Source organism: Lissotriton helveticus, chromosome 4_1, assembly GCF_964261635.1.
Source record: "Lissotriton helveticus chromosome 4_1, aLisHel1.1, whole genome shotgun sequence".
Classification (NCBI taxonomy): Eukaryota; Metazoa; Chordata; class Amphibia; order Caudata; family Salamandridae; genus Lissotriton; species Lissotriton helveticus.
This window is the reverse complement of record NC_136063.1, coordinates 806,279,454-806,351,542: the sequence shown is the minus strand read 5'-3', so window position 1 is coordinate 806,351,542 and position 72,089 is coordinate 806,279,454.

Here is a 72,089-nt window from a genome sequence, read left to right as displayed (position 1 = left end):
AATAAAGACGAGGCCCGGCCGGAGCCCGGTGCCCCGGGCATGCTGCTGCACACCATTTAATTCATCAAGAGACCGGGCGTGCGCAATGAAGAGGCTTGCCGGCTCCGCTGAGTGAGGGGGCCCCTGGAGCGCACGTCCCCCCCACAACACGGGGGCTGCAGCGGCCTGTGTTACACCCCTGTTCATGCCGAAATAAATCCCACCTGCAATGGAGGCATCCTTGCACCCTTGTGCAAGGGAACCTACATTGGCTCTGGTCAGCATATTGTGCTCCAGTGCAGGGGAAAGGACGGAAATGCATTGCATTCCTGTCCTTTTAAATTGGTGTAGGGCAGCACAGCAAGAAGATTTTCGATGCTGCCCTACAATAATTCTTCATAAACTAGGCCCTATCCCATCTAAATGACATTCAGGTTTCAGACCTAGGGAATCAAAACTAATACACTTGATACACAGTCATCAATTGTGTATATTTGGGATAAATGTTGTGCTGCGTTGTTGATGCCATTGATCTTCTTCTTGAATATTGCTACTGGTCCTGTCCTTAGATAAAGCTACTGGTCTTATCTTGAATATTCTTGACCACCTCCTCCCCACCTCCACTCACATATCTCAGTATTCATTTTCATCTTCTGCACCAACTGCTGTAGCAACAAGGTGTGTCATATCACATGCATGCAGTCCACCCAAAGGTTATTTTGACACTTTTATCTTTCCCTGAGCAAAACATAGCTACTGAATGTACTTCCTTATACACACAAACCGAGATGAGTAACACTGAATAAGGCTCAATGACAATCGAACTAAAATGTTAGTACTTGATTTTTCAAACTTTTCCAGGATGTTAGAGAAAAATAATCTCACTCTATTCAATTAAAGGTACAGCTACTATTATCACTCTTTACTCGACAGTGAAAATTCATGGCGTATTTTTTCATACAATTATTGTTATTTCAAGCTACAGCATAGGATTTCTCTTCTTTTAGCCCTGAAAGTGCAGACCCACTGTTACTAGGGCTATTATTGGCACGCAATTAGATTACTGCAGCGTGCTGTTACTTGGCAAGGCACGAAATTGCTTACAACCACCAGGTTATGCAGAACTAGGCACAAAAAAGATTACAAATGTAATGAACAGATAACACAACTCCCCTACCTTCCCATGGGAAAGGGAAATAAAGGCTTACCCCTTTTCAGAACGAGTCTTCCCACGGCTGCCATACCCAAATTTGTGGTGAGAAGTGACCCATCACACAGGGTTAGATTGGTATTGAAAATCGGTCCAGGCACGCTAAAAAAAATGTGGCCCACATTTGCATATTGCCTTTCTGCAAAACACTGGTTCGGCGAAGTTTTATAAAAAAGAAGGGGTGGGGATTTCTCACAGAGGCATGTTTTTTTCACTTTACTTAGATAAATAAATGCACAAATTATTTCACACTGGTGAAACACACCTAAAAACAAGTGAGGCCACTTCTGCTCAGGCCCCCTGCCCCCTCTCAATATGCAAACATTAATGGTCCGGCCCAGCGAAAGAAAGGGAGTGACACCTCTGCCTGTTGATAAAATGGAGGTAATGGAAGCACATCTGCCTCCAGAAAGGCCACATCAGAACAACACAGACACCACCCATATCGCCGCCTAGGCTGTGCAAAAAAGCAGCCCACAGCTGGAACATTGCCTGAGTGCCCGCCTTACCAATCCGACCCTGTCATCACATTTATGTTATGCAGGAGAAATATGAAGGTCTTATGGCAACCTGTATGTCTTAATGAGACTAGGTGCTTTTAAAGAGTTTTATTTTCGAGAGTTACAGGCCATCAGGTGGGCCATACTGAAAAAGAAACAGCATCATCTACCCCAAAGGAATGGCTAGTTGACAATCAATGTCCCTGTTAGACCTGGCATCATTGGCGTGAGTCTCCCTTCCATTTTGACTGATTGCCTCCTCTGTTTTGATATGTTTTTGCTGGTTTTATACCTTGGGCACTGTGCCACTGCTAATCAGTGCCACCGTGCGAGTGCTCCCTATGTAAAATTGATGTACTCATTGGTTATTCCATGATTGGGTTATTTGACTTATCTGTCAGCCTCTAGTACAGTGCACCATGTGTGCCCAGGGCTTGTAAATCAAATGCTGCTGGTGGACTTGCAGCACTGGTTGTGCCACCGACAGAAGCAGCCTGTAAAGTGTGTCTCAAACCTGCCATCGCAAGGCCTGTGTGCAGTCTAGCACTGCCATGTCATCTTAGCCAAGTGCACCCACTTGCCAGTCCCTAAACCTTCCCTTTACTTCATGTTAGACACCCCTTCTCTAGGCCCAACGGCAGGGTGCATTGTAAGTATAAGGTAGGACATGCTCTGATGTGTGTAGCATGTTCTAATAGTGAATTACAGCCATTTTTATTTTTCACTATTGAAGGCTACCTTTTCCCCATGGGTCAGAATGGGTGGTTAGATTATTACATTTTTATAATCCTAACCGACTCAGGGAACATGGTAGAAAGCTGAATTTAGTATGCCTGAACTGGGAATAATAAAATACATCTTTTAGTAAACTTGGTTTTAATATTCTGTTTTTGAAAATACCACTTTTAGAAAGTAGGTATTTTCTTGCCTAACTATCCAGGCCTACCTCTGCTGGGTTGTGTATTCCTTGTCTGGGTTTGTGAGTGACAGGGCTGGGGGATTCCAGGAGACAGGCTGGGGCAGCCCAGTGGTGAATAGAGAGATCTGCATCAAGATGGGAGGGAGGAGTTGCACCTGGGACCTGATTAGGGCTGGGCCTTCCCTCTACAATGCTGGCTCCACCTCCTGTGGCTTCTCTGATGTCTCTGCCCTGCACTGTGAAAGGAGAGGAGGAATCATGTCAACAGAGTGTCCAGAGCTGTATCTTCCCTCCCCTGTGCTGGCTCCACCTCCTGTGGGGCAGCTGATGTCTCTGCCCTGCGCAGTGAAAGGAAGAAGACAGTCATGTAAACAAAGTGCTCAGGAACTGGTTTGGACTAGGCTGAGGCCTCTCTGCCTTCAGAGAACAAAGGATTTTGGGGGATAAATATTGGGACCCTGATCCCAAGAAATTAGATCACTTCTGGACAATAAACCTTTCTGCCAAGGAGAAGAACCAAGGAAGCTGCAGGAGTTTTACTGCCCCTCTGCCTGCGTGCTGTTTGATGGGTTGGCCTGCAGTGGTTGCTTCATTGCCAAGGGAAAGGAGAAGGAACTTTGTAAGGACTTTATTCTACAGAATATTCTCCAAGGGCTTGAACTGTGCTTGCCTCCTGCTGAAGTCTCAGGAACAAAAGACTTCACCTCAAGCTCCCCACTGAATTTCCTTGCTGGGTATTCTGACTCCAGACACTTGCGTGCCCCTGGGAGCTGGAAGCGCGACACACCGAGAAGAAGCGTGTTGCAGCCGCAGCTGAAATCATTGCATCGCCGGAGAAGCGAGCCTTCGACCCATCTCCCTGGAAGCGTGTGTTCATTGAAGCTGCCTGCTGTCATATCACCGGAGAAGCATGACGCCATCGTGAGAGTCGCCATCGCATCACCGGAGAAGCATGTCGCAGGGCCTGTCACGGCGGGTCTAAAGTACAGAGTCGCCGCAAGGCTGCCAGGGCGTCATTGCATTGTCACCGCATCACCGTATCAAGGGCGCCATCTTCTCCCATCACAACCGGATCATCGCATCAAGGTGCCATCTTGTGCAGCGCAACCAGCTCGCAGGCCGAGAATCTACGCATCACCTCCGCACCGGTAAGGATAACGACGCATCCCCCACTCTGCGCAAGCATTGAGGCACAGCGCATCCTCTCCCCGGATCACGAAACCGACATATCTCCCCTTTTGCAAGCCTTTTGTTTACTTTGCGTTACGCATCCAAGTACTTTGTTGAGAACTTTGTCGCATTTGCCAACAACTTGAACTAAGCAACTTTAATCATCTTTTAAGTAATCTTAAGCGCAGTATTGTGGATTTTTTTCATTTTTGGTCTTGTGTTTAAGTCTATCTAAAGAATACTTATTTTTATAAATCCTGTGTTGTGTCCATCTGTAGTGTGTTCACTGTATTACTGTGTATATTCACAAATGCTTAACACACTGCCTCTGAGATAAGCCTGTCTGCTCATGCCAAGCTACCAAGGGGGTGAGGAGGGGGGTTATTAAGGAGTGTAATCCCCTTATCCTGACTTAGAAGTAAGGGTCCCTATTTGTACAAAGATGAATACCATTGCCAACTAGAGACCCTCAGATCTAACAGTGGTGGTCACCAGTGAGGATTTTGACTTTGCATTTGTGTTTCATATACAGTGATTGGTGTACACTACTAGTGAGTGTAGACCAAACGCGACCACATACTTTTTTTTTAGAATCTTTTTCCTTGGACTGTTAGTTTTTTCTGAAAACTCCCAATTCTTACTACCATGAGTAAACCAGCATCTGTTGCATCTACGGATCTTTATTTTGAGGAAGAGAGGTTGGAAACCTACACTGTGAAACAGCTCAAGTATCTCTGCAGGAAACTGAAAGTTGCTACACCAGGCATTTCTAAAAAGGAAGACTACCAAAAGGCGCTGAGGGCCTGGGTAGAAGCAAGAAATGTCCCTGACCTTGTGGTGGAGGCAGTTGGGAATGCAGATGGGCAAATTGATAGGCCAGTGTTTCCAGCCAGGGGAGGGGTGCCGTCCCCACCTGGCAGCAGTATATCTTCTAAAGACCTGTCCCCCAGAGAGCTGGAAGACAGGGAGAGAAATAGGGCACTCAAGCTGGAGTTGGCTAAGATTAAGATGGAGAGTCAGAGGGAAACAGAGAATAACAGGTTGTCTTTGGAAAGAGAGAGAATGAGAATGGAGCATGAGAGGATGTTGAGGGAGTTAGAGATCAAGGCCAAGGGCTTAGAAATCAATCCCCTTGGTGGCAGTGCACCATCTGCGCCTTCAGAAGGCAGGGTACATATTCCCACGGATGTCATCAAGGATTTCCACAAAGGTGAAGATTTTGGGCAGTTGTTTGCAACCTATGAGATAGCAATGTTGGCCCTCCGGGTCCCTGAGAAGGATTGGGGAGCGGGGTTGTGGGGTCGCTTTTTAACTGAAGGTAGGGATACATTGTTAGACTTGCCCAGTGCTCATCGGATGCCTAATGCCCACATGAAAGAAGCACTGATGACAAGGTATGGGTTAACTCCAGAGCTCTATAGACAGAAGTTCAGGAATTGTAAGAAACTGGAGGGAACCACTTGGGTAGAATATGTGTCTTTCTTTTGCAGAGCTATGAATGGTTGGGTGAGGGGTAGCAATGTTGATCTTTTTCAAGCGCTCTATGATTTGATTGCTAGGGAGCACTTGTCTGCTAATTGTTTTCCAGAGCTACGCCAGCACCTTATTGATAGCAAGTTGACTAACCCTAGAAAGCTTGCTGAATAGGCAGACCACTGGGTCAGTACCAGGGTCCACAAGGGTCTTGTGGGAGATTCCGCCAAAGGTGGGCAGGGTCCCCAGCAGAAGAGTGGGGGGACAAGGGTAAATAGAGGGAGTTCCAAAAAGGTCCCCAAAGTAATTCCCAAGGGAACCAATGTAAGGGTTCCCAGCCTCTCCCTGAGAAGAAGTCAGGCCCCCGACAGGTAAACCTGTTCAGAGGGGGCCTGTTACCTCCTTTCAGTGTAAGCAGGTGGGACACCGTTGGTATGATCCCCAGTGTCCCCAAAAGGGTCAGTATGTGCCACCGCGTGCACCACCCAGTCAGATGGCCAGTGTAGCCCTGGGTGGGGAAGAGATGGGTACCCAAGGTGGGTGGGGTCCCACAGAAATGTCCCTTGTCTCATTAGGAGACTTTGAGATGGTCCCTAGAACTCAGCTACCTGATAACACTAAGGAATACAGGCAGTGAGTGACCATCAATAGCCACAGAGTAGAGGTTCTGAGAGACACAGGAGCAAGTGTGACAGCTATCAAGTGTCACTTGGTGCCTGAAGAGCAGGTAGTCTCAAATGCATTCTTTCCAGTTGTTGCTGCTGACAACACAGAGAGCCATTGCAAGGTGGCTCAAGTTCCCTTTGAGTGGGGAGGTCTCTGGTACTCTTCAAGTAGCTGTGAGGCCATCCATGCCTGTTGATTGTCTGTTAGGTAATGATTTAGAAAGCTCCCCTTGGGCTAAGGTGGAGAGGAAGGTACATTTAGAGATTTTGGGTCTGCCTGAGTGGGCATGTGTGACCACTCGGTCTATGGCAGCTAAGGGTGTTCAAGAGACCATGGAGCCTGAAAGTATGGCCCAGGGACCTGCCTTAAAGAGAAGAGGGAGGTGGCGCGGAAAACCAGCCCCCTTCTTCCCATGGTCCAGGAGAAGGGCAGACCTAGAGAGGGATGCCTTGGAACCTGCAGGGGAGCGAGTTTCTGAACTAGGGAACCTACCTGAGCTGACCCATTGGCAGCAAGAGGGAGTCCCTCCAGGGAGTAATTTTGTGTAGAGCAGTAGAAGTGCCCTTCTCTTGTGGGTTTGAGGCAACAGGCCACAAACCAGGCAGCAGGTGATCAGTCTGGATCACATTGGATTTACTGGGAGAACGGTCACCTGTATAGCGAGCCTAAGGTTGCTGAGCCTGGGTCGGCCAGTGTGCTGGTGGTACCCCAGCACTTCACAGCCTTCCTACTGGGTTTGGCTCATGATGTTCCTTTAGCTGGTCATCTGGGGCAGAAGAAGACCTTTGAAAGGCTTGTCTCCCACTTTTATTGGCCCCAGATGCGGAGGAGTTCAGATACTCATTGTAGGACCTGTCAAACTTGGCAGGCAAGTGGGAAGAGTGGGAGGAGGCACAAGGCCCCTCTTGAACCTTTCCCTGTAGTCAGTACCCCCTTTAAACGGGTGGGCATTGACATTGTGGGGCCACTGCACCCCAAGAAAGCCATGGGCAACAGGTTTATTCTGGTCTTGGTGGACCATGCTACCCGGTACCCGGAAGCCATTCCGCTCAGGACAGTGATGGCCCCCGTGGTGGAACGTGCACTGATGGGGATCTTTTTCCGGTGGGGTTCCCCAGAGAGGTGGTGTCTGACCATGATACAAACTTTATTTCTAATTATAGGAAGTCTCTGTGGAAGGAGTGTGGTGTTATCTACAAGTTCACCACTCCTTACCACCCACAAGGTAATGGGCTGGTTGAAAGATTCAAGCGGACCCTCAAAGGCATGATCATGGGTCTTGAGGAACCAATGAGGTGTACATGGGACATCTTCTTGCCATGCCTTCTGTTTGCCTACCGAGAGGTGCGACAAAATTCCCTAGGTTTTAGCCCCTTTGAGCTTTTGTATGGTCACCCTGTAAGAGGACCTTTGTGTTTGGTCACGGAAGGCTGGGACCAATCTCCCAAGAAATCTCCCCAGGATGTATATAGCTACATGCTGGCCTTCAGGAATCAGACTCAGCGTTTCAGAGATCTCGCTCAGCCGAATCTGGAAGCCAGCCAGGAGGAAATGAAGCGGTGGTACGATCAGAATTCCACTCTGATTGAGCTTCAGCCTGGACAGAAAGTTTGGGTCATGGCCCCTGTGGAGCCCTGTGCTCTCCAGGACAGGTGGACCGGTCCATATGAGGTGGTGGAGCGCAAAAGTGATGTCACTTATCTGGTGAACTTGCGGCCTCCCAGGAACCCCTTGCGGGTCCTGCATGTTAACCGCCTAAAGTCCCACTTAGAATGGTCTGAAGTGGGCATGCTCCTAGCGACAGATGATGGAATAGGAGGAGACCAAGGCTCTTCCTGACCTCCTGTCTGCAACAGAGCAAGATGGGTCAGTGGATGGTGTCAGCCTCTCTGCCACACTGACCCCTGAGCAGCAGCAAGATTGTCGCCAGCTGTTGGGGCAATTCTCTGATCTATTTTCCTTGATTCCCGGTATCACAGAGTGGTGCGTCCATGATGTGGACACTGGAGGCAGTCCTCCTGTGAAGCACAAGGCTTACAGAGTGACTGACAAGGTTAGGGCTTACATTAAGGAGGAAATCTCCAAGATGTTTGCTTTAGGGGTCATTGAGTCCTCAAACAGTCCTTGGGCCAGCCCAGTGGTCTTGGTCTCAAAGGCTGCCTCGATGGGTGCCACACCCGAACTCCGGTTCTGTGTGGACTACAGAGGGCTCAATTCAGTCACCAGGACTGATGCACACCCCATCCCCAGAGCTGAAGAGCTCATTGATTGGTTAGGGGCTGCACAGTACCTCAGCACGTTTGATTTGACGTCTGGGTACTGGCAGATCGCCTTGACTGATGGGGCTAAGGAGAGGTCAGCATTCTCCACACCAGATGGGCACTACCAATTCCGGGTTATGCCCTTTGGGATGAAGAATGCACCTGCCACCTTTCAGAGGTTGGTCAACCAGGTGTTGTCTAGACTGGAGGATTTCAGTGCCGCCTACCTGGATGACATTGCAGTGTTCAGCGCCAGTTGGGAAGAACATCTGCAGCACCTCTGGGAAGTGTTGATGGCACCGCGCAAGGCAGGCCTCACGATCAATGCAACTAAGGTCCAGATTGGGCAGGGTTCCGTGGTGTACTTGGGTCACCAGGTAGGAAGCGGCCAGGTGGAGCCCCTACAACCCAAGATTGATACTATCCTGGCATGGGAACCCCCAAAGACTCAGACTCAGGTGAGAGCCTTTTTAGGACTCACAGGGTACTACAGGAGGTTTGTCAAGGGGTATGGTAACATTGTTGCACCCTTGACTGAGCTGACTTCCAGGAAGCAGCCCAAGAAAGTGAACTGGACTGACACCTGTCAGAAGGCTTTTGATGCCCTGAAGACTTCCATGTGCACGGCACCCGTGCTTCAGGCACCCAACTTCTCAAAAGAATTAATTGTTCAGACAGACGATTTAGAGGATGGTGTGGGGGCTGTTCTATCACAGATTAATGAAGAGGCCTAGACCAACCTGTAGCCTTCCTCAGTAGGAGATTACTTCCATGGAAACAGAGGTGGAGTGCAATTGAGCCTGAGGCATTTGCTGTGGTCTGTGCACTGAAGAAGTTGAGACAATACTTGTTTGGGACCCACTTCTGAGTTCAGACCAACCACAGGCCCCTCAGATGGCTGATGCAGATGAGGTGTGAGAACCCAAAGTTGTTGAGGTGGTCCATTTCCCCTACAGGGTATGGACTTTACAGTGGAACACCGCCCTTGTGCAGATCATGCCATCGCTGATGGTGTGTCCAGATTTTTACGCCTTAGTGAAGAGAACTCCCAAGGGGAAGGGTATTTCTCCCCACATTTCAGCTGGAGAGGACACGTGCTAGACCTGGCAACATTGGCGTGAGTCTCCCTTCCATTTTGACGGATTGCCTCCTCTTTTTTTATATGTTTTTGCTGGTTTATGCTTTGGGCACTGTGCCACTTCTACATATATATGTCACTCTGAATTAGGATTAGATTATATCTCTGATTGTTGTAGACTGTAACCACTTTTACTTTCCTTGCCTTTTTGAACGAAGTCGGAAACCATTTTTATTTTTAGGTTGTATGAAATTAGACAATTTGATGAAGATCCCTTTGTTATATAAACAATGATAGCCAAAGTCTGGATATTCCATAACTGTTTAACAACACTGAGGATCTCACTTCTTTCTATAAGCGTTCATTTCTTAGGTTGAGCATTCGAGACCTCTTGTATATACTTTAGTATATACTTATATATCAGTAAGGGTAGTTTGTACCTGGCTTTCAAAGACTTGAAAACAGCATTCGATGTCATCCCACGTGCTAAACTCTGGGAAGTCCTTCTGGATATGGGTTTCCCTAGTTATCTGTTGCAGTTTATCATCAAACTCCACGAAGACAATTATGCAAGGATTCGGTGGGGGAACCAGGGTCAATTGACAGGGAGGGTACCAGTCAATAGAGGGGTGCGGCAGGGATGTGTGATGGCTCCGACACTGTTCTCCCTCTTTATAAATGGGGTGGTGGACCATTTGAGGGAGGACCCTGCAGATGCCCCTGTCCTTGCCTGGGAGAAAACCCCCACACTCCTCTTTGCGGATGATACCCTCCTGATGTCTAAGACCCCTAAGGGTCTGCAAAAACTGCTCGATCGCTTCAGTGTTTTCTGTAAAGACCGTGGGTTAACGGTTAACACTGCAAAAACGAAGCTGATGGTATTGTCTGCCAAAAGAAACCTTAGGAAGGCTTATCTCTCTTTGAATGGGTCCCCTCTAGAGGTAGTGGACGAATTCGACTATCTCGGGGTCAGGCTCTGTAATAACATGAGCTGGGACTCCCATTTGTCCAAAATGGTTTTAAATCTCAAAAGGGTCTCTGGAGCAATACTAAAGAATCAGCGCCTTTCTATCAGCAGACCAATAGCCCCTGCCCTGGCAGTTTATGAGGGGAAAGCTTTAGCCTCGGCAGTTTATGGCTCTGAATTGAGGGGCGCTGAGAATACTAAGGCATTGGTAGTTGCAGAGAATAAGTTCATGAGAGATATAGTTTCGCTTCCTCCCTTGACCCCTTTGAAACCACTATTCCTCGACATGGGTAAAAGATCGATTTCTGAAATAGTTCAACTCCGCCTGTGCTATTCTGGGTGCGTCTCAGAAGGACCCCTGAACTAGCAAAATATGCTCTAGTGTTGGATGAGCTAATTAGTTTGAATGTATCCAACAAAATAAAGTGGCTTAATAATTTAAAGAAGCTGGTGGTATCTATACGTCTGGCCGAATCCTGGGCCTCACAATTCCCCCCACCTAAACAAACTGTTAAAAAACTATACTGGGATTGGGTAGAGGCCAAGGACCTGCATAGTTCAAGCTGGGGACCTTTGACGAACAACTTCCTTGAACATAAGCCTTTCAGAAAGTTAGAGCAATTCCTGGACTTCATTCAGACTCCCCGAGACAGAACTTTGTTCCTGAAATTAAGATATGGTACCCTTCCCCTCAAAAAATGTATGGAAGGGTGGAAGGTCAGGAGGGAGCATGATTTAAAATGCCCAGGTTGTCCATGTCTGGAAGAATCTCTTGGCCACTTTCTGTTTGCATGTAACGCTTACAAGCAGGTAAGCAGGTTAGAGCAAAATAGTTGAAACCAGTGTGTAGGGAGTTAGGAGTTAGGGACCATAGATCAGCTCTGCGCATTATTTTAACCAACACTACCTCTATGTACATTGTTTGTGGGGTCGCTAAGTATTTGGCTAGCGCTTGGTTTATTCGGTCAAAGCTGCTATCCAATGCCTGTTCAGATCCACCCTAAGAATGAATTTTAATTTTGTGTAGATTCCCCCTCTATCTCTTAAATTGTTTGTAGCGATGATATCCTTTTAAATGAAATTGTAATACTTGATAAATTGCCTTATGTATTTTTGTATGTTTGTACTTTTATTATATATTTATCGAATAAAGTATTACAATAAGTATATACTTATATGTAGTTTGTGAGCTCTGGAGATCAGCCCTAGGACTTGTCTGCTTTCGCTTAGGGACTCTTTTTTTGTTCAACTTTCTTTATTTAACTGTCTTAATAAAAAAGGACCAGTGGAGGTCAGTAAAATACCAGAATTGCTTTCTGCTGAGGGACTTTTAACCACAATCACTTTAGCATTCTCTAGATTCCAGGCCATAGAAATTGTCTTCCACAAGCACCTGTAGACAATAATATTTTTTTCAAAACTTGTATTTTCAGTGATATGACCTCCAAAGGCCCTGATCTTATATTAGAAACAGAGCTTTGGCCTATACCATTTCCCGCCGAAAGGCAATATTTCTCTCCATGTGCTCCCATACTTGACGTTTCATGCAGTTTGGTGATTACTTTCAACCATGTTAAAGAACAGCAGATGTTTCAGCCCCCAGGCTAATGTGCTGCATAGCTAAATAGCTAAATACATATAAGGTCCCAAAGGCGAGGCTGTTGCATTGCAAATGCTTGTTTACTGAAAGTTCCAAGTCTGCAATATTGTAATATATGTTTACAAAATGTAAACCTGGTATGGAATCATATCTTCTTTGAGTTTCAAAAAGTCATCATAGATATGTACTTACCAGGTATAGACTTAATAGTGTGCATTTTATGGTTGCTTTCCCAGAAAAGGTTGTGTATTCTGCTAGTCTGATTGTGAACCCGTGTGACCGCTGTGCCCCTCAGACTACATTACATTTCATGTTCTTTTTTAAATTGTATTCTTTGACAAGAAAAAGTGTTTTAATACCAATTTTGAAAGAGGCAAACGTTAGACAAGCTTTGTTTTATGTGCAATCGTTATTCATATTTGCTTGGCAGTGATTAACTTTATTCAGCGTTCAATCATACTGAGAAAGAGAATGGGAATGGCTGTTGCTTGCTAACTAATGGCACTTACTGCACTTTATCTTAATTGGCGTGTTTACCTGATTTCGTGTGGTTTATCTGTAGATATGGATTTTTTCTTTAGATGCAAATTCGTGATTACAAACGGAATCTCTACGGTATCTTTTAATGTGGTATTGTATGTATTTTTTATGCGTTTATGCTTGTTGATTCTATGGCCCATGGTGCCCAATAAAAAATGTGACCTACCTTGACCTGCCTAATGAATATTAATTAGCCATGTTGCTATTTGCAACCCCCTGGGTTTGGCAACAGTCAAAGGTAAGGTGGGCTGCAAGAAAAAGTAAATCACCTTTCCTGAATTTCCATTCCCAAACAGGGACATTTGTATAATGCAGACCTTGTTCAGGAAAGAACCCGGTTCTGCCTTAAAAAATGTTTTTCCTTTTGGAAAAACAATGGGGTGGGGGGAGTAGGCAGTGGTCCCTTGGACCCTTGGATCCTGCAGGATTCGAAGTGTACCACGCACCATCTCCTTTGAAGTGTCAGTAACTGATCAATGCTTTTGGGTTGCAAAGCATTGATACATACGATATTGAATCACAATAAGGAGGGAAGCTCGGTGTAGTGCTCCTTCCTCGTTCATTCTCGAGATGGCTTTGAAAACCCATGTTGCAGGTCGGAAATGTTTTACAAACCACAACATAGATTTAATATATACCAAAAAAGCTGTTTCGTGGTCACAAATCCTGTGATTTTGTAAATCACAAGGTGTGAGATCATATAATGATATTGTACATCACAGGCGATCCACTCAAGACAATGTTTTAACTGAGCATAATAGGTAAAACTGCAGACAGCCTTTTCTTAATACATAAGCAGGGTTGCTGTCGCAGAAGAAAAAGACAATAATATATTTTTTTAAATGTGTTGGTCTCCCTCTCCAGTGGCTTCTCATTGGAACTATCTTACAGTTCACCTCTCTATAGGAAGTGTCTAAGGTAATTAGCATTATATATCGAAGTTGCTGAGATATCACACATTTCTAGCTGCCTAATATGGAGGAAAGGGCATTCTTTACTCTAATTGTTTCTTTGCCCACTTCACTGATGCCCAAAACGGGATTCCCAGGATATCAAAGATACTAACACGAGAGAGAACAACATTATTCAAGTAGAATTTGTGCTCATATTCTGTTTTGCCTCAACAACCAAACCAAATTGGGATCAGTAATGTGTATTCGAGGCAAAATTTCACAAACCAGGCCAATACACAAGCAAGTCTGTTCTCTGTGCAAGTAGGATGCAGCGTTAGTGGCATGAAGTAAAAGAAAGACAGTTTTATGTGCCACTATTGGCACGTCATACTCAGACATTTTACCATCAAGTTTATTGAAAAAGATGTTACATAGGAAAGAACCCAAAGTACAACTCTGTGGAAGCCTGAAGGTGTTTCCTGAATATTATAGGTCTATGAATTTCAAAAATGATAAATTAAATTATAACCAGTTAGTGTCTCTCATAATCTATATTCTCTGTGTGTTGTCCACATTCTGCCTGTCTTTCTTTCTTTCTTTCTTTCTTTCTTCTGACCGGGTAGCGCTCTGTTTTTCATTTTTTTTAAAGTCTCTGACCTTTTGTCCCACCTTTCCTTCTCTGCTGTTAAGTGATAAGTGATTTGGCAACCCCAAAACATAGCCTCTACGCTCTCCCACCCTTCCGCTATCACCCGCTTAGTTCCTGTGGACCCAAGACCACCCTTGTACATGCTTGGGCTGTCCCAACAACCCTACTGTGGGCCATGGTGGGTCCTAGACATGAACAAGTTATGCCTCAGCCTCTGCCTACTCTTTGACATCTCAGATGCTAATGGCGTGGTAGTGCCGGAAGGGGTGGGAGCACACTTCTGACCTCCCAGCACAGTTCGCCCCTTAGCATTATGGTAAATGCAGTTTGCAGTGCGTGCTTACTTGGTATTTTGCTGGAGTGTTCCACCAAAGTTGGTGCAGATTAGTGCTGTCTGGGCCGAGTAGTGCTGACTCCTCCCATCTCTAGCCATGGCATTGTCTGGCACTTGTCCTTTCCGTGTGGCGTTGTTCTCTGCTTGACTGGTTCTGGGTCCCTCTTCTGAGTCCTTAATGACATTTACAGGTTTTTGTTTTTTTCTGGGCAGTACATTTTGACTTCTTCTTTGTTCGCATCTCCTGGTTCCTCCTGGTCACACCACAAAAAACCCTTGGTCGACCTTTCATAGTTTTTCCTTCCTGTCGACTCCCACTCTGCTTGTCCCTTTTCACTTTCTTTCCCTTCTCTTCCTGCTATGTTTGTTTCATTTTTCCAACTTTGTTTGGTTTCTACCTTCTACAGGCAGTGAGTGTGCAGAGCATCTTGCGACCATATTGTAGATGTCAGTTAAGATTATGTTACAAACTCTTTGCTCAATACTTTATAAATATTTAAGTTCTCTGTCAATCTGCCAGCATGACTTAAGTGTATTCAGGACAATGTATCTAAATGGAAGGGTGGACTATCTCAATCAACCCAGCATTGACTCCCATATTTTTCTTGACCTAGAACTGCCAATTACATGAACAGCACTTCTAAGATCTTGGAAAGCTCAGTAGCTATTTTCCTCCTTAAGTTCGATTTTTTTGCCATTATTGCAGGGAGCCATAACACTTGTTCCATCCTACTCAAGCCTGTGGAAAAACGTGTCTATGAATTAACCACTCCTGGAGGCGATAGAGTGCAAGGTTCTAAAATATTTACAGAAGAATGTCCATGAGAGAGCTTAGGCACTAATTCCCTGGCAGCATACTGTCCCCTTCCTTTAAGATTGATATATTTTCAGCTCTCTTCTAGGATCTGCCCACTTTTGAGAACAGTGTTTGCTAACTGTAGGATAAAGGCTAACCATTTCACCGATTCATAAGTGGAAAAATCATGTGGCGCCCTATCTGGCTCATGGCCCTTCATCTTCTTTAAAGCCACTCAATGCCTTTACTTCCCAGACCCACGTTCATTCACATTCTTGGGTACACTTCACCTAAATGGTATGAAACAAAGTTTCACAGTTCTTTTGTTTAAAGTGCTTTTGCCTTACTATTATTTGAAAGACTATTTTGTCTTACTAATAATTTGATTTACCAGTTGTAATATCAGCATGTTTTGCCGTTTTTATCTGGGATATCAATATATATTTCTGTTTCACGCTTAAATGTAATGGCAGTAATTCCTCCAGAATGCAAGTTAACAGTTAGTGATCTCAAGAAGTTGGTTTTCTTCAAACATAACTTTTCCTCATTAAAGTTATATTGGAACTTTTCCCATAAAGCAATAGAAAACTCAGGGCTCTAATTACGGATTCTAGTGAGTGGCACTAAAATTGTTAAAAGTAATTGTATTTCAAGATATAAGGAAAACAAGTTAACTACTTCATAGTTTGATATAACCTGCGTATCAATGCCCCCGAAATGTTCAACACTTACCAAATTGTTACCAATTACATTTCGTCTAGAAGCAGTCAAGAAAGTAGGTCTCGCTGGCTAATCTTAGACAGAATGACTGTGTTGAAATACAGTTTATATCTTTCATTGGGGTTTTTACCTGCTTAATAGAGGAGCAGACATACCTGATAACCCAAAGCCTTCTTTACTAATATATATTTGCATATGGGACCCACCCCTTATGCCCTTAAGTGGAACGGCAGCACAAAATGTAAATAAACAACAATTGTTCTTGTGGTTCATTTGTCACAATACATCCTTGATGTACTTATTGGGCTAGGACACTCGGGCACCCTGCACGTTGGCAAGCTACAGCACAGTGTTGGAAATAGCAGAATATAATAACATGGGAGTTAAGTATAGTATATCATCAAAAGGATACACAAAAAACTTTATTAAAATTAAGTTATGGTTTCTTTTTCATAAGGCAAATTATGTGAAAAACCCTAAATATTTTCACTGAAAAAGCACAGTTATTATGACACTATAGTTGTAAAACAACACCTCAACATTTGAAGTTGGCCAGTTATGTTTATATAATCATTTACTAATATCATGCACATCATAATTCATGTATTCACCACACACTGTCCCCACATGTCATCACTGATGACATCTCAAATGAGATCATTGGTGACATCACTGATCACATCACACTCATCATTGATAACATACTTGTTGTGAACACATACGTTCATGGCTTGGTTCGACAACTTCATCAATGCAAACATGAAAAAATATGTTTTCAGAATAAAGTTTAGGAGATTGTATTGCTTCATACCGCCTACTAATACTACCACATGTGCAAACTATGTTGTTGATATGCATGCAATAGGACCTAAATTAATTGTATATATTGTTTTGACTCGAGCAAATACCTATCCTTCAAAATGAATGATTAGAATAGATAATACCCTTCTCAAGTATCTCCCACAGATATAAAGATTCTGAACAACATGTCGGTATAACCTTCAGCCACATTTGGTAGTCTGACTCTCTCTGCAGCACCCACCCCACATATACACGAAAGCAGACCAGGGCCTTCTCGTACCTAGCCCTTAAAGCCTGGAATGACTTCCCACGACACAGCCGACCCTCCTCCTCGCGTCTTGATTTTTGCAAGAAAGACAAGACCTGGGGCCTCATTTATGAGGCCGTAAGTCACTTTTACGCCGCCGGTGCGTCACTTTTTGTGACGCACCAGCAGCGTAAATATTGTGCCTTGTTGCACCATATTTACAAAGTGACGCATCTAGGTAGATGCGTCACTTTGTAAACCCCTGCGCCACATTATACCTGCGCAGGTATAATGTATCCAAGGGGGGAGTATTGACGCAAGGAAGGGTCGTAGAAGTGACGCAGTGAAATCTATTAGATTTCACTGCGTCACTTTTAGGACGCCGTTGCGTCAAAATCTTGCGCCTGCCTCACAGCAGCGATGCGTCACTTTTCATAAATGAGGCCCCTGGCCTTTTGAGTACTCCCCCAGGGCTGGCCTCACACACCTGCTACAGAGTGCATGGATACCCTCACAGTTGATTAGTAAGCTATATAAATACCCATAACATAACATAGTTTGCCTCCAGGTCACACTACGTACACACTTTCCTAACTCTCAGTCAATATTATAATAAATGTGGTGTTGTTTTTATGAACAATTATTATTAGTTCACTTGTGTCATTAAACACTACGCAAGGCTTCATGGGAGAAACATACAAGAACATGTTAACTGACTAAACAATGTGAACTATCTGTCTTTCCTTTATCAATGGAAAATTATCAAACTGTACCTTTACAGGTGTACAATGTATGTGAAGTTCAAACATACATGAATCATTTTCATCATCTTCCTGAATCTTGTGCTCATGCAGTGTATTTCTGAGCTGGGCATATTTTATACGTAGTCCATATTTTATTCACCCTTTGAGGCTGCAACCCTTCACATCTACTTTTAGTGCCTACAACATTAGGAGGTGGCAATTTCTCGGTTTACTTAATGCGCAGCGGTCATCTGGGCATAGTTACAATGTGTGTCTTTAACCATTTTACCACTTAGCCTCCCCCACTCAGTGTTGAGCCTGTTATTAATCTTTCGACCAGTTTGTCCTTACACCTTTATAACTTTCCCCCACAAAATGCATCAACAGCGAATTCCTATATCCAAAGTTCTGGGGATTGTGAAGGCACCCTGGTATTCTGATTTATCCTGTAGGTGCTTGAGAAGTTTTCCAAAATACAACAAAAGATTTAATTCTCAAAAAGGAGAACATGAAGAGCAAACAAATTTGTGTTTTTTAGATCTGGCATATCAACAAAACATTTACTGTGCGAAGATAGTGCACCTTCCAGCTTTCAAAAACAGGCAGAAGGACAAAACATTTTTTTCCCCATCAAATTGTTTGCAGTTTCCGAAGTGATGATCAGTATTTCCTATTTTTTTTTAATTTACCTTTTTGCAATTGATTGGGAAAACTGGTGTGACTCCGTATGTGAACCAAGAAAAGAAGGTATTTCTGAATATTAGACAATATCCTTGTTAGAAATCGGGTTATTAATCGAGTGGGCAGGACCCACTTCAGGTTATAATCACAATCCTTGTCAGGGTGAACCCTCAAATCATTAAATTATCCTGAGCTCATCCCCATCGTAGCTGTGTCACCAGTGGAGTAACACAATTTGAGATGGCCACCTGCAAGATATGCTGAAGGGGACCCCCCCATTCACATCAGTAGGGGCTGAGGGGGCCCCTCCAGTACGGGTAAGCCTGGGACCACCCGCACTGCCGGAGTTGGGGGGCCTTTGTTATCTTGTGTGCCACAGAGCAGCCAGTTTTAACTTGGAGACAATATGTAAAGTATTTATGCAGTACTAAAACAACAATAGAGCGAAATGCAAACAAATAGTATAACATTTACTAAACAAACTTTCGCCAACACAACAAAAATCCAATAAGGAAAGCCAGGGTTATAATTAGTGAACGATGGTTAGCATTTCCTATATTTACAATTTCTACATATTTGCAACTGATGGGGAAAACTGGAGTAAAGCCAAAGGATGAACTGAGAAAGCTATGTGTTCCTGAATATTAGCCAACTTCCTAAATTCACCAGTGGGTTATTTCATTAATTAACTCATTATTGAAAATGGATATATAGTGAACATAAATAGAAAAAAAGTAAAAGGCAGCCATGTTTTAATCTGTAACATTTTGGACTGAAGACCAACATAAAAAAAGTAATGTTTTGTTTCGTCTTGATGGTGCAAGGACTCGTGAAAAAGAGACTTGCTTCGTATAAAGATATTCTCGTGTAACCTCTAGCCCCGTACTAAACTTGTATTGTGCAATAATATACACTACACAACATTTATGAATAAAAACGAAGCTTGCCTATGTGTCTTATTAACCAGTACCTCAAGTGTGATTCTAAAATGGGTGCTAACTGAAAATCTTTAGTACTCATGCGTCTACTGCATCTACGTAGTATGACGTATCTTTTGCTTGGAGGGAATTTTCTGCACTTGCGCAGTAGCCAACAAAATCACTGCTTGAAACTCACATGCTTGCCACCTGCTTGCTGAAAAACTAAACCCAGATATTTTACTAAAGCTAATGCGAGGAGAGTAATAATAAGTAAATGGGATTAGAGTAGAGATAGATGGTATAGAGTGAAACCATTTATTTTTGATTTTAACATTTGGCTTTTTCAACTCTTTCAATAGTGCCTATTATGGGTCTAGAAATACGAACCACAGTCTATTCCCTGTCGTTCTACTGCACATGCATAGTGCAACCAAGCCGGAAGACGTGATGTCAACTTGAACATCGTCCAAGGTTTCCGATGGATACTTTACTGAGAACCGGAATGACAGTCCACTGAAATGGATGGGAACCTGCAGATTTTATATAATTTGTGACAATTACATTGTGAATGCAGGTGGGAAATAAAGTTTGAATAAAGAATTAAGGGGATGGATTTATTAACAAAGGGATAACTGAAAAAGACTAATATGTAAGAATGGTATGATGATTACCTCCCCTTGCCTGTCCAATCAAAGTTAGTATTTCTATAAATTGGAAACATTAAGGGGTGGTACTAGCATACAGAAAGGTATAATTGAGGTAGTTTAGTAAGTTAGTTAGAAGTTCCAGACGGAGATGCTGAAGCATGAGATCGGTTGCTGTCAGAGTGACGAGTGATGCAAAAGAAGAATTGAATTGCTGAACCAATTCTCTTCAGCAAATTAATTTAGAAGATCACAGAAGTATCTCGAGGAGGTAGAGAGTGTCAGAGAGGGGTGTTATGCAAGCATCAGTGATAGAGAGGTCGTCTGTCCTGTACTGATTCCTGTCCTAATTCCTGTCTTGAAGCCTTTGTTCACCTTATCTTTCCTGGGGGACCCTTACCAATCCCTAGGTCTTGGAGTTGGTTTAAACACCATTTTAGGTAACTATAAATATATCTGTGTATGCGCTTGTGTGTTTTTGACTCTATCATCTCCCTTTCATACAGTGTCATTGCAAAGTATAAATGAATGCATTTTGATTGATTATTTGAATCTTCTTTCCTGTGAGAAACTGAGTTTGTTCTGTACTGTGTAAGTGGTTCACATGAATTAATTTGAGATAAAACTATATAGTCACCCTGACTCTGTGATCATTTCTAATGTGTAAGTATGTTGAAATCTTGTGTCATTTCACCATCAACTAGTTCAACTAATGGTCCATTGAACAGAGGAAAGAACTTTTTATTCTCAATTTGAGATTAGCAAATTGAGAATCGCAAATTGAGAATAACTTCCCATTTATTCCAGTGGGCCTCCTGGCCCATAGAAATGAATGGGAAAGTATTCCTTAATTGCGATTCGCAATTTGATAATCGCAATTAAGGAATTTTAAGGAATCACAAAAAAAATTCGATTTTGTACATACATACCCATTTGCGATTCTCAAATAGCGATTTCTCAAAAATCGCTATTTGAGAATCGTAAATGGGTATCTTGATACATATGGCCCTTAGTCCTGCAGATGGTCTCACGTACTGTTGACTTGCGAGACAAAAATGTCAACAGAATTCCACATATTGGCCTCCAAATTTCTCCACAGATCCTTCTTTTATTATGAGCACAAATACATTTGAATGGGTTCTTGATAGGTGAAGGGATACTTCTCTGATTGATGCCACCTATACATTTATGGACGTACATTTATCAATTTTGGGGCAAATTTCAGTTAGTGTGATTGCTATGTCTTTAGATCCTGATACACCACCATTATTTCAAATTTACTACTGAAAAAACGTGTTGTCAAAATACATTCTCTGCATCATTTGTTCATCTCTTGTAAACAACAAAACAACAAGCCATGCTCTGCATATCAGCCACACCAGCCAATACCTGTCTCATCCACACATTTATGTGGACACAATAATCACTGATCAAAATAACAGCACTTCAGACTGCATGACTTGTGGCAATGTACAATGGTATTGACATTTTCAATGACAATCTGATGCATCATGGGCTGGTCTTGCTTATGCTCATCTAGGATAGGCTGTGATGTTAAGATACGGGACCTTTTGAGCAGACTGCAATGGATACAATTATTGAGATTACCTGTTATGATTGCCAGTGTTTGGGTGGTCAATCTGATACCTGTGTTTGCTGGCTGCACTGTTTCACACACAGTGCTTCACTTCCATTTCATGCAGATGCAGCACTTCAGCAATGTTCTATCCAGAATATCCCTACCCCTTCCACATCTGGCCACAAGCACTGAGAAATATGTCAATATAAAAAGGCCCACTAGTTCCATTTGTGTAAGAGGACAAGCTAAGGGGATATTTTGTCTTAGGATTTTGCATGCTCCCTCTCATAGCCTTGGTCTTCCAATCTGGCAAATGCCACACTTAAAGTGGCTATGAAAAGAAAGGTTGAACATTTGATTGCATCTTTATTTGAAGTCTGCTTTGAAGACGAAAGTGGCACACTTTCAGCCAGTGGATGGAGAGAAGCCAAACAAAGACATGTTAAATACACATATTTACATTATGCAGAGTCTTTGTGGATTTTTTCAGGTTTTTGCTATTCCCTCTCAACTTCTCTGTACCAAGAACAGAAGAAACTTCAATTATGTACTTTTGGGCCCTTACTGGAGTCAGAACTATTCATTCTATCCATGGCCTTAAAAACAATAGAAAATCGATAGACACCCAAAGCTTTATATGTAAAAGAATAAGGGCCAGATGTAGGTAAATCTGATTTACCGACTCTAGAATACCGAATTTTACTGATTCGGTATTCTAGATTCGGCAAATCAGATGTAGGTAAAAATTCGGTAATTTTTACCGAATCTGTATGATTCGGTAATTACCGAATCGGTATTTACCGATTCAGTAATTGCCATTGATTCCTATGGGCCTACAGGCCCATGGGAATCAATGGCAATTACCGAATCGGTAATTACGGATTCGGTAAAATTACCGAATTGTCAAGGGGGACAGGCTGTCACTTTGACACCCTGTTGCACCCCTGATTTTGGCTTGTGTGCCATGTGACGCACATACATGCCCTTAGGGCATGCATGTGTGCCACATGGCACAGGTGTACTGTTCACAGATGTGCATGTATACAGGAATTCGTTATTTACCATGAAATAATATTTCATGGTAAATAACGAATTCTTAAGGGCCTGTGGCACTGTTTTCAGTGCCACCTACATCTAGATATACCGATTCGGTAAAATTACTGATTCGTTATTTTACAGAATCGGTAAATTTACTGAATCGGTAAATTTACTGAATCGGTAAATTGACCAATTCTGTAAATTTTAGGCCCCCTACATTTCAATCACCAAATACCGGTCGGTAACGGCCGAAATCGGCCGTTACCGACCGGTATTTGGCGACCTACATCTGGCCCTTAGTGCCTGGCCACAAAGTTTGGATCAGAAGCCCACAGTAGGCGCTATTGAATGTTGACATACCCAATACCAAGTGTGAATAGTCTTGATTCCACCATATGCTTCTTTTATCCACCGGCACTAGACAATTCCTGCCCCTTTATCTCACTCCTGAGGGTTCTTTTTCATCCCTACATTCTCCCTTTGTCGCGTTTGTTCGGTATCTTATGAGAAAAAAAACAACGATCCTTCTCCATTTGCTCCATTTGAAGTAATCCCCTACCCCAAAAAATTAATAAGCTTAAAGGTCAACCCACAACTTTAAATAGAAGAATACCAAAAACTACGAGAAGCAAATAAACATTTTCAACTTAAAAGAAGCCCACAAAACCTCATTCCGACCTAATTATAAAATCAAATTCCATGAGCCAGACTGCTTCTGGTTTGTAGCCCTACCTTGTCTGTCTTATAATGGCCATTATGTCTTCCTCATTTTCTGTCTATCTAATTCGCTTCTCACTCAGATCCTTAAGCACTTTAATCACTTCAAGGAGTGTATTACACCCGTTGACTGATTTGCATAATCTCCCCATATATTATCAAATGCAATCCACTATTGACCTGCTGATTCATAGAACATCAAACAAGCAACCACTGAGTTGACAGCAATGTCTGATTTGACAGTGAAGAACAGATCCTCGCTTTTCCTACTGGACCAACGACATGGACAGGTTCCAACTCCATCTGCTCGTGAATGCCGTTGTGTTTTTCTTTTACCCATGATTGTAAACGAGGTGTGATTGGAGAGAATGTCAAATATGTGAGCGCTTATTTTGTTCAATCGTTTGATTACTTTCAACACTGACGGCTACTGTATCAGGCAAAAATCAGAGGTACACTATTGACGTAGACAGAATCCAAACTATCTATTCTGTAGCAACGCAGCCATATTGGGCTTCCAATAAACACTGAGGGGCATATTTATGACGACTGGCGCATCCCTGTAAATCAGCAGGGATGCGCCAGGTAAGATGCATCACGCAAGTTTACCCTTGCGCCACCACAGATGCGCCGCTTTTACTATGCGGCTCATTGTGGGGCAAGGATAAACAGATGCGTGACGCATCTCCCGTCAGAAGGGTGGCGCATTGCTGGAGTCGTGTCTTAAGCGCAAAGCAACCCCAGCAATACCCGTGGAATGCCCTATACATAATGTGGTGCGTCACGCCTTACGCCTGCTTCAAGCATGCGCATGGTTTTGACGCAGCGGCGTCTGAAAAGTGACTGAGTGGAATCTTGTAGATTTTACTCAGACACTTTACTGAGGCTTTACTGCGCCGGACCCCCCCCCCAGCTGTGCCAAATCGCCCACATGAAACCTGACGCAGGTTTCATGTGGTGCAGGGATTTACAATGTGATGCATCTCCGTAGATGCGTCACGTTTTAAAAAGGGCGCAACGTGGCGCAAGGTTTAATGCTGCCACTGCATCACAGAAGTGATGCAACGACGGCGCAAAAGTGGCGCAAGGGGCTCATAAATCTGCCCCATAATTTATAGGGTGCAACCAATATTTAGGATTTCTCCCTTTTTTTCAATCTCCAAATGCTGCAACTCATTAAGCATAATCATTGATTTAATGTTACATTTGTTAACAGTTCTGGTGGGACACAACCTCGTTCTAAACAGTCCTAATTCAAATAAAGTAGGTGGAACGTTTGCAGACTGTTCTACTGGGCATTGACAGCTGAATGGTAAACTATTTGATAAAAATGATTAAGGACATCTAAAACCATGATGCCCACTGTTAGAAATTGGGTCTGTACGTCAGATACATACCCTAAATTAACCTGTACTCCCCCCTGGTAGCTTGGCACAGAGCAGTCAGGCTTAACTTAAGAGGCAATGTGTAAAGTATTTGTGCAACACTTAAAAACAGTAAAACTGTGAAAACACCACATGCAAATATACCACGCATAGACAAATAGAGCTAAACTTATTGAGCAAAACAAGACCAAAACTACAAAAACCAAATGAGTAGAACTGGAATTTTTTATATTTAAAGAATATCTGCAAATTAAGGGGTCGATTAGGATGGCGGACGGAAATGGGTACTGTACGCCATGGTCGTGGAAATTTTACTCCCGGCTGCGCCGCGGAGATTCCGCGGTTGGGATTAGGATAATCATGTCACGAAACTCCGACCGCGGCGGACGGATCATAACAAACACCGTCCGCGGTGGACGGAACACATCTAACTCCGTCTGCGGCGGACGGAGCCCAATGAACAACCCCCGCCGCGGACGGAAATGACCACGGAAAAAAACACATGTACCGCCATACCTGTGAATACTCCGTGGCCGCATTTAGGATAAATCCGCCCGTACCACGGAACGCACAGCCATCCACGTCCGCGGCGGAAAGAATGCAACGATAAATAGTGCATCACTGCGGAAGGCCAACACGTCAAACAATTGTCAGAAAGTGTACCGCAAGTACAAAGCAAACATACGAACATTGACAAGGCCCCCCCCCGATACACCAACATCAAGCACAAGCCAGCATGACACGCCCCAAGTACCCAATAATGCACACTAGTCAACACGCCCACCTACCACCTGACTGCCAACAACCATTGAGACACGAATATAAAATGACACCCACACACTACCACAATCCTTTGCATCACAGCATTGCTGCTAGCAAGAGGCCCTAATCGAGATACAGCTAACTCACATAGAAGACACACAACCACCACCTACCACACAAACACCCACCACACAATTCCTACACATCACACACCACACACCTGCACCCACCAACTCACTCAACCCACACACTGAGCACCACACACCATGGCACCCAAAAAAAAAACTAAATTCACGGAGACAGAGTTGAAGGTAATGGTAGATGAAATCATCCGTGTTGAGCCCCACATCTTTGGGGCCCAAGTCCAGCAGACGTCCGTGGCGCAAAAGAACCACATGTGGGACAGGATCGTCACTCGGGTGAATGCTTCAGGGACCGTGCCGAGGACGAAGCATGACATTCAGAGGCGGTGGCATGACCTGATGACCCGGGTGAAAGGCATCTGCGCAAAAAACTATGCAAGAGCCAATCATACTGGTGGAGGAACACCCCCGGAGCCCATACCCTTCACCGATTGGGAGGAGAAGGTGCTGGTGATACTTCACCCAGAGAGTCTAGACGGACTTGATGAAGGAGAAGAGGCTGGTAAGTACAAACAAAGCCCCACGATCAGTACGACATGGTCAGGCTCACACAACTGAGAAGACACATCACCTACGCCCCAAACCATGCACGTCGGACACCTACTCACAAACATGTACATGGCTACCAACAGGCCCCCATGTTCACGGGGAGGGTGGTGGTGGTGGAGGGTGGGGTGAGTGAGAGGTCCAAACTACAACTCCCAACAGGCCCCCATGTACACGGGGAGGGTGGTGGTGGTGGAGGGTGTGGTGTGTGAGAGGTCCAAACTACAACTCCCAACAGGCCCCCATGTACACGGGGAGGGTGGTGGTGGTGGAGGGTGTGGTGTGTGAGAGGTCCAAACTACAACTCCCAACAGGCCCCCATGTACACGGGGAGGGTGGTGGTTGTGGAGGGTGTGGTGTGTGGGGTGTGTGCGACAGGACACAGAAATGTTTTCAAATCGATATGAACATGTAATGTCCACATTACTGACCAGCTCTATCTTGTCCCTCAGGTGATCGTGAACTGACTGGGGAAACCAGTACCCGGCCGCAAGCCTCGCCTCCCACACATACCGGACTCTCTGGTGACGAGGACACAGGCAGCTCCGGTGCGGAGGATGGAGCGGGACCAAGCACACAGCCAGGGCCATCTGGCTCACAGGGACTCCCGGGCCCGACAACCGTCGCATGTGTGACTCCAGCGACACCTGCCTCTGTGATCTGCAGAGTCCCCACCACCACCACCAGTACCACCAGTACCACCAGTACCACGACTCCTGCCTGTGCCACCCAGCCTAACCCAGCGCACGACGCAGGTCCATCGGCCTCACACCCAAGCAGGGTGAGTGGGCCACAAAGGAGAGAGGCGACGGGACATCAGGCAATAAGGCGAGCCACACCCCGCCGTACAGAGGAAGGACAGCTACCCCATCCTGTGGCAGAGTCCCTACAAGCCCTTGCCAGGTGCCAGGCGTCGTACGACCGTTCCCAGGAACATGCAGATCGTGCACATCAGGACTCAGTGGACAACACCAACATGTTGCGCGAAATCTCTGGGTACCTTGGCCAGATCGTGCACATCATGGGCCAACAGACAACAATGTGGAGGGAATGGATTGGCCGGAACAACCCACCCCCCCCTCCACCAATTGTCGTAGCGCCACCGCCACCGTCACCTCCACCTCCAACGCCACCGTCAACTCCGCCTCCACTGCCACCGTCACCTCCGCCTCCACCGCCGCCACCACCACCTGTGCCCCTGGCGACGGATGTGGCCCATGACCAACCTGCACCCCCAGCTGACTCTGTTCCACCTCAGAGACGGAGGGGCCGCCCGAGGCTGGAAGTGGGTGAGAGCAGTGTTGGAGCGCCATCCACACGCTCCAAGAGGGGCCGCCAATGACTTTGTCACTGCCTGTGCCAGACATTCACCCTGCAAAGTATCCTGTCCCACATAGACAATCATAGCCACTGGTCTGCTGGACTAGCCTGACACCCCCCAATGTGGTGTCAGCACGGACATTTCATCTGCCATTACCTTCAACTCCAACTCCCTCCCCACCCACTTACTTGTAAATATTCACCAGCACAAAAGCACAACCTGTAAATAAATTTCACTTACACACTCAATGATGTTTTGCCTCCATGTTTATTCACATGATTGCCTTCAGAAACAGACGTAAACAGGTGCAGGGATCCTAGTCGTACATGATCATGGCGCTGCGGGAGTGACCTAGGGAAAATCAGAGACAGCAAACACACGTCAGGAAACAGATTCACACACATCACAACACACTGCACAGCAACATTACACAAACTACACTCATCACTAAAGCATGGGATGAGAGGACACACATCATGGAGACTTGTATGTCCAAAGAAATGAAGACACACATATGCAACCATCACAAACAAGAACACACAGCTGATGCACCCCACATCCACACAACACCAGCAAACATACATAAGGCATTGTCAACTGGCACAAGAGGTAGTTACTCACATTCAAGGGAAGTAGCGATCAATGAGCTGGCGCCTCTGGTCCACACCTTCCTCCTCACCACTATCCTCATCAGTCGACATGGGTGGGATGGGAGGCCGAGGAACTTCTTCGTCTTCAGGGTCCAAGAGCAGTTCAATGTCATTGCGCACTGCCAGGTTGTGGAGCATGCAGCAGGCAATCACGATCCTGCATACTTTTCCTGGTGAGTAAGGCAGGGCCCCTCCGGTCTTATCCAGGCACCTAAACCTAGACTTTAGCAGTCCAAAGGTACGTTCGATCACTCTCCGTGTCCTTCCATGTGCATCATTGTAGCGCATTTCACCCGCTGTCGTAGGATTACGTAGGGGACTCAGGAGCCAGGGCCTGTTTGGGTACGCCGAGTCGCCTAAGTAGGGGGATGACTGACACAAATATCACAACAAGAAATGGTGGTTACCCCATGCCACACAGAGATCACAAAAGTCCCCACTGCACACTCACCAACAAGCCACGCTTGACCGGGTCGCAGATTTGCCATCAGTTGGGGGACAATGCTGCTCCGCATGATGTGGGCATTATGTGCGGAGCCAGGAAATCTTGCACACACATGGGAGATGATGTTGTTTGCCAGGCACACCACCTGCACGTTCAGCGAATGGAAGTGTTTGCGATTCCTAAAAACCTGCTCACGTGCCCGTGGTGGAATGATAGTGATATGTGTGCCATCAATTGAACCCACAACGTGTGGTATGTGGCCCAGTGCATAGAAGTCTGCTTTGACAGCTGCCAACTCTTCCGCCCGTGGGAAATGTATGTAGTCATTCTTGTACAGCATCATAGCTCTTAAAACATCCCGAAGTACCGTGCTGAACATGGACTGTGACATCCCCCCCGGCATATCCAACTGTGTACTGAAAGGTGCCAGTAGCAAAAAAGTGTAGGGCAGCCATCACCTTTGCCGTGGGTGTAATGGAACCAGGATAAGTCCTTCGTGGCTGCAGATGAGGAGACAATTGGGCAACAAGCTCCATCAACCGTCGTCGATCCAGCCGGAATTTCCTAATCACCTCCTCGTCAACCATATCCTCCAGCACAGTGTATGGCCGATGCACATTTGGAGCTCTCCTGTGTGGGAGAGAAATGTAACTTGGGTCAACTTACAAACGACGCATACGTGTGCAACTCCATCACATGTGAGCCAACATTAGCAACAACAACTTTTCTAGGGAGAATGGACATATGTGTGACATCTCTGATACTCTATACAATGCGTAGTGCCCCTTTAACAAAGTGCAGCCACTTGCAACAGGAAGTGTGTCAACGCAACGTAGTCACATGTGAACCTTACTGACAATACGTGTGTCTTTACCCTAATGTTTAATAGCCACATCACAGACACACATGCAAGTGCATGCACACAAACGATAATGATACACACGCACCATGTCATCATGCACCAATGCCAACACCAATAATGTTGTCCATACGGTAATTACATGCATGGTGACACAACGTCCAAAACACATACACTGAATGCATGTGTACCACCACCACTGTAGTCACCTCGCCAGAACCACACACTGACAACAGATGCATAATTTGGCCATACAGCCGTGATGTACTGTGTAGTTGTGAAGATGTTATAACGTTTGTAGGGTCACACCCGACGTCAACACGTCCAAATGCACATCTGTTGCCCATTGTGTGCCCACCGATGGGCATAGTATGGACACACATGCAATAGTGTATGACATATGACCTTTCCCTATCACGCTCACAACCCTCATGACGCAACTGCACACAACACATCACGGTGCAGCGTCTGACAAGATAACATAATTGGCGCCGCCATGGCGGTGCACAACTTCCGCAACTTCCCAAAGGCCATACGCGGCCAGCGTCCCTCTTCCCATTGGCTGCATGTCCACGGACCGTCACGGGCACACATCGGCAACCGCACGTGCAAGCTTCAGGCACGGATGCTTCAGTTGCAACAATGTTCTATCACTGGCGCCACCATGGCGGTGCACGTACTCAGCGGGAGAGGTGCAGGCCTATACACCCTTTAGATGTACTCAATGGACATGCCAGTTCATGACCCCCCTTACAGTCACATTGCATCATCCACCGTACACCGGCCGGAGCGGCCGGGCCTAGGACGGCTGTGCCGGCCATGTCCACAACCGCCGTGCCAGGCCATGTCCACAACCGCCGTGCCAGGCCATGTCCACAACCGCCGTGCCAGGCCATGTCCACAACCGCCGTGCAAGGCCATGTACACAACCGCCGTGCCAGGCCATGTACACAACCGCCGTGCCAGGCCATGTACACAACCGCCGTGCAAGGCCATGTCCACAACCGCCGTGCAAGGCCATGTACACAACCGCCGTGCCCGGCCATGTACACAACCGCCGTGCCAGGCCATGTACACAACCGCCGTGCCAGGCCATGTACACAACCGCCGTGCCGGCCATGTCCACAACCGCCGTGCCAGGCCCGGACTGGCACGGCGGTTGTGTACATGGCCTGGCACGGCGGTTGTGGACATGGCCTTTCACGGCGGTTGTGGACATGGCCTGGCACGGCGGTTGTGTACATGGCCGGGCACGGCGGTTGTGTACATGGCCTTGCACGGCGGTTGTGGACATGGCCTGGCACGGTGGTTGTGTACATGGCCTGGCACGGCGGTTGTGGACATGGCCGGCACAGCCGTCCTAGGCCCGGCCGCTCCGGCCGGTGTACGGTGGATGATGCAATGTGACTGTAAGGGGGGTCATGAACTGGCATGTCCATTGAGTACATCTAAAGGGTGTATAGGCCTGCACTTCCCCCGCTGAGTACGTGCACCGCCATGGTGGCGCCAGTGATAGAACATTGTTGCAACTGAAGCATCCGTGCCTGAAGCTTGCACGTGCGGTGGCCGATGTGTGCCCGTGACGGTCCGTGCACATGCAGCCAATGGGAAGAGGGACGCTGGCCGCATATGCCCAATCGCAAGTAGCGGAAGCAGTGCACCGCAACAACAGGGCCAGTCATTGGCCCATTTCACGAACACGCTTCCAGGGCTGACCAATTGCTGGCGACGTATGCCACTGACACGTGCTGAGGGCCCTATATATGTGTGTTGTCCAAAAGCACACATCCTACCCTGGGAACCAGTGCTGCCTGTTCACCTCGACCTGCTGCTGCTGCTGAGCTGACCACCGACTGCTGCCTGTGACCATCACCTCGACCTGCTGCTGCTGCTGAGCTGACCACCGACTGCTGCCTGTGACCATCACCTCGACCTGCTGCTGCTGCTGAGCTGACCACCGACTGCTGCCTGTGACCATCACCTCGACCTGCTGCTGCTGCTGAGCTGACCACCGACTGCTGCCTGTGACCATCACCTCGACCTGCTGCTGCTGCTGAGCTGACCACCGACTGCTGCCTGTGACCATCACCTCGACCTGCTGCTGCTGCTGAGCTGACCAACGACTGCTGCTCTAGTCCCATACTCCGTGATCTTGCCATGTCGAGAGGCAAAGAGATCCGGTCTCGTCCCTTCACCGCCGCGGAGCTTGATGTCCTCGTGGACGGTGTGCTCCGCAACTATGGACGACTCTACGGCGCACCCGGACGGGTGGTAAGTGCAGTGTGGGACATGTTGGTGTGCATGAGGGGGCAAAATGATCGTGCATACTGCTATCTTAGCTGTGTACTGTGGGCTCGACATATGTTCCGGATTGTGCATGGCTGCTGACAGATACGTGTTGCCCCTATGTGTGTGACAGGCCAACTGTCCACTGACTTACACCCTTTTGTCTCCCATCATGGTAGGTCAAGCTGCACCTTCGCAAGGATGTGTGGAGGAGCATTGCACGGGAAGTACGGGCATTGGGGGTGTGCAACAGACGACATACACACTGCCACAAACGCTGGGACGACATTTCCAGGCTGAGCAAGAATGTAGCGGAAGTGACACTGGGGATGATTCCAAGGACGCCCCGTCTGGCACGACGCTCCATGACCCCTCTCATGCACCGTATCATTGCAGTGACGCATCCTAAACTGTCCGAACGTCTGAGTGTCGATCAACAGCAAACTAGCGGTGAGCATACTGTCTGTGTAGGAAACTTGTGAGCGCAATGCATGTATTGGTGCACAGACACAGTATTGAGTTCCGTGTTGCGTATGTATCTCTGTCATGCCATGTTGGTCCCATTGGGTGGGTATCATTTGACATCCAGGTCCGCAATGTTGACACGCCAATTGCTTAGTAGTTGAGTGTTGAAGCACATCCCCTAGTGGTCCATGGCCCCATGGCAGGAAATGTGTGCAGATGTACGTGCTCCTGCCCTGTCCGCATGCTGTACATGTGTCACGGCCACCAACGCTTATGTAATGTGAGGATGACTGGTAGAGGTGGGCCGTGTGCAGGATGGGGGCTACAATTACTTTGTCAGCTATGGAATTTGGCAATCCTTGTACTTCTGTACGTGAGTGTGCCCATGACTTACACCTCTTTTATGTGCATTTCAGCTATGACAGAGGACACTCGGCCACAGACGGAGGAGAACAGTCGAGGAAATGAGTCCGGGTCAGACTTCGCACACACGCAGACTGACACAGAGGAGGGCAGCGCCGGAGAGGGGGACAGGACCGTCCCTGAGGACTCGCATGTGGAGACACCATCGTCCTCATCTTCGGAAACTCTTGGTGAGCCTGCACTGTTGTCACAGACTGGGAGTGGGCAATCATCACCTTCTGTCGGAAGACAGCACACAAGGCCCATACTTCCGACAACTGCACCATGTACTGTTCGTGGCCGCAGGAGTAGGGGGAGCAGAGTGGCGTTCGGTGCAGGCACTGCTGCCCCTGCCACGGTGAGCCAAAATGCACTGTGTGCTGAGGCCGTTGATCTGCTGCGACAGCTGTGTGTGGGGCAGACCAATATGACAAATGCTTTCCAAGACCATGATAGGAAGTTGGGGCAGGTGGTGGCATTCATGGAAGGGATGCATGGCGATCTTGCTGGTCTACACAGGACAGTGCAGTCATTGGCAAGCAGTGTGTCGTCTGCAATAGTACAGTCGCATGGACAGGGTGCTACTTCTGTTTCCCTATCTACACCACTGGATGTCTCAGGGGGTAGTGATTATTCAGAGCAGGACTCAAATACAGGTTATTGCACTAGAAGCAGCGTCAGACAGCACGTCAGGGCACGCAGGGCACAGACCCCATCCCCTAGATCAGCTAAATCTGTTCACGAAGACAACGTCAGATACACTGGAGTACACACACACGATCCACACGTGTTGTTGGGGGACATGCCTTCAGGAGCTACACAGGCATTCAACACAAAAGGTACTCCCAAGGCAAGGGATACTCACAAGTCCATGGACAGTCCCTTGGACAAGGCCACTCAAAAGACAAAGGACCCTCCTAAGAGCAGGGAGACTCCCAAGGGCAGGCCCACAACAGAGGAAAGGGACCCTCCCAAGGACAAGGACAGTCAGAAGACAAAGGCTCCTCCTAAGAGCAGGGAGACTCCCAAGGACAGGCCCACAACAGAGGAAAGGGACCCTCCCAAGGACAAGGACAGTCAGAAGACAAAGGCTCCTCCTAAGAGCAGGGAGACTCCCAAGGACAGGCCCACAACAGAGGAAAGGGACCCTCCCAAGGACAAGGACAGTCAGAAGACAAAGGCTCCTCCTAAGAGCAGGGAGACTCCCAAGGGCAGGCCCACAACAGAGGAAAGGGACCCTCCCAAGGACAAGGACAGTCAGAAGACAAAGGCTCCTCCTAAGAGCAGGGAGACTCCCAAGGGCAGGCCCACAACAGAGGAAACGGACCCTCCCAAGGACAAGGACAGTCAGAAGACAAAGGCTCCTCCTAAGAGCAGGGAGACTCCCAAGGACAGGCCCACAACAGAGGGAAGGGACCCTCCCAAGGACAAGGACAGTCAGAAGACAAAGGCACCTCCTAAGAGCAGGGAAACTCCCAAGGACAGGCACACAACAGAGCAAGGTCCTTCTCCCAAGGCCAGGGACACACACACAGAGCAGGTGTCTACTGGAGACAGGTGCACCACAGACGACAAGTCTGCTGGCAGGAACAGGGCGGCGACCAGGGCACAGGCAAAATCCAGAGACAACACTCCACCTAAGGATAAGGCACATCCTACGGACAAGGCTTCTAGCATGGACAATGACGCAATCAAGGACAGGCATACTTCACCCCTGGCTGCACTGAGGCTGATGTTTTCAAATGTACGCCAAACAGATGTCTCCGCGGCGGAGTCCCCCCATACCTCCACTCCCATCCGGCCCAGTCAGAAGCAGAGGAGGGAGTCCCCTGTTGTTGCATCCCCCATTACACATGATTCTGAGTCCAGGCGGCAGGCACACTGCAAACGACAAGCAGGCTCCAGCACGTCCCCAGATACCCGATCCCCGGCTGCAGATGCTCCACCTATGGTTGGTGATAATTCTTTAAAGTCCCCACCACTTGGCAGTCCTTTCCTGTCCAGGGTGCACTCACACATCCCTAAGAAACGCAGATACACACCATTGACACCTGCCCACCCCGATGTCGCTCAAGGTCAGCTATCCCCAGCTCCCAGGGCCACCCTGCCTCCTGGCCCATACAGCCCTGTGGCTCATCATTTCAGTGGTCCCAGTCGCGCAGGTGCAGTTGACTCTCATGTATCAGATAGTGGCACTGTGTCTGTTGTTGGCTCTCATGCATCATGTAGTGGCACAGTCTCTGTTGTGCCCTCTCCTGTTGCTGGTCCTGGCAGTGTATCTGGGTCTATGGCTCACATGTCAGTGAGTAGATCTGTGGCTGTGTTGCACACTCCTGTTTCTGGTGCTGGCAGTCTGTCTGGGTCAGTGGGTCACGTGTCAGTGACTACATCTGTGGCTGTGTCTCACATTCCTGTTGCTGGTGCTGGCAGTGTGTCTGGGTGTGTGGCCCATGTGTCTGTCACTCGGGCTGTGGCTGTGTCTCACACTCCTGTTGCTGGTGCTGGCAGTATGTCTGGGTCCGTGGCCCATGTGTCTGTCACTCGGGCTGTGGCTGTGTCTCACACTCCTGTTGCTGGTGCTGGCAGTATGTCTGGGTTCGTGGCCCATGTGTCTGTCACTCGGGCTGTGGCTGTGTCTCACACTCCTGTTGCTGGTGCTGGCAGTATGTCTGGGTCCGTGGCCCATGTGTCTGTCACTCGGGCTGTGGCTGTGTCTCACACTCCTGTTGCTGGTGCTGGCAGTGTGTCCGAGGCAGGTAGTTCACGCAGTCCCCCTGATTCTGTGATGTGAGGTGCTGATCACTTCACTCAAATGTTATTTCACATGGTGTGTCCATTGAGAACTGCGTTGCACTCTTGTGGTCCCTGGGACGGGTTGGTTGGGACACGTACTTGTGCTGCCTCTGATGTACCTGCTCTGTACTCCGCAATGCCCTGTTGATGTTCTGATACTGCATTCTGCCCTCTGATGTGCTGCCTCTGATGTACCTGCTCTGTTGGGCACAATGCCCTGTTGCTGTTCTGATACTGCATTCTGCCCTCTGATGTGCTGCCTCTGATGTACCTGCTCTGTACTCCGCAATGCCCTGTTGCTGTTCTGATACTGCATTCTGCCCTCTGATGTGCTGCCTCTGATGTACCTGCTCTGTACTCCGCAATGCCCTGATGATGTTCTGATACTGCATTCTGCCCTCTGATGTGCTGCCTCTGATGTACCTGCTCTGTACTTCACAATGCCCTGTTGATGTTTTGATGCTGCATTCTGCCCTCTCACGTGCTGCCTCTGATGGACATGTTCAGTGCTATGGACTGTTGTTGCACTTGGCCCCTCTCACGTGCTGCCTCTGATGGACATGTTCAGTGCTATGGACTGTTGATGCACTTAGCCCCTCTCACGTGCTGCCTCTGATGTAGCTGCTCTGTACTTCACAATGCCCTGTTGCTGTTCTGATACTGCATTCTGCCCTCTGATGTGCTGCCTCTGATGTACCTGCTCTGTACTCCGCAATGCCCTGTTGATGTTCTGATACTGCATTCTGCCCTCTCACGTGCTGCCTCTGATGGACATGTTCAGTGCTATGGACTGTTGTTGCACTTGGCCCCTCTCACGTGCTGCCTCTGATGGACATGTTCAGTGCTATGGACTGTTGTTGCACTTGGCCCCTCTCACGTGCTGCCTCTGATGGACATGTTCAGTGCTATGGACTGTTGATGCACTTAGCCCCTCTCACGTGCTGCCTCTGATGTAGCTGCTCTGTACTTCACAATGCCCTGTTGATGTTCTGATACTGCATTCTGCCCTCTCACATGCTGCCTCTGATGTACCTGCTCTGTACTCAGCAATGCCCTGTTGCTGTTCTGATACTGCATTCTGCCCTCTGATGTGCTGCCTCTGATGTACCTGCTCTGTACTCCGCAATGCCCTGTTGATGTTCTGATACTGCATTCTGCCCTCTCACATGCTGTCTCTGATGTAGCTGCTCTGGTGCCCACTTTGCCCATGCTCACGCATCCATTGTGATTATACCCCTATTATGTACAATAAAGGTAGTCTATCAAGTCTCGTGGTTTGTCGTTGTCATTCATGCTTGCGTACTACAAATGTGTATTTCTATTTGCTTCTCATCAGTGGTTTGGGTAACATGACACTCCCCCTCCCTACGTCACGACCCTTGCAGGTATTCCCCTCCAGACAGCCAATGGATTGTGCCTTACCTGAGTCGGCGTCGATGGTGGGCCAAGACTAGGACGTGGTGGATCGCGAAGAGCATCGGGAAAGCGTGTAGCGCTGGGTCCATGGTGGCGAGCAGCTTGTGGTGGGTCTCTCTGCTGTGTCTCTTTTCCTCGCTGTGGGGAATCCGCCGTGTTCAGACAGGTTGTGTTTCCGCTGCGGTTTTATGTGTATTTTCCGCCATCTTGATTTGGGGGACGGTCTTAGACGTCAGTACGTACGGCGGAGCCTCCTGATGTGTTCCGTCCGCCGCGTGGTCGTGTGTAGTTCGACGGCGGTGCGTGCTTTTCCGTCGCGGACGGAAATTTGACACGTTTTCCTATCCTGATATGGCGGACGGAGTTTCCGCGGCAGGCGGACACGGAAAAGGCTTTTTCCGCCTACTCTAGGGCCGCGGTGGCTCTTCCGTCTGCCATCCTAATGAGCCCCATAGTGTTTAAAAGCACCAAGCGCCAACCGGGGCTATCTGGTCATGCTTGACAGGGTCAAATCCAAAAGTTCAGGCTGACCCCAATGGAGAACAGGTTGGGTACAGGGACCAACCTTGCCTGCTGAAAAAGTACCTTGTTGCGCCGTCGACGGGGCCCGATGCATGGAGCAGAGGAGGCAATGTGTCATCAACAATCCCTTTGGATGTAGGCGGTGTATCGGTTCAGAGACGAGCTAATTGAGATGCGCTGTCGGCTCCTTCAGATGATGGTGATGCATTGTCATCGAGCCCTGCAGCTGGCGATGCAATGTCTTCATCCTCTGTGGCAGCGGAAATGCATTGGCGTTGAGGAGAGGTGCGTCGGTTCCAACAAGCGCAACAACATCAATGTGTGGATTTTGATAGGAACAGTACAGAAACTCATTTTCAACGGCCTAGGACTGGATTGGCACCACTTGACAGGATAAACCTCTGAGTTGGCAAAGTCCAGGTGCAGGGTTGTTGGAAGTCGTTGATGTTCTGAGATTTCAGAACAGGAGGCAAGCCAGCAAGCCCTTGGAGTAGCTTTGGTTCTGGGGTGTAGAGACGCAGGTCCAGTCCTTCTCACTCCTAGGCAAGGAGGGCAGCAGGGCAGTCACAGCAAAGCCGGAGACCTGGAAAGTCCAGCAGAGTTCATCAGAGTATCAATCCCTTCAGCAGCGCAGCAGTCCTTCATCCTGGCAGAGTATCCTCAGATTCAAAAGTGTACTGATTTGGGGGTGTCAGGGGTCCAGTACTTATTTCCAATTGTGTCTTTGAAACAAGTGGGAAAAACTTCAAAGAGAGGTCATTGAAGTGCACAGCATCCCTCCCCTTCCTGCCCTGGCTGCAGACTCACTGTGTGGTGGCAGATACAGCCTATTTAGGTGTAAATATCAACTCCTTTCTCCCATCCAGCCAAGGATGACCCATCAGGATGTGGATGGCCCAGCAGTTACACCTAAGCTCAATTTATTTTGTGTTTGTCTGGAGGGTTTGCACAAAGCCCAGATGTCACTCACCATAAACGTGTATTCAGAGACAGGCAGAAGGGAGAGGATGTAGCCTTACGGCTAGAGCGGTCGACCTTGAAGCTGGGGAACCAGGTTCCAGTCTCAGCATCGACGCTCAACATCCTGTGATTCTGGGAAAATCACGTAATCTCCCTGTGCCTAACAAAAATGAATGTGTCCATCTGTAACAAAACTGGTGCTCATGTAAAGTGCTTTGATATCTGATATCTTCGGATCTAGTTTGCGCTATATAAAACTAAAAAAAAATAAAAAAGTAAGGAAATGCCAACTTTCAAAAAGTGGCAATTTCAGACTTGCTACTCGAAATCCGACTTTACCATAAGTTGTGGTTTTAAGTTGTGAGTCCAGAGACACCAAACTTGAAAAGTTTATCTTTTTTCAATTGGAAATTACACTTATAAAGTGTAAAAAGGTAATCTCAATGTTAACCTATGGGAGCGATAGACCTTGCAGAAGTAACAAAATGAATGTAAGAGTTTTTCACTACGAGGACATGTAAAACTTAAAAGTATATGTCCTACTTTTTAAATACTCTGCACCCTGTCCTTGGACTGTCCAGTCCCTACCTTATGGATGATATTATATTAAAAAGAAAGATTTGGGCCTGGCAAGAAGGTTAACTTGCCAGGTTGTCATGGCAGTTTAAAGCTGCAGTGGCAGGACTAGGACATGTTTAAAGGGCTACTTAAGTGGGTGGCGCAATAAGTACCACAGGCTCACTAGTAGCATTTAATTTACAGACCCTGGGTACAAGTAGTGCACATTACTAGTGACTTATAAGTAAATTAAATATTTCAATTGTAGATAAGTCAATGTTACCATGCTTTAAGTACAGAGTACATGCACTTTGGAACTGGTTGGCAGTGGCAAAGTGCCCAAAGTCCTAAACCCAGAAAAAGTTAAGTCAGCAAAACAGGAGGTAAGAAGGCTGAACATCAGGGGAAACCATCCCAAGGATCCCAGATCTAACACCCACCAACGTCCTGGTCTTTAATTCTATGGATGCCAAATTTGGCTAGATGTCATGTTCCTACTTGAACTGTTCTAGAACTTGAGCCTACAAGGATCTGGCCCAGCTTTTAACTTCTTAGATGTCGAGGTGACATTTTTTTTATTTGTGATTGCATTGTTAAGCTTTTCACATTAATTTACAAGGGGAAATTGAGAAGGGTGCTGAATTATTGTACTTTTCACAAAGAATATACAAGAGGATTGGGCAGAGTGCTGTATTTACCATATCATTCAAACTCCTCTTTGCACAAGGATTGGAATTTACTCCCACCTTGTAAACAGACCCTAGAGTACAGGATCGACTTTCTCTATTCAGGCAACCAAAGCTTGGAATAAAATCTTATAAACCCATATTTCATTACTGACAATCTTTCTTTTAGGAAAGCCATAAAAGCATATGTTTTTGGGTTGACTCTGTCACTCCAACTGGCTACAGTCCGTTAACTTCCACCAACCAACCCTAAGAGCCTTTTATTTGGTAAATGTTGCCCTGTAGAAATTCACTATAACGTAACATTGCAATTTATTCTCAGTGGACGTTATGATGATGCCTGCTACAGCAGCACAATTTTCAACATCTAACTCCCACCACACAGCCCACGAATACATCAAGATCCAAGGCACTCATTTGCCACTTTCAGAACTCTGAGCCTGATTGCGATGGTGGTGGTTGTCCCACCGCCATCGGACCCTACCTGACCCCCTGCCACATTATGATGGCAGGCGGATGGAGGGTGGGCAGAGAGATGACTGCCACATATCCGATGAGCTCAAGGAGCCTGTTGGTGTGTCGCAGGGACTGCAATCCATACAACAGTGGCAGTGCCTGCTCAGGCACCACTGTCGGGATTACAATGTCCCTTTCCGCTGGCCGTTTCATGGCGGTAAACCCGCCATCAAAAAGCAGGTGGAAAGTAACTTGGGGGGCCCGTAGCAGACTCCCTTCCCAACTAGCCCTCCGATATGGTGCACCCCTACATATCCTTGCAACATGTGACCGGCATCGTATGGTGCCAGCCACGTAGTGAAAGGATATGGGCAATGTGTATATTTTGGACTGCGGCGTGTGCTGCAGCCCACCACCAGCACGCGCCGCAATGCAAAATATACAGATTGTGACCGCCTTCGTAATCCCGGTGGCGGGGCTGCCGAAAACTTGTCGGCCGGTCCTGTTCCCGACAAGATGGCGGTCGGACGCTCATCCAATCTCCAGCATAATCAGGACCTCTATTTTTTGTTTAGCTTTTGATTAGTGTTTTGATATTTATAGTTCCCTTATCAACTTATTATTTTCATTTGCTTTAATATTGGTACTCGTAAGATGCCTCTATGACTCCTAAAGTGTATGCGCATTGGGGTCACATTTGCACTATAGTTATAATTAACCATGACAAGACGGGGTAGGCATGAGCCCTGAAACTGCACATCCATTTCTACATTCAGACCCATAACATATTGACGCGCGTTTGCAAGGATAGCTCATTAAAACAAAATATAATCACTGATGTATATTTTGGAAAAGGAGTCACGTAAATAAAAGAAAAACAGATGGTATTTTGAATTTCAAACATTATTTCAGTATTCAGTCATTTCGCTGCAATCTGTTTTGTAGATTCCAAGCAGGCTAGGAGCAGCCGAGCTGCAGAAACTGAAGAGCATGAAACATGTCTGCACCACCCGGAGCATCCTTCAGCAGGCTATCACACCGTGGAAGTGCTTCCCACGTTTTTTGCCTGTCAGCATAGGGATCGCATGTGGCGCACAAGATTCGCTCCTAAGCTTTAAAAGTAAACACAGCCAACGATGATATGCAAAATTATAATGATAGCAAAAAGCAGACATATAATGCGCAATCCTTCTCAAAGACTTCTCATAATAGGCACATATAGTAATAAATATTCCAGGCAATATATTTTATTTTATCAACTTTATTAAGGATCCTATAGAAAGCTCATTATTGGGCTATGGGTGATACTGAAGGATGCATTTTTATTTGGAAATACCTCATTCCAGCAGGGGAAGCACATTTAGACTGTGCATCATTCATTATTATAATATTCTCATGTCCCTGGAAAATACTTCCTACAACTAAAATGAGAGTTAAGGCTAATGCTCCATTTTCTCGCCTTCTGTGTTAATGCTGCCAATTAGTAACTGGATATGCGCCAATAACGATGATAGTTTTATAGGTGTTTTCCCAGAACATATCCTTCTTTAAGCAAAGTAAAGGACTAGGCAAAGAGAATGTCGTGCACTGAAATAAAGAGCACACTGGTCTTCAAGGCCCAGCTATATATCAAAAATTTTCCTTCAACGGGCAGCAACTGACAAACCTGGAACCCTGAGCATGCAGAGACGCCTGAGGATAATATATAGGATGAGACACATTGCAAAGATCAAGACCCAACACATCCCACTTCCTTATGTCATAAACCCATTAACAGGTTTGTACAACAAAGCATAGAACATGGTACATGCACAATGCTCCCCAACATAGTCAATCAATTATAAAACATCATGTGCATGTCTTCTAGGGCAGCTATGACATTCTTCAGCGATTGTATTGTATCTTGCAAATCTCTCAAGGAAGCCAAGGTGGTTTTCAACAATGCAATAGCGAATCACATTTTTCCCAGGATGGTCCTAATTTTCTTCAGCAAATTAAATTATTTATTAGAGATTACTTCATTCTTTCAACAAACTACTCCTTTCATCTGCAGCACCCTTCTTACCTTCACCCACACACAAGGTCTAATGCACCTTCTCACTCCTTCTGCCAGGCACAGCCAGTATCCTGCTCTTGCACCACACTCTCCCATCATCTAGTAGCATAACACCATACCTTCATATTGACTGCTGTCTTGGGCACAGAAAAGTTGTTACTACCTGTAGTAACCCACTTATTCATATTTATTCGTTCTAGAATACCAACCCTCAACTCAATCATTATATATAAAAAAAATTGTTGCAGATATTATATGGAGCGAACTTGACCAGAAGGTCTTGGAGCGCTTTATATGAGCACCAGTTGCATTACAGACTGTCACATACATTTTTAGGCACTGGGAGATTAAGTGATGTGCCCTGAATTACAGGATGTTGCGCAGACGCAGAGACTGGAACCTGGGTCCCCAGTTGCAAATCAGCAGCTCTGGTTGTTAAGCCACATTCTTTCCTTTCGCTTCATACCGCTCCTTTGCTGAGCATCTCATGTCACCTGCCACCCCAGTTAACTTATCTTCATTCGCAAGTTTGCATCCCCATGCATTCTGTATGAAGCATAAACCCACCTATGCTTCCTTTATGTAATGATATTCCAGTACTTGCATGCAATGTAGTGTGCATTTGTATGTCAGATGATTGTGCATTTTGTATGCTTGTAGATACCTTGACTCTGGCTCCTCTTTTATGCAGCACCTTACATCTGGGTAGTCCCATTGCTCTGAATATGCATTTAGGGTCAGATGTATCATCCGTTTTTTTTGTCGCAAACGCTGCGATTCGGAAAATAGCAGCGTTTGCGACAAAAAAAACGGGATTTGGAATGTATCATGCAAAAAGCCTCGCAATATTAAGGAATCGCAAATTTAGCGATTCCTTAATATTGCGAGGCTTTTAAGAAATGGCAAATTGCGATTTCTTATTTGAAATGTATTAAGCATTTCAGTGTTGCAATTTTTTACTAAGAATTCGCAAATTACCACCAACTTGTAGTTGGTGGTAATTGGCAAATTCTTTTCAAAATGCACTTTTTTAAAATTCTAAAGGTGCCATATGACGCTCATACATGCCCTTAGGGCATGTATGTGCGCCATATGCGCACACATGTCAAATTCAGGGGTGCAGCAGGGTGTCCTTAAGACACCCTTGCACCCTTGAAATTATTCTCAATTTGCGATTAGCAAATTGCTAATCGCAAATTGAGAATAATTTTACATTCATTCCTATGGGCCTCCTGGCCCATAGAAATGAATGGGAAATTATTCCTTAACCCCTTCCGCGCTCATGACGAGCTGAGCTCGTCATGAGTTGCGCCGCTCGCTTGCTCATGATGAGCTCAGCTCGTCATGTAACACGTTTTTTTTTTAAACGCCGCACACAGCGGGACAACCGCTAGCGGCGATGCGGTTAATTGCGATTAGCAATTTGCTAATCGCAATTAAGGAATTTTAAGAAATCGCAAAAAAATTGCGAATTTCTACATACATACCATTTTGCACTTCTCAAATAGCGATTCCTTAAAAATCGCTATTTGAAAATCGTAAAATGGTATCTTGATACATCTGCCCCTAACATGCTTACAGTTCAAAGAAGGAGCACAATACAGTATTTCTTTTAGTGCAACAGCATTTCCTCAAACATGCTTGTCTAAGACCTTCCTGCCTCCCTGACACCTGATGGTAGCACCCTCAACTTGCTTGCCACACCCTCCTACCTAGGTTTTGAATGTTCAGTGGGCGATTCCTTGATGTTCACAGCTCCGCCATCCTGACCTCTGAAGATCGGATGCGTGTGTTGAGTGGGGGAGCTTATGAAATGGCAAAGAGGCTTGGAGGCACACATATTCTCCTTAGCAGATGGCAGGATGAAGGATGCTATGTCTCACCCCAGTCTCTTAGTCCAAACCTCCTCTTCTATCCCTCCACTATCTTTCTCAATCCAAATAACTGACTTACATATCCACCGCTCAAATTACTTTCATGTTTCACCATACTAATTCACCACTTATCCTCCATGGGTTCTGGAGTAGCGTGCTACTTGTCGAAAAAGCACTTCAACACCTCATAAGGGGTAGCAAGCGCTATATAAATTCAAACCTTTTTCCCTCTTCTATCCTTCACTATCCTTCTCAATTACAAATAACTGACTAACATACGGGGCGGGACTGGGAACCGAAACCGGCCCTGGCAAACTACTCAGCCAACCCCCTGGGGGTGGCAGGGGGGTGCGTCCGAGCTGTTTGCTAGGGCTGGTTTCGGCCAATTTTGTTACAGGAGGCCAATATTACCGGCCCCCAGTACCAAAAGGGCCATCAGGGGCCACAACCGGCCCACACCATGGCGGCCCACTGGGGAAACGCCTGGGGCCCGCTACGGCCAGTCCGGCCCAGCTAACATATCCTCCACCATTCAAATTACTTTCAGAATTCACTGTACTAATTCACCGCTGATCCTTTATGGGTTCCGGAGTAGCATGCTACTCACCAAAAAAGCTCTTCAACAGCTTATCAGGGGGAGCAAGCGCAATATATATGTTCAAATCTCTTCCCTCTTCTGTCTCTCCGCTGTCTTTCTCAATTCACATAACTGACTAACATAGCCACCCCTCAAATTACTTTCATATTTCACTATACTAATTCACCACTAATCCTTTATGGGTTCCGGAGTAGCATGCTACTCACCGAAAAATTGCTTAGATGCCTCGTCAGGGGTGTTAAGCGCTATATAAATGCAAGTGCATTATAGTACAATATCCTGAACAATCTAGATCCTGCCCGTTAACCACAAAAGATCACCACTAACTACCAATCACCTTAGAGGTACTAGAATTCTGTGTAGTTCCTCAAAACAAGACCTTGACATTGACCTTTCAACACTATTGAGAAGAGAGCACCCTGCACCTCCTAACCATAGTCCATAGAAGATCTCTGCATGCGGAGACCTACCACGTAAACACTCCCTCTTCTTTTAAACCGCTTAGAGGTAACTAAAGCATGAATTCCAGCGTCTTTTCCATCAAGTACCCCTTTCTTACACCTACAGGAACTCACTACTTTTTTTTAATAAAATGAACTTCCGTTTCATGCACATTACTGCCATTGAGTAAACATTCTCTTTCGTTTCCTGCCTTGTTTTCACATCTTTATCTCCCAGAAACACTTGCAGCTTGTTGCTACTATGTGTGTGGGTAACGCTGCACTATGCAAGAACCTCTGCATGCATAGCATATTAAGAATGCCACACAAAGTTGTTTCACACAGCATTGGCTTCTGCGTCAAAGCTTGAGCACGTGACGCCACCCGCACCAATCACAAAAAAGCAAGATCATACATGGTGTATGACGCACTAAACAATGAATAATAATTTTATGGTTCATTTTGGCAGCTCCCCAATCATTAATGCTAACAGTGGAAGCGGGAACAGATTTATTCGATTCAAGGCGAAGCAAAAAGGTCACCTTTTTCAAAACCGCAAACTATTTTACAGAGATTTTAGTCTACGCATTTGCATTCTTTCATCTCATTCTGCTATTAAGAATGAATAATTGGCTGCAGAAATTATATAAATGAAATTGTAATCACAAGGGTAACATTTGAAATGCTGCAAATCACGCGGATGCCCGTTAATGATCAGTAATAAAAGTGACAACAACATCAGCTAAAAAAAGACGTGTCCCACAGAGTGCAAACAAAATACAATTTAGTCAAGTCATTAATCTGTGTATGGCTGGTGCCAAGTGCTCTCAATTCAAAATTAATGAGTTCTCAGCAAATCAGCTCCTAAGTGGTTAATGGGGATCATTCCTGTGACTACACTTATGCTTTAGAAATGAGATAACGTGTTCAGGATACCAGTTAACAGCTTTCCCCATCAAGCCAGAGCAGGATTTGGGAGTATTGCAGGCTTTTTACTCGGAATAAAGTCAGCACTTAGTTGACATTAGGCCTCGCGATTTTTACCTTTACTGGCTCAATTGTACAGGGAGCTGGCTGTGTCCGAAGTATAAATAATTAAAGATAAATTATTAAGAAAGCTATGTTTCCATTTAAGTAACTCAATTAGACGACAGATGGTGCTCACAGCAATTACTGCATTCTGTACTGAGACATGAAATGAACAGCATGAAAAGGATTTTATGTCACATGACACTGCAGTTCATTAAAATCATATTGTATTATCTATATAAGGTAAACTAGACACATATTTAGAACGATGCGTGCAATATACATGGCAACACATTCTTTTTTCCCCTTTTTTAACATATAGCTAATTGAAAAGAAAACTGGTGGAAACATTTCTCCTGAGGAACATCAAAATATGGCCTCACTTCCGGTGGTCTTGGAACGCTTGACTCACATAGGCCGCAGAAGTGACATCGTCACCTGTAAGAACGGATCTTCTTCAGACGGCACAGATCGTCACAGAAATGTAGCAAGACGGTAAGCCATGTCCTGTCCTTGTCATCTGTCTGCCTGTTGAGGAACCAGTCAAGAGTTTTAAATGTGTAATGCGAGGATTCTGAATTATGTATTATAGTGGTAACTCACCCCACATATGTGCATAGCCTTTGCTTTAAATCAATTGAGTATATATTCTAGCGTGTTTAATACCAGCGCACTAGAAAGTCCTTGTCATGGGTACAGAGTATAATACTTTGGTCGCAGCATCCTGAAATCAATGTGACCAAGCTTTTTTTATCTGTGTCACTGGGGTTGAGGCCTACTGGACCACCTGGGTAAAGTTCTGATGTTATGTGTATGTCCATACCCTTGTACTGACATCATGTGTGCATGTCAAGCGTGTATCTGTGTGTGGTGAGTGTAACACATGCATGGTGTGTGAGTGAGCCAGATTAATGGAAGCTAATGGAATCCATTTTGGATACCACTTGCCTGTTCTAGCACAAGAAGGAGGGTGAACTGTGCTCTCAGACAGTGAAAATATATTGTCTGCATTCCTGTAACTAGAGGGAATAGTCACCTTCACTGAAATCAGGAGGATTAAGACTAGGCTAACTTTAGAAATTGTTCTTGGCTTTTTGATTGGCAACACGATTAATGTTCTTGAGCACTGCTCTTTGATGGATGGTAGAGGTGATGGGTGGGACTGCAGTCCCTGTTCTGAAAGGTGATGATGTTTCTAAGTGAGGCCTTCCCTTTTGTCTGTACCTGATGACTAGTTCGGTTGGGCTGATGACAGTTAGGTGCAGAAACCTCGCAACTCTTTGTGCCACTGCTGTGTGTGCAGGGCCGGACCGGGTACGCAAACCGCTCCTGGCAATTGAGTCGGACCAGCCGCGGGGGGAGAGGGAAGAGGGAGGGATGCGTGTGGAAAACACTGCAGGTGCTTTTTGATACAGGGGGCCAATATTGCAGCTATGCTGCAAAATCGTCCCTCGGTTACAAAAACGACACCCCCCCAGGAATCCAAAACTGGCACCCCACCCTGGCAGCACACAGGGGAAACATCCGGTGCCCGCTATGGAGAGTCCGGCATGTGTGTGTGCTCCAGGATGGAGATAGCCACAGTGTTTCCTGCTGTGAAAAACGTCACTCTACCCAAGAGTATGTCTTGATACCGTCCTGAAGAGGGCACTTGAAAGAGAACCACCCTAATCAGGTTGCAAAGTTCGAGGCAATAGATCGATATCCCCTCTCTAGTAGTGGTGTATAAAAGTGTGACACAAGCCATCACTTGTTGTTCCAGTTCCAATGCCTTGATGACCAAGGAAGGGAGTGCTCTGCAAAAAACTAAGAGTACTACGTTGCAACCAGGACCGGTGTATCCATGACAGCCAGTTTCCCAAAGGTGATGGAGAGTTAATTGAAGTCTGACCTTTCTGCAGGAGCTGTGTAGCCCCCCTGCATCACCTAGAAGCCTATCTGCCTGCTGGAAGAGGAAAGTAGTCTTACTGGCCCTGAGGGAGAAACTGCCTAGCGATGCCCAGCATTCCTGTGTACCCCTGGTCTCTCATCTCGGCTCTTGGCAGGAACCATTGTACTGTGCTCGCAGGGCCGGCCTTAGGCATGTGCAAGCTGTGCACCTGCACAGGGCCACCAAATCCCAGGGGCCACCACATCAATATATATCCTTAATATAATAATCCTCTGAGGATGGATACATATTTGTGTGGCAGCCCCTGGCAGGGATTTGGTGACCTCTGGCTCTATACCACTTCCAAACACCCTGACCCCCCTCTTCACTGGCCTCCGCACTCCTCCCCGCCCAGACCACCTCTTCCGGGGCCCCCTACCTACGCTCCCTGCCCAGGGCCACCATGAACCTAGAGCCGCCCCTGGTGCTCGTTGGCAGCCAAGTCAAAGCTGTGACTAGGTGACTGCTGAAGGTGTCAGTGAAGGCAGCATCTACGTCACTGCTTCAGCCTGCTGTACCTACTTTGGCTCGGGGAGGGTTTCATCACTGCACTAGATTAGGACTGGCACAGCTGCGTCCATCCTTCCTGCAGAGGCCCTGGCACAGATGCTTCTCCAACCGAGCAAAACTGCTAGCAAAAGCATGCTCCAGTCTATGACACACCAGTGGCCTTGCTGGCTCACCGGAACCCTTGCTGAGTATTGAAAAAGTATTCTACTGCAAAAATGTAGTAAACAAGGACTCATAAAGTGTCACCCATTCCTGGGAGGGATAACACCAAACACTAACAGAGCACATCTGACTGTGGGCATATATTAAGTTGTTCCCGAATCGTATTCACACTACTCCTGATTTTACAAAGGGGTGCAAACTACAAGCTGGCCTAACGGCTAGGGCGCTCGACCTCGGACCTGGGGATCTGGGTTCGAGTCTCGGTAACGACGCCAAAACCTCCTGTGATTCTTGGAAAATCACTTAATCTCCCCGTGTGTCCTCATGTAACGTAACTGGAAAATATGTAAAGCGCTCTGATACCTGGTTCGGTTCGGGTCTAGTTCGCGCTATATAAAACTCTGCAAAAAAAAAAAAAGGGGGATAGTAGAGGGAGGATGAAGGGTGTAGTGCCTTCAGGGGGATCACACTCAGTGACACTGACTTGCATAATCAGTCAATTGTGTTGTATGTAGTGCAACTGGTGAGAAAAGTACTTTCATGAAACGTTAGCACTGATTCAGACGTTAAAATCATTGTCTGTGTTTTTTTTAAACAAACTTTATTGAATTTGACATAAAGTTCCAGTCAGTATCAATACATCGTGTGTTACTTTGATTAGATCATAATTCTCCAATTCACTATACCCCTTACACAGTGGTGGGGAAAAGGTAGTAATGATCATTCCAAGTCTCATAAAACTACCCCTCCCATGGCAACTCCCTGAGCATAATTCCATTAGTATCCAATTTGAAGCTCTCGTATGTGTCCTAGTTATTGAGATTATTGTCTGTTGATCAGCTGTTGAGTGCTGAGCTCGAGCACCCGCACTATCACCCTGAGAAGTGACTGTGACTACTGTGAGAGTCACGTGCAAAAGAGGTGGTGCATTGGGGACTTACAGCACCATAGTAGGATGGGCCCAAGGACATGAGTGGTAAATGACCTCAACTCCATGACTGAGGCCCAGTAGCCCCTGCCTGCCTGGGACCCCATGAGTTGGTATGACAAGCTGCTTAAAGACAGAAACACTTTGCAGCTAACTACAATAGTTCATGTGAAAAAGATAACTCTTCAGATGTAGTCTTGAAAAAAGTAGTTTTACATCAATGCAACCTGCAGAGCTACACAAACATGGTTTCTCACTAGGTGTGGAACTCAGATATACAGACTTGAACTAACACACCCACCTCTGCCATTGGAACAAGTCAATACAACGAATCAATTCTCACTGACTTCCTGCATGCCAAAACAGCCCTTATGTGATGTTCTGTGGAAAGTACAGACAATTACCGTACAACCATTTAAACATGGAGGATTTCAGATTTCGCTTTAGTATATTTTTACTGACTAATATTTGAATGCTTGCAACCAGTGACACCAACCATATGTTTTTGATGGAGCAGAGAGATGATTTTAGGCTTGTGCAGTGTGTTCAATGGTATTCATGCAGCCCACATTGGGATACCCAGAGGGTAAGTGAGGGATAGAGAAATCTCCCCTTATTTATTCTGAATGGATTCCATGCTACAGAGAGCAGTGGGGCATGACTCATAGGGGTTTCAAAAAGTGAGGGTTAGTGGGGGATTAAAGTCAGGCCAGGGGTGAAGAATGGCCTCTTTCGGCGAGGCATCCTTGCAAATATGGAGTTATTGGAGCAATTCTTAGTCGGGTAGTCTGAGATGTTAGTGAAGTGGGTATGGTGTGTTGAGGGATTTTGCGAGTTATGATGTATAGTGCAAGTGCCGTTAGGGAATGTAGGAAATTTGGTTACTTGTTGAGCTGGGTAACACCCTACCCAAGCAAGCACAATTCTTGTCAGGGTGGCACACAAGCCAACACCAAAGTAACCTATGCTTAACCCTCAGGTAGCTTGGCACAAAAGCAGTCAGGCTTAACTTAGAGGCAATCTGCAATGTATTTATGCAGCACACAAACAGTAATAAAGTGAATACAAACACAGGAAAAATGACACACCAATTTAGAAGAATAGTGTAAAATGCAATAAAATATTTGACACCAAAACAAAAATCAAATTAGTAGAACCGGAACATTTCAATTTTAAAGGTTTAGGTAATAATAGTGCTTAAAAGCAAAATGCATCATCTCTGGTTATCTGGTTATTTTGGACAAAGTCAGAAGTTCAGGCCGACAGTGATGAAGTGTGGGCCAGATACAGGGTCCAAGTTAGTCCCACAGTCAAAATGCACCTTAAATCCTGGTGGCTGAGCATTGTGCCATGCTGCGGCTGTCCTGAGAAGATGCAAGGTATGCGTCGAAGATAGATTGAGCAGCGGTGATTCTAATGATCTGCAAGGATCGTGATTCGGGCAAGCATTGAGAATGCGTTGTGCAGGGCCAGTCCCAATTAGTTGCAATAGCTGTGATGCGGGCTTGCATTGAGGCAGCATCGTGCTGCATTAGATTCAATGAGAAGTTGCGTGGTCAGTGTTGAGGATGCATCGAGCAGCGGCAGTCCAGATGAATTGTGCAGTCTGTGATGCAGACTTGAGTTGAGGCTGCATTTCGTTGCAACGGTTCCGATAAGGCACTGTGAAGAGCAGCATTTTTTTGCATCGCACAGCATTGTATCTTATCCAACCACAGTTGGGCTGGCTGAGCACCTTTATCTCCACTTCCAAGGGTCAAGGGCTGGAGAGGCACCCCTGGGGGGATTAGGACTCACAGCAAGCACAGTCCAGGTGAATGGTTCAAGATGGTTCGACCCATTTCTGTCCCTGATGCTCTGATGAGGACGCCAGCTAACCCTTGGAAGCAGAGTAGAAGGGCAGCAGAGCAGTACTTCTTGCACAAGAGCAGTCACAAGTCCTTATTCAGAGTCTTTCAAAAGTCCAGAAGTATACTGAAGAGTTTGATCTGAACATCCAATATTTATGAATGATGCCCTTTGAAATAGGAGAAGCTTCTGGAGTACCCCCCTTACAGAGGTGACTGATATTCCCTACCTCCTTTCCTTGGCACCAGCTTGTCTATGGGCACAAAACACTAATATGACTATGAAACCCTGTGTGAGAGTCCTTAGGCAGTCTTTGTGATGTGTAGCGTAGTAGGTGGCAGCTCATCCCCCTCACCCCCCTCATCCACACAAATATAGCCCACCCTGACAACATCCATTCTCCCTTTGTCTCACTGTCTGGGAGTAATACACAAAGACGACCTGCCAGGAACATCTAGTCATGTGACCCAGGATACAGGCACCAAATGGATGGCACAAGAAAATGCCAACTTTCTGCCAGCTTTTTGTCTTCAATCCTCCTTTTTTTGATGACTTTGCTTTTACTTGTCTTCGGACTCTATGCACTTTACCATTGCTGACCAGTAATAAAGTGCATGTGCTCTCTCCCATAAACATGGTAAAATTAGCTGGCAACCACTTGGCACATTTAATTTACTTGCAAGTCCCCAGTAAAGTCGTACTACATGTACCCATGGCCTGTAAATTAAATGCTACTAGGGGGCCTGCAGCGCTGATTGTGACACCCACTTAAGTAGCCTTTAAACCTATTTCTGGTCTCTCATTGCAGCCTGTCAGTGCTGATTAGACTGCCATAACAACCTGGCACAAAAAAAACCATTGCCAGACCTACACCTTCCTTATTGATACATCTAATTCACCCCTAAGGCAGTCCATAGGGGAGGGTGCAGAGTATATAAAAAGTTGAACATGTACTTTTGACTTTTACATGTCCTGGTAGTGGAAAGCTCTTACGTTTGTTTTTGACTACTGCAAGACTTACCTCTCTATAGGATAACATTTGGTTATCTTACTGAATTCAATACGTGATAACCTTGAATTGGGAGCAGGTCAAAATCAAGTTTGGTCTCTAAAGAATTGTAATTCAAAACCCTCCTAATGGTAAAGTTGGAATTTATGTCACATTTCTGAAAATGCTACTTTGTGAAAGTTGGCATGTTCTTGTCCCAACTATTTAGTGCCTGCAGATTGTATCCTGGGTCACATGACTAGGTGTTGCTGGGAGTTTGTCTTTGTCTATTACTCCCAGACAGAGAGACAATGAAGGAATAATTGTTTGCAGGATGGGACATCTCTGACTCAATGGGAGACAGAGCTGTCACCTACAACACCTTCACATCACAAAGACTCTGCCTCAGCACACTCATAAAGTATTTCACACTAGTCTTTTGTGCTCTCAGAGAAGCTGGGGCCAGGGCAGGGAGGAAGGAAATTCCAGACACCTCAGTAGCGGGTGGGCTCCAGAAGATTCTCCCACTTCAAAGTGGGCACCGGGTATAAATGTTGGACTCTAAGACCCAATTTTTCAGTACACTTCTGGATCTGGGGAAGACTCAGAAGAAGAACTGCTGTGCTGTTGAAAGAAGGTCTACCCTGCTTTCTTTCTACTCTACTGCCCTGCTGCCTGAGTGAGAAGGACCTGGATCTTGAACCCAGGTCTACCATAGCTCTCTGGCCTTCTGTTCAGACCCTTGACCCGGTCACTCCACTACCGCACGGCCCCCGTGTGCCCGGATTCTGCTGCCGCTGCCTGCTTGGCCCTCTTGCTGCCGCCTCTCCTTAGGGACCCTGCTCTCCAGGCTTGCCCTCGCTCTCCAGGCTTGCCCAGGCTTGCCCTCGCTCTCCAAGCTTGCCCAGGCTTGCCCTTGCTCTCCCCCGCTCCGCTTTCCTGCTCTTTCCAACCCCCCCTCTGCTCCCCGCCGCTGCTCTCCTGCGGCCCCGCCCCCTTCTCCTGTCTCCCGCTCCCCATTCGCCGGACCGCTCCCGCCTCCCAGCTGCTCCTCCCTCCCACTTGGCCATGAATGGCGGGGACCGCGCGGCAGTGGATCTTGAACCCAGGTCTACCATAGCTCTCTGGCCTTCTTTCAGACCCTTGACCTGGTCACTCCACTACCGCACGGCCCTTGTGTGCCCGGATTCTGCTGCCGCTGCCTGCTTGGCCCTCTTTCTGCCGCCTCTCCTTAGGGCCGCTGCTCTCCAGGCTTGCCCTCGCTCTCCAGGCTTGCCCTCGCTCTCCAGACTTGCCCAGACTTGCCCTTGCTCTCCCCCGCTCCGCTTTCTCGCTCTTTCCAACCCCCCGTCTGCTCCCCGCCCCCTTCTCCTGTCTCCCACTCCCCATTCACCGCCCGCTCCCGCCTCCCAGCTGCTCCTCCCTCCCACTTTGCCATAAATGGCGGGGACTGCGCGTATGCGCAGCGGGCGTGCCGATTGCATGCCGAAGGTGCGCCAAAGGCAAGCCCGTCTACGCCCGTCCACGTCTGGACCGCGCCCAGCGCCAGAACCCCTGGACCCCGCCAGAGCCAGCCAACCCGACTGAGCTACGCCGCCGCCACCCTCCACGCACTCAACACCGGCCGACATCCAGCCTGGTACCAAGCCACCCCAAAACGCACCCACTGAGCCTTCACCTGCCACGCCTGCTACTTCACCTGCACTCGGTCCTGCACCGCGCCAGCCAAAACAGCCGCCAACAACAACCACCTCAAGTGCATCCTTCTCAACACCCGCTCCATCCACAGGCACGCCGTCGAACTATGAAACCTCCTGGACAAAACGGCAACAGACGTCGCCTTCTTCACGCAAACCTTGATGAACGCCTCCTCAGCCCCCGACATCGCCATTGCCATCCCGGACGGCTACAAGATCATCCGGAGGGACCGCGTCAACCAGACCGGAGGAGGCATCGCCATCGCCCACATAAACACTATCCGCATCACGACCAACACCGACGACACCCTCGCCACCGCAGAGCACCTGCACTTCCAAATTCACACCGACCCCAAGACCACCCTCAGAGGAACCCTCATCTACAGACCCCCAGGACCACGCTCACACTTCAGCGAGGCCATCGCAGACTTCATCAGCCCGCTCGCCCTCGCCTCCCCCGACTACATCCTCCTAGGAGACCTCAACTTCCACCTGGAGAACGACCAGGACAACAACACCACCGCCCTACTAGACAACCTCGCCAACCTCGGATTCAAGCTACTGGTCAACACCCCCACCCATTACGTCAGCCACGCGCTCGACCCCGTCTTCTCCTCCAGCAACCACATCTCCTTCAGCCACACCACCGAGCTCCACTGGACCGACCACAGCTGCGTACACTTCAACTTCAGGAAAACAACGACCCACCACCGCCCTCAACAAACCCCCCGAAGATGCTGGAGCAAGATCACCATCGAACGACTCACCACTTCCTTGAGCCTAAACCCTCCCACCAACACCACGGACCCCAACGAAGGAGCCCGCAACCTCACACAGTGGATCACTGACTGCGCCGACGCCCTTGCTCCACTGAAAAACCCTCCCAGCAACCTCAACAGCAGGAAAGTCGCGTGGTTCACCAACGATCTCAAAGACTCCAAGAAATCCTGCCGTGACCTCGAGAAAGCCTGGTGCCACAACAGTCAACGGATAACATGACAGCCCTCAAGAACGCCACCCGCAAACACCACCAGCTGATCCGCACCACCAAAAGGTCATCCTTCAGAGAACGACTGGACAACAACACCCACAACAGCAAGGAACTCTTCAACGTCGTGAAAGAACTCTCCAACCCCAATGCCAGCAACAACGACATCACGCCTTCTCAAGACCTCTGCAACTCTCTGGCCACCGTAAGATCGTCGACATACACGACAGCTTCGGTGCTCAGAACTCGTACACCACCGAACCTACACTCCCCACCACCACCCTGTGCGCCTGGACTCAGGTCAGCACAGAAGATACCCCCCTGACACGATAAACACCATCCACTCGGGCTCATCAACAACTCCTTCATATCCACCACCTTCCCGGAGAGCTGGAAGCACGCAGAGATCAGAGCCCTCCTGAAGAAACCCACCGCAGACCCCTCAGACCTCAAGAACTTCCACCCCAACTCGCTCCTCTCCTTCCCTGCAAAAGTCATCGAGAAAACCGTCAACAAACAGCTGACAGCCTTCCTGGAGACGAACGGCTCCCTCGACCCATCGCAGTCCGGATTCCGAGCAAACCACAGTACCGAGACCGCCCTCATCGTGGCCACCGACGACATCCGGACCCTGCTGGACAACAGAGAAACCGCCGCCCTCATCCTGCTCGACCTTTCGGCTGCGTTCGACACGGTCTGCCACCGCACCCTGACAACCCACCTCCGCCACGTCGGGATCCAAGGAAAGGCCCTGGAATGGATCACCTCCTTCCTGTCCGACAGAACCCAAAGAGTCCATCTCCCGCCCTTCCTCGCTCAGCCCCACCCGTTTCAACGTCTACATGAGCACCCTCGCAGCCATCGCACGCAAGCACAACCTCAACATCATCTCCTACGCTGTTGATACCCAACTGATCCTCTCCCTCACCAATGACCCCACCTCCGCCAGAGCCAGCTTCCAGGACGGAATGAAAGACATCAGCCGCCTGAAACTGAACTCAGACAAGACGGAAGTCCTCATCCTCGGCCCATCTATCTCTGCCTGGGACGACTCCTGGTGGCCCCCTGTTCTGGGCCCCCCACCCAAGCCCACGGACCACGCACGCAACTTGCGCTTCATCCTTGACTCCTCCCCCACGATGGCCAGGCAAGTTAACGCCGTTACCTCCTCCTGCTTCAACACACTCCGCATGCTCTGTAAGATCTTCCGCTGGATCCCCACTGGAACCAGGAAAACGGTCACCCAGGCCCTCGTCACCAGCCGTCTGGACTACGGGAATGCCCTCTATGCTGGGACCACCGCCAAACTACAGAAAAGACTCCAGCGCATCCAGAACGCCTCAGCACGACTCATCTTGGACATCCCCCGACACAGCCACATCTCCACCCACCTGAGGGACCTGCACTGGCTCCCCGTCAGCAAGAGGATCACGTTCAGACTCCCCAACCACACACATAAGGCTCTCCATGACTTGGGCCCCGAATACCTCAACAACCACCTCACAATCTACACGCCAACCCGCCAGCTCCGCTCCGCCAGCCTCGCCCTCGCCACCGTCCCACGGATCTGCAGAACCACCACCGGAGGAAGATCCTTCACCTTCCTGGCGGCCAAGACCTGGAACACCCTCCCCACCCACCTATGACTCACCCAGGACCATCTCTCCTTCAGGAAGCAACTCAAGACCTGGCTTTTCGAGCAGTAGCATCCCCCCCCCAGCGCCTTGAGACCCTAGCGGGTGAGTAGCGTGCTTTACAAATACTCTTGATTGATTGATTGATTGAAGCCTCAGGGATAGAAGAGACTCCAACCATCTTGACCCCTGCACCTGGATTATGCCTGCTGTGAGTCCTAAAGCCCCCCCCCCTCACCCAATGTTGTGACCTTCCTGTTGTGACTTGGAAGTGGAGCTTAAGGCAGTCTGCCAGCTCAACTGTGGTCCACCAGAAAATGACACAGCAGAAAACAAACCAAAGGCAGCACTTTGAAGTGCCTCATCAGAACCAACGCAGTCTCAATGTAAACCCGGATCGCAGCCTGTACATCTTCAATGCTAATCTTGCAGTTTGTCATGGGAACTGAGACTTGACACAAGCCCACATCCAATTTCTCGCAGCTCATCAGAACTGTTGCTGTGCGATGCACGCCCACATCACAGCACTTGCAGCTCATCAGAATCACCATCTCTATGTAAAATATCTTCGATGCAAACCTTGCATCGCTTCTCAGGACAGCTGTTGTGCAGCGCAGGACTCAGCAGTCAGGATTTAAGCTACATTTCTCAGCTGGGCTAACTTGGTCGCAGTATATTTGTGAGTTTATCACGGTTTGGCATGACCAGATAACCACAGATGTTGCTTTGTGCTTTTAACCACTATTTTTACCTAAAACTTTAAAATTGTATATATCCGGTTTTACAAATTGTATTTTTGTCATTTTGATGTCAAATCATTTATTGGATTTTACTCTATTTTTCTAAATTGGTGTAAGATTTGTCTTGTGTCTTCAGTTTATTACTGTTTGTGTGTTGCTTAAATTCTTTACACATTGCCTCTAAGTTAACCCTCACTACTTTTGGGGCAAGTTACCAAAGGGTTATACACAGATTAATTTGGGGTTGAGCTTGTGTTTTACCCTGACAAGAGCTGTGGTTGCTGATTGTGGTAGGCTTTCACCCCATCATCCATTATTCCAATTTCTTACTGAGGGGATCACCAATTTAACAGCCACCTTATGTTATGTTATGTTAAAAAGTTTTGTATAGCGCACAGCTGCCCCAGCAAAGGGGCGTCCCGGCGCTTACAACTAGGTGGAATAACACACACAACAGTTCAGGTCACACAACCAGAGGACCAGTGGTTATTGCTAAACCACTTTTTTGCACAAGCAAATACTTACAGTAGGATGTCTATGAAGAATGTATATAATCCTTATGGAACCCTGGCCACTGTGTTTGTTTTGAACATGTGAGCAAGTGCCTCTGAATCTTTTCCTTGATTAAAGTGCTCAACTATCTGATATTCATTTATTGCCACTGGCCAAATTATTATGTGCTTCATAAATTTTTTTCTACAGGTATGCAGACCACACACAACTGGTTTGCCAACTGTCTACTGACCTGCATTTACACATGGCCAATGGGGTTGTCCCTCTCCATTTTTCAATCTGGGATGTAAGGACATTTGATCAAACTGAATCTAGATTAAAAAAACGGAGTTTTTGCTTACGTCTTTTCAAAACGCATTTTTGGGGGAAGGTACAATGAGCAGTTGCCAGCCACCAGTAAAATCAGTTTCTAACCCTGGTATGCATATTAATGCTGATTGAAGCCTAAACTATGCAGGTCAAGAAGGTGGCCCAATTTAGCTTCTAGCATCTTAAAATATTACAATCTCTTTTCCTTTTCATTGATTCTAGGCAGCATATAACAGTAAGGAACGCATTGATTCAATCCAGATTGGACCATAGTAATCTCGCCTATTTTATAGCCTTTCCAAAAGGTCTTTTTCATCGACTTCACCTAGCTCAGAATACCGCAGCATGGCTTATCACTCACTCCTCCAAAACAACCCATATTAATCTAGTTCTACACCAATTACATTGGGTGCCGGTGAAAAAAACAACTTTAAAGGCCAGGTCTATTCTCCACGTGACTATTCATCAACACTCACCTGACTTGTTAGCTTCCATATTTTCTTTGTATACACATGCCTTCCAGATTATTACACACAGCAAATACCATTGTATTTAATATTCTCAAGTCCCAGACTTGTAAATTTGGTGACTGAGGAGTCTTTTCTATTGCCTCAGCAAGAACATGGAACTCCTTGCCGCGGTTCTTCGAGTTGAGCATGACCTCCTTCTTTTTAGGAAATTGTTTAAAAAAACTCTTTTACTTGCTTTTCTTTCCTCTCTATATATTTACTATATCTGTACTGTACTTATGTAAAACACCAATAAAATCTATCTTGACATTTTTTATTTTTTTTTATTTGATGAAATGTACCTTGATGATGTCTTGGTAATCTGTTTGATTAAATATTAGCCTGTGTTTAGTACCATGATGATTCAGCGACCTGCTGATGATAGAAATGGCCACCATAGACCATAAACAGTCATGAAAATTTCGGTGATGTCATGTTTTGATCACAATAGATTCTATTCGTAGCACTGTCCTTGTTCTCATCACTCACCAAAGGCTCCTTTGAGAACATACTTTCAAGCGCTCAACTTTCTAAAAGTCTCAAAGCCTTGAGCAACAACAGTGTAGAATACAGTCTCCAACACAGTGTTATAGTGCATTAGGTCCCACATGTGGAATGATTTGTAGGAGGAAGGTTCCAGAAACAAGGCCGAAAGACTCTTGGGGGCATATTAACAAACCCCGATTGCCACTGCAGCTTCACTTTTTCTGACACTCCTGTGGCGTAGCACAATTTACCATATTTACAACACTTAGCGTGGCTTAACGCCACCTTGTAAATATGCCCCTTTCCGCTGAGGTCCTCTGCAGCAAAGGGGCGTGCAATGGGTGTTGCTGTGGGCGTTCCACTGCAACACCCATTGCTTTTTGATGCTGTCCCAGATTTACAAGGCTGAGGCAGCGCCAAAAACTACGCCATGGAATACCAGGTGTTAGAATGGCGAGGAGAAATTATTAGTTTCTAATCCTTTTTGCTCTTGCTATAGAAATCACCATTATTGATTGTTTATGTGCAGGAAAGTGTGCCTTCCTGCGCATAAATAATCATCCCTGCAGTGCAGGCCCTCTTGCAACATGGCAGCAGGGTACCTCTGCTGGTACTAGGTGGCTATTTTTGTGAATTATTGACTGCAAGATCAGGTGATGCATGCTTCTCTGAATCATTTTAACAAAGGTTATTTTAAAAGAGGAATAGTAACACTTACTATGGTAGTGGAGCTACTGAGTTGAATGGATTGTAGTGCACATCTGCCAGAAGTAGTAAGTACAGGTCACTGAACTTTGTAAGACAAAATTAAAAAACCCATGAGGATAGAATATGGTGCAGTATGATATAAGTTCATATTTTGAAGATATTCATATGACTGGTTCATCCAACTCAAGCTGTATGCAACAGCTGGGAAATTGTATCAATAAATGTGACTCTAAAAAACAGTGAACAAACATTTGTGAAGCTGATGTGAAACTTGTTATTATTTCAAGTACATTCAAGACAAAGGCCCTGATTTAGAGTTTGGCAGACAAGTTACTCCTTCATAAATTGTGTGGATATCTTATCCACCTTTATTATAAGTGCGATAGGGTACAATGCACTTCTAATAAAATGGACAGGAAATCCTTCATGTTTGTGATGGAGTCCCACTCCCTAATTTCTTTGCTGTTCACAAATCTCTATTGACTCCTAGTAAGTTGCATAGTCTAGGACTTAGTATGTGCAACAGTGGTTTACCTTGTAGTGATGTTGGTACTCTACACCCTCGGTTTTCAACTTTTGATCTAATGCCATGGGAGTAATGATACAGACTTTAAAAAATAAAATAAATGTTATGTGCCTGTGTATTTGTTTGAATGTCACTTTACTGAATCAATTCACATAATCAGTAAAATTGTGGAATGTTGTTATTTTGTTAGAACATAATCTATCACTTCTAGTTTGAAGCCAACTAAATTACTATTACTCTCTACTTGGTCGAGTTGAAGCTATTTTGTGAGTTGGGACAATGGGTTTTCAGAGACCCACGTATTTATTGAATTCGAATATGAAATGTATTCATTTATTTCTTGTTGACATGTGTGCATATTTTGTGACTATTTAGGCATATCTAGGTATTAAAATAGCATTGGCATGGTAAGTCTATTAAGTCTTTGCCAGCCTTACAGCTATGTACATCAATGTGGTTGGGCTTCCTTGGAGGAAGACGTTTTTTAACCTGATTTAGCTGCTAAGCACGAAGTTGACATAAAAAGCACCTTAGGATACAAATACATCAAACTGTTAATTCTGTCAACTTTTAGCAGCTTTTCTCAAATTGTTTTTGTGAAATATAATTTGTCATAACAGAAAGTTTGCACCATAGAAAAAATAGTTGCACCATATTTGGTACATGAGTGCACCTGAATGGGCAGTCACAAACTGGGGTTATCCATTTACATCGGTTCAGAAAAGCTATGCTCAGTATTGTCATTACTGATGGCATCTCTGATGTTGTAGTGCTTATATCAATGATGTCATAGAACATGTCATGAGTGAAGTAACCTGGGAGGTAATTAGGAGTGCATGACAAGGGTGTGAGTTTTAGTTACTGTAGGATGTGAGATACAGCTACTTGAGATACCCACAACTGGTGAATTGTAGTGGTTTTGTTTGTTTAAAACAGTATGTTTTAACGGACATTTTCATCTAACTATAATGTCCCTTTAACCATTGTTTTTTCAGTGAATTTTGATGGTTTTAATAACATAAAATAAGATGTCAAGAACCATGTGCAACATGCTGTTGGGTGCAGGCCTGGCCTGTAGCTAGGCCCTGCGCCCAACCCCCTGTGGGCACCCAACCTCCCGTCGTGCTTGGCCTTTGACCGTGTGTGGTGTGGAGTTGTACGCAGGGTATGTCCTCTAGCCAGACCCTGCACCCAACCGCTGACTTTCTTATGTAACAAGTTGAAGGTTGAGATTTTATTTAAAGCAGTCCTACTGGCTATGTCAAAGGATCAGAACACCAAAATATCAACAATGGGCATATTTGGGTTTATCCAGGGATAAGCATGTCAACAAATATCAATCAGACCTATTAGATTTGTGAACAACTACAACCAAATATGTATTTTAAAAATTCGCACATTGAAATGTTTTATAATAGTGATTTTTATAAAGTATTTTCAATAAAGCATTAAAAAACCATTAACATGCCTTTGAGTCATTTTAACACGTTTTCAGAACAGAAAGTGCAGCCACAAAACAACCACAAGAGGTCCCTGCTTTCCAGCTGAGGAGCATACAACTCCAATTGGGAGTGCTTTTAAAAAATACAAAAAGCTCTCCTGTGGTCATGGATTCAATGACCGAGAAGACTTTTTAAAATGTTTTTTTTAATGCTGATGTGGTGCTCTTGTGCTCCCTGCATCCCTCCATAAAATTTAGAAATGCTTGGTAGTTCCCCTGCCCCTCCTAGAGGCACCACCATGATCCATAAATATAAATAGAAAGCCCTTGAAGGGCATTATGGGATGCTCCTTCCTTGCAGCAGTGAATAATAAACGAGCGACTCCTGAAGCTCATTTATTAATCTTTATTAAAAAAATGTTTTGGGTGTTTCTTGTCCCACCCAGGGGACATAAAATGTATTTTAACTGTTGGGCTGCAGGGGAAACCCGGGGTTCCCCAGCCCCTGCTGGATCCCCAGCCACTACCCATAAGGGGTACTGGCAGGTGCTGGACATTATTTTAAAGTGAGTGCCCTGGTGCTCACCTGGGATGCCCACAACTTGACCAATGGTTGAGGGGGTGCCCCAAGGCCCCCACAGCCCCAGATTGCGCCCCAGCCAGCACCCTTTGTGGGAGTCAGTGAGAGCTGGCTAATATCTTGAAGTGGGTGCCCTGGTGCGCACCAAGGCATTTAAAAAAATGCTTAATGGTTGGGAAATCCCCAAGGCCCCAAGGCCCTGCTGGTTCTCCAGCCAGGGCCCATAGGAGGTGCCAGCTGGAGCAGGTAATTGTACTCACCTGGGAACCCACAACAGGGCCAATGTTTGGAGGCCATGGGGCCAGCTCCAAGATCTCCAAGGCCATTGTCGGCTCTGCATCCAGCCACTATCCTGGGTTCATTAGGAGCGAGTTCCATTTGTTTGTTCCCACCTGGGCAGAGCAGCTTATTTTTTGGTACACACCAGCCGAGAGCAAAGCAGTTTTTCTGGCTGGGAGAGTGCAGGCAGGGAATTAAATTTGTCTTCCCTATTCGCTCTAACACGGGCAGGAAACAGCAATGCCCCAGGGGATAGGATCCCCGTGACACTGCTTTGGTCAGGCCCTGGGTGATGTGGTGCATAAGACCGGTCTATGGCTCAGGGAGGTAAACCAATACCGCCATCCACATAAAAAACACTGGCCCTAGGGATGGGGTTGCCAGGGCCTCTCAAGTATAAATATAAAACCAGCCCTGGGGGAAAAAAATGACACTGATGCCCTAGGCCCTGCTCACCCCAGGGGCTTATATTTTAAAAGAGCTAGAGCGCCCTCATGTTAAGAATATATTTTTGGTCCCAGGGTGGGGGTCCCAGTGCAGAAGTGTATCCCTACCCTGCCCCACATTTGCTTTTTTATTCTTTTCCTAGGACAGGAGGTTGGGTACCAGAGTGTCAAAATGACTGTTGCCACATCTGTATTGATGTGGTGGCAGCCAATCAGATCTTTTATCGAAATCCACCATGCACAGACCACACTCCTTTTAAAATAGATTTTGCCATTACGCTTTTCGGTCAACACAGTGATGTTACTCACACGACGCGCAGTGGTTAGGTGCCATTTTAAATACCTATACAGATCATTGGCCAAAAGAAAGACTCTGCTATTTACATTATTTTTCAACAATGAATGTATATGACTCAGCTTGAAATACAATTTAAAATAAAAATGGTAATGGCTTCACAAGCAATCTGAGTTTTTAACAAGAAAAAGAGAAAATATATAAACTCAATTTCCAACTGATTTCTAAGGCGCTACTTTAGTCTCTTCGTATTAACGATTTCTATACCACGTATTCTTAATCATAATTGAAAATAGTTAAAATCATTCATTGTTTCAATACATACATTTTTTAAAGCTCCTGCAAGTGTTGGACCTTTATACACACCCTAAAATGATGTAACCTCTTATAGTGCATTTGCTTACATGATTAATAGTCGTATCGAATATATGGTCATTAACCAGTCCATAATTCCTTCATCTGATGTATCAGTTGACACCTGATAAATGTTTGTAATAAAGACAGATTGAGCTATAGAGGATTTTTATGTGTTGTGGACTATAAAGATCATTTTTCTTACAGGTATAAATTCCCTGTTGGTTCATCATGACCCACTTGATTAGACTGAATGCAAAATAACATTGTTAGCTTAAGGTAATACATGCCCCAGTACAAGATCAAATTAAATTCTGAAGTTATATGCTTGAAAGAAAGATTCAAGTTTAAAGCACAATTGACAGGAAAGATTTAAATGCAAATAAAATAAAAGGAACACAAATAAATATATATATATATATATATATATATATATATATATATATATATATATATATATATATATATATATATATATATATATATATATATATATTCACTGAAAAAACCATAGGTTATAGACCATATATAGTTAGGAATTAGCATTTACAAAACCTTATTTTACTCACACAAAACCATTGAAATTCCATATATAGTTAGTTGCACTAACTATATATCACGCACCCGCAATCCACTGCTGATGATGTCACATATTACATCATTCATGACATGGTCAGTGACATCACTGATGACATCACTGATGACATCTCAAATGACATCACTGATGACATCACTGATGACATCTCAAATGACATCACAGATGACATCACTGATGACAACATCCAATGACTGTATGTTTCTGTAAAGTTAAAATATGTCTTACATATTGAAGAATGAGTGGATTTATAAGTGTCTGGATGAAGGATTTAGTAGGTGCATGACTGACTGTATGAGTGAGTGATTAAATGTGTCTCACTGAGTGCATGGGTTAGTGACTAAACTGTCTTAATTTCTGCATCATTATATCTTTTGTTCTGTAAACTGATGCATGTGTTGATCAGTAGCTATATGAGTAACTATATGGGTTATTGATTGGTTGCCCATGTATTTGTATGGGAGACTGAGTGTGTGTGTGGGTGTCTGGTAGGTGTATGACTCTGTGCATAGATGTGTGAGCAGTTGATTCACTAGATGTATGGGTTCAAAAGTGCATGTGGAAACAGCTGTATGGGGGGTTGACTGTGTGCATGAGTGTATTGGTGAGTGAATGGATATCTCAGTGCTACATGTCAAAGTAAGTACATATGTAAAACACAGTACATGTGAGAGTTGACATATATAAATACCTGTGCATAAGAGCCAGTGAATGTGTGAGTGGCTGTATGGATCATTGTGAACTTGTATCCGGGATTGTATAAGAGAGTAAATATGTGTTAGTATGTGTTTGAATAAATAAGGTGTGTATAACTGTATAGTTGAGAAAATGGAGGTGTGATTGATTCTTTGCATGACTGACTAGGTGTGTGTGTAACTTCATGGATGAGTGACAGTCTGTGAGTGTCTGTTTACACTGAGTGTATCTAAGGTTATATTAGAGTCTGAAGAAGTTCATCGTATTATCACATGAATGATGTCATCAGTGATGTGATCAGTAATGTCAAACCAGTGATGTCATCAGTGATGTCATTTGAGATGTCATCAGTGATGTCATTAGTGATGTCATTTGAGATGTCATCAGTGATGTCATCAGTGATGTCACTGACCATGTCATGAATGATGTAATATGTGACATCATCAGCAGTGGATTGCGGGTGCGCGATATATAGTTAGTGCAACTAACTATATATGGAATTTCAATGGTTTTGTGTGAGTAAAATAAGGTTTTGTAAATGCTAATTCCTAACTATATATGGTCTATAACCTATGGTTTTTTCAGTGAATTTTCAAGGTTTTGTAAATGCTAATTCCTAACTATATATGGTGTATAACCTATGGTTTTTTCAGTGAATTTCAATGGTTTTTTAATAGCAAATATCAAAAGCTTTAAAATGTATTCTTCTTTAAATCGAAAAATATATTTTATATGTTTTTAATACAATTTTTTAATGTATTTTTTTTAATATATTTTTTTGTTTCGCTTCCGGTCCGCGAACCGGGTAGCTTCCCGTTAGCTCAATTTCTTGCCGCAACCTGGTCCGCGAACCGGTAAACGTTCTGTTTGCGCAACTGCCACGTTAGAAAACAACATCGTGACGCATCGCGTAATCGCGAAGTATCGCGTTGTCGCGTAATGCGTCATATGACGCGCCGCGTCAGCGCACCCGTAAACGCTCCGGTCCACGAAGCGAAGTGCGAAGCGCAGCTTCCCGGAAGCGATCCGGGGCGCGGTGCGGAGCGCGTAACGTAAGCATAACAGGTGATGTGATTTGTCATGTGACTTGTTAATAACACTTTTCATTGGTTCATTTCACATTTGGTTTCCTAATGTTGTTAGGCTAGGTCATGTGACCTAAAAATAACACTTTTCATTGGTTTAGAACTATTTTTTTTTCCCAAATGATGAAAACCTCATTCTTACTTTCTACTTCCAGAGAGCAAGACCTATTTTTCACAATGGCTTCTGTAATAGCTGCAGCTGGTGCTTCTCAGCAACCACCACCACCACCACCACCACCAAAAGGACCACCTCCAACACTGGACTTTGGTAGAGAGGAAGATAATGAGGACGAAGAGGAGGAGGAGGAGGAAGAGCGAGTAAGGCAGTTCCTGCCAGAAACACCAAGGCAGAGCCATATTAAAGAGCACTACATATGGCAATTTTTTAAAATTCCACCTGGACAAAATAAGGTCAATGCACCCCAGGTGTCTTGTTTGATATGTAAAAATATACTTTCTCGTGGCAACCCCAACAAGAAATACAGCTTTGGCAATCATACAATGATTTGCCACATGGAGCGATGGCACCCTAATAATCTTTCCCAAGCACAAGTAAGGGATCTTGCTGCCAATCCCCCAAATGTCATCCCCAGCACCTCCAGTGGACAAAGCTCATTCGCCGGACCAGACAATATTCAAGCTCCTTTTGAACACTACAAAATAGTTTGTATATATTGTGGAGGAACTATTTGTTATAGAGAGAAGAGTATTACTTTGATTAACCGAGCTGGAGAAAATCATAAATGCAACAAGATGAGAAAACAATGAATCCTTTTTATTTTTTTTTGCTCCTGTTGAGACATGTTCAAACCCTGCTTTTTTGTTATTTCCTCTAAAAAAACACACAAAAAACACAAAATAGTTTTCAAAAATCAAAAAAAAAATCAAAAAATTGTTCAGAAAATTAATAAAAAAAATAAAAAAAATAAAAAGAATAAAAAAACAGTTCTTTTCAGAACTACCTTCCATTTATAACAAAATTGCCCAAATTTTTATACCCTGTCTTTCTTTTTTTCCTCATAGTACGCTCCTTGGACCGCTTCCCGGTGCGCGTACCGGGCGCTCCCCACGCAAAAACAAAGAAAAAAAAAATATATTTTTTTGCCCAGTGGGGCCCTTTTAAAGCCTCCACATCAAACCTAGGGGGTCAGGGAGGATCTACTATGCCCCCTTATGGTCATTTCCCCCTTTGTTTTGGCCTCCTCTTGTCTCTCGATCCTACCGAGAGACAAGATGGCGGCCGCTCTGGACTGTTTAGAATGTTGACAGACACCGGAGAGCCAATCAGCTTCGCTTCGCGAAGTTCCATTACGCGTCAAGTACGCGAACCGGAGCGCTACCCGGAGCGCGCTTACAGATATATATCTTTTTTTGAACGTTAATTTCTCAAAATCCACTGGAGCACATATCTTGAGACCTAGCAAAGGCACATCAGGCTAACAGTCCCTGCAATTTTGCCAAGTTTCGTGCAAATCCATTCAGCCGTTCGGGCTAAAAGTGAGGCCAACCGCCCTATGGAAATTAACATGGGAAAAACGCGTTTTGGGACCTCCCTTTTTTCTCGGCCCCCCCTTGACGAAACCCCCCCAAATTTTCAGTGGCTGCTCAGAAACAAAATGTTCCATTTTCCTGAAAATTTCAGCCAATTCCGTCCACAAACGCCAAAGTTATTAGACATAGAATTTTCAAATATCCCATAGAGAAAAAATCCTAACTATATATACCTACTGGCGACCGCCAGTAGGTAATATATATATATATACACACACACACACACATGAACACACATATATATACATAGAATAATTTGGATTTATTCCACAATTATTCAAAATTGCCATTCATTCATTCAGGCGGAAGATACAGTTGACTAAAACAACTTTCACATTTATATAGGAGCACAGAATTGGCGTGTGAAGTTTCAAAGTTTTTTCTCATGAACCATGACATAAATATAAAATGCCCACAAACAAAGGAATGAAGGAGGACAGTGGTTGATTGTATACCCTAGAGAGATATATTGGATTGAATTAAGTTTATGGCGATGTGGCTAGATGTGGCAGGTTACTAGTTATTTCCCTATGACACTCCCAGACACACCCCAGCCCTCAGATCCAAGTTTAGTGTGGCCAAGGTCTTTGGTCATCTTGAAAGTGCCCTGACACATGGCCTTTTGGACCTGTTTGCAGAAAGGCTATCAGGAACTACCGAAAAAGTGAGGAGGTGGCCCCAGGAACGTTTTGTTTTGGAAGAGGCCAGGAGTCAACCCCACCTACTAGCTTGTGCCAGGCATACATTTGGCACTTCCAGGCACCCACTTCAGGACATGTTTTGGGACTATGGAAGACTAAATATGCTCCCTTTTGTACCTAGGACAAAGACGTTGAGTCCAAGGTCAGTTAACTGACCTCCTGTGTGACTACAGGGAGAGAAGAAGCTGCAAGTGGTCTCTTCCTGGAAGTACCCACGTGACCAGTGGCAACTGGACATGGACTTGACCCTGCTGTTGACCTCTGTCTTACACCCAGTGAGTCTCAAAGTGCCTCCTGTGAGATCCTTGGAGGCATTAGAATTGTACTCCTGCTCTTGACTGGGACTTTTTTATGTTCAAAATGTTTATACAATTTTTATATGCATAAGAAGAAGATACTTAAAAGACTGAGGGCTTGATTTAAATATTGGCAGGGCTCCAGTTGTCCCTCTGTGGTTGCAGTTACAAGTACTCCATTGAGCTGACGTAATCCTGCTGCTGTATTTAGATGTGGGCTGGCTATACCACCGTCCACATCAAGGCTGTCTACCATTGCATAAGCAGCACGCCTCCAGCAATGCCAAGTACTCCTCTGCTGGCTAATAGTCTGTCGCCGTCAGGCTGGTGGGTTTGTGCCGAGCCTATTTAGATTTTCTCATTGTGCTAGTGTTATTGTAGTGGCGGATTCCTGACAGAGTGAGTCCCTGGTGGAGTAGAAAGAGGTAAATAATACTTATTAATGTGATACTACACATATATGTTGTGTTTGCTGCAAAAATATATGTAGGTAATGTGTTATGAGCCTTTTGTTACGTACAGCATAGCACACAAACAACATATAAACACTATTGACTGTGCACCCACAGGCACCACAAGCACCACGCCCACAACCACCACAATAAACAAATATGTTTTAAAGTCTCAATAAAGGTATCTTCATTTTACCTTGATGGGTTGCAAAATGAACACTACTGCATTACACATAAGAAACCAATCACATGTAGCAGCATTGTCATACAGACACAAGGCTAAAGAAATTGTCAACACACAAATCATTGTAAGATAAGTATAAAAAAAGCTTACTTTAGACACTCGCAATAAAGGAGTTTATTAGCATTGTGGTCAAGAACAAGCAGCAAAGGGAGGACCTGGGCAACGGTGTTCAAGATGGAAACAGAAGTGGAAAACCATAAAAAGGTATTTTTCGACCTCATTTCCTTCGATTCTACCAACTCAGAGTAGAAGGTACTCTGCCACACTTTCCTCGATGGAAAGGCACATCGTGATTGGTCCTGCGGTAATCTTGGCTGGACATCCACCGACAGTCAATTTTGCCTATGATGCCGTCAATGCTGGTGAAAAATCCTGGCAGAGTTGGCTGCACCCGGATGGCCTTTTCTCCATATAGCCGCCAACAATTAAATAAAGCGGGCAGACCCTCAAGTAGGCAGGAGGTGAAACTGTCAAATAAGTGACAGCGGGACCAGATCCATCAAGATCTAAATCAGGCCCTAAGTCAGAAGGTAAAATCTTTGATCAGGGTGAACCTAGTTGGTGTACCCTAGCCGCGTTTCATTGTGGTCAGTCTGAAATTGGTCTTAGGTCCTGGTCTACTGTGACCGGCGATTTGTGCATTCTGGTGTAATTTCAGATCTTGGGTTCCCTTGACAGGGTTTTTGTCATTTTAGTCCCATTTAGTCTATTAACTTTTACTTTATAATTCTAATTTAGTTTGAGGTTTTTTTTGTTTTGAATTCTGACTTCACTACTGTTTGGCACTGCATAAATTATTTTACCTATTGTCATAAATTAAGCTAGTCTGCTCTGTGCAATCGATACCAGGGAGTTGAGCTCAAGTTAATTTAGTGACTTGGAGGGTTCAGCTTGGCAAGGAGTGCGATTATTCCTTGAAGTGGGTAGTCACCCACCCTAAATAATAATCAATTTTCTTACAAAGCCCCTTTCTCCACTGTGAGACTGTGGGCAACAACAAAGCAGCTGCAGCACAAGGTGCTCTGCCTCCAACATACACCTTTATTACAGATCTAAATCAACACATGTCAGATTTGAATTTTGGATGGCTTCATTTACTTATGCCAAGCTACCTTCACATGTCCTCATTGTGGCATGTCCTCATTGTGACACACAGGAATGCAGGAATTTTCAGAACTCAGCAGATGACTGATGGATCTGGCACAAATGGGTGTTTGCTGGGCTTGTGATAGCAGCAACTTAAAAGTATGCATTGCTTATTCATGAGGTAACACTAAAAGGTTTCTGAGTAATGCAATAGCAAAATGACCATGATCTCATGTTTACGTTGTCTAAGTTCTGTGTCTGACATGAGTCAACTAGACATGGGCATAAGTCCCAGTTGAATTTAGAAACACAAAGTGCCAGAGGCCTATTACTTAGACATATGTGCATCGTAACATGGAGTCATTTGAAAATTACACATGGCTGTTAATCTACTTTTTGTCAACAAGGGGTGTGCAAAGCATGCATAATTTGGTGTTGCATAATTATGCAAACTTTGGGAAAAGCTGCAAAATTATGTGCAATTATGAATTTGAATTTTGAATTTACAGCAGTTTGTATAGCGCGCTTATATCATGCGGTTTCATGGCGCTAGGAGGACGCTTAGCCAGGGGTGAGTAGAAAGGAGGGAGCAAGGTGCTAGGATGGGAAAGCACGGGAAAAAAGAAAAGTCTTAAGTGCTCTACGGAAATCAGGATAGGAAGGGATGGATCTGATATGGAAAGGGAGGGAGTTCCAAAGTGTGGGTGCGAGTACCCTGAATTTCATGCCCCCGGATTTCTTTTTCTTAAATCGGGGAACAGAGAGCAAGAGTTTGGTAGAGGAGCGAAGTTCTCTGTTGGGGCAGTAGGCACTAATGGCGGAGGATATGAAATCAGGAGCAGTCCCCGCCAAGGCCTGAAAGGTAGTGCACCCCAGTTTAAAGAGGGCGCGTTCTTTAATGGGGAGCCAGTGAAGGGATTGGAGAAGGGGAGTAACATGATGAAATCTGGGTAAACCATGAATCAGGCGAGCGGCCTGATTCTGAACTAGCTGGAGACGATGGAATGCATAAGCGGGAGATCCATTGTAGACAATGTTCCCGTAATCCAGCCGGGACAGAACCATAGCCATCAGAATGAGTTTAAGAGCCGGGACAGAGAAAAACCGGGAAATTTTGCGTATAGTGCGAAGGGCAAAGAAACAGGAGGAAACAACAGAATGTATCTGGGTGTGAGGGGTGAGGTGGTTATTGAGTGAGATCCCTAAAGTTTTTACAGTAAGAGAGGGGGTGGGGGAAGTACCCAGGGAAGGGGGCCAAAAACTAGGAGACCAGGGACTAGGGGTGCTGCCAGTGACCACAAGTTCCGTCTTGTCTGGATTTAATTTCAAATGGTTACCGTTCATCCAGTCGCTGATGAACAGCATGACCAACTGGAAGGTGAGTATACTGGTAGGGGAGTGTGACAGGTGAAAGATGAGCTGGAGGTCGTCAGCGTAATTGTATACGGTGACCTCCATATTTTGGAGTGCAGAAATAAGGGGATGGATATATAGATTAAATAATAATGGGGAGAGGGAGGAACCCTGGGGAACACCACACTGAACTAGGTGAGGGGGGGCAGTGAAATCGGCCAGGTGAACGGCCTGGGAGCGGTCTCTCAGAAAGGAGCTGATCCAGGCCAAAGCTGGGCCCTCGATGCCCGCCGCCCTGACACGGGTGAGAAGAGTGGAGTGATCAACCGTGTCAAAAGCGGTGGAAAGATCTAGAAGGACCAGGGCCTGGGGAGTGTTGGTA